Genomic DNA, 72,089 nt, shown 5'->3' with positions numbered 1-72,089 from the left:
ATAGAAAACAAAGCATCATGGAAGCAGGCTCAGGAAGATATTTCGAAAAGCAGCAGGGGACTATTGGTGGGACACTTGGTGGCGCTGTTGGCACTTCACGTGTCGTTATGCCCATTTGTTGTTGATTTTACACATAACATCGTTCATATAATTGTGGACAGAGCTTGCTTCAGCTCGTCGTCCACCGTAGGCATGTGCCTTTATGAAGCTCTTTGTATGCCTATGTGAGAATGCATAAAATAAAATAAACAGCCTTATACCCATGATAAATACCCTCACTTCAAAAAATAGGGAATTTTTCTTAGGAACACATTTTGTGCAACTTTCTACTCCTCTGAAATGTATGAAAACTATTTGAAATCCCTTTTTGGTTAATTTTATTGAAAAGTGCCTTAAACCTTTAAAATCTTTCATGTTTTTCTGGACAACTGAGGGCGATGTTGCTGTGATGTAATATCAGGGAGAACTGTTCAGTTTAGGGTTTTTTTGGTTCAAATTGCGAACCAAATATTTGCCCAATGGAAACATTTTGTGAACAAAAGTTTGCTCATTGGCTTACTGCCACGTACTGACACAACAACGAATCACCAAAGAAAGGAAACTTCATGACAGCAAAATATCCAAAATTATAGCAATAAAATAGCTGTAACATATATTACGTATACATTTCAGTTCCTGTATATATATCTTTTTTTTGGCTGATTTTTCTTTCAAAGATGATCACCTCTGGAAAAAAGTTCCCCATAAGCCCATCGCCATTAAAAAAACATGAAATGAAAGATAACTGGGTCGTCAATGGTGTTCTCTATGCCGAGTATATTGCACAATGGGCTGTACTATAAATAACAACATCCTCAAGAGAAATTTTCAAGAATGCTTCACAACTGTCATATTCACGCACAGTAATGTTGATGCACGGGTTAGGCCCTGTGCGTAGACCTACTTTAAATCTTATTGACAATAATTTAATATGAAGCATGCACTGTCCCCACGACCACTGAATGTGCCAACGGCTGGAACTGCGCCCGTTGATTTACGTAGATTATTGTCATATAGTCTGAAATCTCTGAATCATTTAGATTTACGTGTATATGAAGGTGGAAACACGATTTAAAAAGGGAATTAGCGGAAATTTGAATGACATTATGACACCTTACGAGGAAGTATTAGTAGTTATAGAATAATGTGACGGCACAGGCGTAGCCAGGAATTTGGAGCAAGGGGGGGGGGGGGGGCCAAGTGTGACCGGCCTTTACCAACCTGAATGCGAGCGCGAAGCCCTTACGGTGTGCAAGGGCGGATCCAGGGGGGGGCCAAAGGGGGCCATGGCCCCCCCCCAAAACGAAACCAATTTTTTTTTTTTTTAATGTGACATCGCAATAAAGGCAGGCAATGAGTACACCACCATCTTTTCCTCAAAAAAAATTGGTTAAAGTGGTCAGAAATTGCCTCAGATCGCACCACAGAGCATCTAGAATCCAAAAATTTTTCGGGGCCCTCACGGGCCCCGAACCACACGCCGTAATTTTTGAGACCCACTTTTTTTGGGGGGACCAAATTTTTTTTTGGTCCCCCCCCCCCAAATTGTGTTCTGGATCCGCCCTTGACGGTGTGGGGTCCGGGGCCCGCTTAAGGGCCCCGGGAAAGTTTGGATTCTAGATGCTCTGTGGTGCAATCTAAGGCATTCTTTGGCCACTTTCTTCTGACTCTGAATCAAATTTGCTCGTGTTTACAACTTTAAGGTTACATTTTAAGGGGGGTGGTGGTGACTGGTATGACTGGAATCCTGCTGCTGTTCAATTTAACGTGTTTTTCGATGGGGTTACGATCGAGAATAAGCTTTATGTGGCCTCTCTGGACTCCCATATATTTGCACTAAGTTTAGTCGGGCACCATTTGCAGTCAGCAGCTGACATTTGAAGAAAAAAAACGGTAAAAAAATAATTTAGCCGCGTCGTCGCACCACTTTTTGGGCAAGCCCCATACCGGAAACCGGAGACTTTTTTTTGGCCTTAGTATAGTTCGTTTTTTTTTTATTCGGCGAAGCGCGCGCAAGCGTTGACACGACGAACACGGTGCGCCCGGTTGCTATAACTTCGTCGGATCGGTGCGCGACATCGCGTAGCTAGCTGCAATCGGCTCAGTGAGAACGTGTCTCGGACGCTGAATCAGGCCCAATTCAAAACATGAGTCAACAACTTTTGATTTGAAATCGAGATCCTAGAATGTTGTTTTTCTCGAAATATACAGCTGAAGCTGAGCTGAAACTTCATCAGGTTAATTGTTCAGCACCCTTCTTTAGATTTTGAGCACTTTTGTTTCTTCAAACGAACAAAATGCACAAAGTTGCAAAATACTATACCTTCAACATTACGTGCATGCTATGAATAAAATAATGTAAGTCTAAGCGTGCTAACTATTATAGACTTCGGTACGTGTACATGGATATGTACGTGTCACGTACGTAGCATTTTTTATTTCGGACTACACATATTAACATACTCGTATAGTTTCGTTTAAAATAGAATTCGCGTTTTGGTAAAAATCTATTTTAATATTTGTACTTTATATAACATTCCTGTTTTTTTGCGTTCTTTTCCCCCCCCCCTTTTTTTTATTTTTTTTTACCACACACAGCAGGGGGGGCCATGGCCCCCCTGCCCCCCCCCCCCTTGGCTACGCCTATGTGTGACGGTGATGAGGTGGACCTATATCGATGTTTTACCAAACCACAATTATGGCATTATACATAAATAAGGCGTATTCCAAACTCCGTTCTCGTGTTCTCGGGTTGTATTTTACAGCTGGCCGCGTGCAGCTGGCCGCGCATTCAAGGCTGGCAACCACCACATAAGAATGCTGAATGAAAACTATTATATTTTGGGGAGGGTAGACCGTTCGCATGTGACGTAACCTTCTAAGATTTGCTGCTGCTATTTTTTTTTTTTGGGGGGGGGGGGGGGCTTAACACAATTTTTTGAGGGCCAAAGCCCCCTAGACCCCCCCCCCCCCCGTACAACGGCGACTGTCTGGGAGGTTCAGCGCGTGGCACTTATCACTCCTTTAGGTGTTGTGCATGCTGCCGCATAGTCTGGTTCCCATCCAAAAGATTCCGACTATTCCTGATGAATCTTAGGTCCGGTAGCCTCCGGTAATACAATGTATTACAATTTACGTCACGTGACTAAAACGGGAGAAATTCCTCCTTTTCCCGAAAATTTCCGAAGTTTGCCGAAGTCGTTTCGTCGACAATCGGATAGCGCCCGAGTATTTCCGAGTATATAATATAGGTTTAATTAACTGCTAATTGCTTATTAATTTTATTTTAAATGAGTTGATAATTAATATTCATTGTTTTCATTTAGAAAACTTGAAATTCAACGACGATTTTGTGCATCAAATATACTCGGATCGTACGGGCGAACTTTTTGCTGCGTCATGTACAATTTTCAATTTGACGACCGTTACCGAGATTTTCCAAAACTCGGTCTTCATTCGGCTCCGCCTGCTAACAGTGCTATTTGGTTCCCTAATTTTGAAGATTCCAGATCAACATTACTCAATGTTATCTTACAAAAACATCAAACTGTATTATCATAACTGTATGATATTACGAAGCAAGTGATTTATTTAAAGATATGATCAGAACATTAAAAGCTACAAGTGTTAAAGCGAAATCGGAAACGAAGCCGCGCTTTGAAAAAGGGCCATTAATGTCGTCATGTTTATTTTTAGCCACGGAGGCTGCCTGACCTACAATTTAAGACGTGGGCGTCGGGAATAATTGTCAGGTCTGGAAACCAGACTAGCTGCCGCATGCCTCAGACACCAAGTTCCATTGCTCCCAAGGGTGCACTCCTTGTCCCAAATCTCTGGGCGGTGGCCCGTGACCCCAAAGTATGCGGACCATATCAGTTCCAACCCGAGAGATTCCTAAACGACAAGGGAGAGGCAGTTCAGGCTGAGGTGTTGATACCGTTTAGCGTTGGTCGTCGGAGCTGCATCGGTGAGCACCTGGCTAAGATGGAGTCGTTTATCTTCTTCAGCTTAATTCTTCCTGCATCAGTTTACTTTCAACAAACCAGACAACTCACCTCCACTAGCTTTGAAAGGAAGAGGTGGTTTCACCAACTCACCAAGGGTGTTTAACATCTATGCAGCCAAGCGCAACTAAACAATACTTTATTAACGAGTCCGCCATAATTATTAAATTGAAAGCCAGCTAAACTCCTCATGAGTAGAAATGAAAGCTCTTCCGAGCAGATGTTTGCTCAAACATTCCTTATGTTTTGAACGCATGCCAATCATAAAATAGTCTGGCACCCGTGATCTCATTCAACAGTTTACAATTTATAAAATAGATTCAGGGAACACGATAGCAATTATAATAGAAGTGTTAACCATTGTGGTCTATACTTTTTAATTTTAATGTTCAGATAGCGGTATGTAATCTTGAATAATGTGTATTTCCCTGGTTCGTCATTTCTGTATATTGCTTCACTTTGATCGCTATTTTCTATCTGCAGTGCTTGGATTATTTTAAAGGGATTATACTATTATTCTTTTTCAGAGTCCAAGCACAGCAATCAAAATATGTGTAGAATAGCTTTTAGTCGGGGTTGCATGTACTGTCAGAATGCATCCGCCAAGCAACTAAATTCAAATGTGGCATTAGTTTAAGGTATCTGAAATAAAAACCACCTCGGTGTTACATAAGGCACATGAGATAGTTGGTTACTACAAGAAAAATAACCTATTGATATAATGAGAAAAAAATCTCACTCGAAGTGAAGAAAGGACTGCATAGTATTAAACCAAATACCATGTGAAATTATTCCGCCTTGAATTGAATTGTTTGGAAGAAAGCAATCACTGAAGGTGTTTTAAGGAAGTGTGCCTGCGGGTACGACATTCGTTAAAGTCTGCGAGGATTACTTAACCCCTGTGACCTCGACGTCACGGGTAGATTATCACCATGACCAATATATCTTTTTACTATAGGTTTTCCCGGACAATTTCGGAAAATTTGTACACGAATTTGTAAAAGAAGCATTCGTTTTCGTGCGAAATAGAATGAACGTTCCAAATCTCTGTTTCTATTTAACAAAATGATAATTCTTTTTCCGTGAAAGTGCATTCAGTCGTAAAAAATCAGCATACGATTTCCCGAATGTGCACCGCATTTAGTGTATTGACAGTTCAGTTTAGCGCGAAATCGAAGGCACATCCGCAATCCTGTTTTTCCTTTTAATTTATCATCAACCTTTTTCGCTAAATGTGCAGCCGATTTCCCTTGCAGTGTTATTTAACGTATGCTTGGTCAAGCATTGGAATTCATTGATGTGTTAAAGTAACAGTTGAGGAATGGTTGATTGAATGATTTAATTTTTGAATATTCAAAAAGTCCCAGTGCAGATCCCATGTAACATGACACGTGATGTGTCCCTTTACCGTCTCAATAATATGGCTACAAGATTATTTTGAGTGATTTCACATTGGTCATATCATATATCATTTTCACACTTCATTTGCCTACATTTCACATAGGTCTTTGTGTATATAAGAACAAACACATTAATGATCAATAAGGCATACATTAATTAATTAATGAATAATTAATTAATGAATCAAAGTTGTATCATGATTTGTATAGGCCTGTATAATTAATTTAAACTGAATGCAGCAAATGCGAATTTAAATTGTAACAAATGAAAAAGAATGTTCAGTTCAGCCTGTGTCACAATAGACAATCGATTTTCTGCGAATTGGATTGCACATTCGTAATAATCGGCAACGCATACGTCAAACCGAAAGCCTAATCACGTATTTGTAATACCTTAAATGAAACGTTATGCACATTCATTCATTTGATTGATGCAAAATGAAATCGAATGCTAGTTATTGCGAAAATGAAACCAGGATGTACGTCGTTCTCAAACTCGGCGCCAAATTGAATTTATGTGTTACAAAATCAAACGCACATTTTCCGAAATTGTCCGGGAAAACCTATAATATATGTATTATAATTTATAGGGATGTCAGGCTATTGTAAAATACATCTGTGTCGGACGATTGGGGGAAATCCTGAAACTTTCCTGACTTTGAATATAGAAAGCAAGGGAGGGGGTACGTTGAGCCCGAATTGACACTAGATGGCGCTGTTCGCGATCAGTATCGGAATTTATTGTTTCAAGACAAAATCTGACTTATTTGATCGTGACTGGTTGATTGGTCCCGTGGGTATTAAATGCGCATGCGTGCCAATCTACTGCGTTCCGTCCTACTGATTCAGGAGCGTATCTCCTTAGTGATAATTTGTAATAATCTTTGCGGACCGAATGTTCGCATTCGATGTTTCTTTTGCAAATAAAATCTTTGGCAAGTTGCTATTCACTTGATTTTTTTTTCATTCTCCTTTTGGGGTGGAGGTTGGAGTGATACCTGATAGGGCACGAAGGGTCCAATTGTGACTCCGGTAAGCACACGATTTGCATCAAAATGTCGCGCATCGTAGCAATAACATTCCAGAATGGTTCGCCCAAAGTAATTTTGGCTCGCCGAGAAATTAAGTCGGTTAAACGCCAAAAGCAGAGCTTACTACAGGGGTGAGTACAAAAAAAAAGCGGAACCCAAACCCCAAAAATTATATTTTATATTAAAAAAAATATTTTGCACCAAAAATAATAATGACTGGAAAGCCAATTTCATAAGGTACTTTTAGATGAAAAAAAAATGACTGAAATTGGTCAATCCGTTCAGAAAATATCACCATTTAAACACAATGACCCTAAAACCTATCTTGTCCAAATAAATGCGATTTCAAGAATCGTCGTTGCAATTGGCTTCAAACATCACCAGCGATAAAATCTCAATTTAAACGTTAAAAATATTCAACAGAATCCCTTTGAATGCCCGTCCTTTAAGAAAAGTAGATATTATAAATCATATTTTTATGCCTAATCAGGGTTGTCAATAAAGATATTGTGTACAACAGTTGGTGACAGAAGTATTCTGTGTCATTTTCTTCGTTGCTCCGAACAGTCAAAACACACAATGAATTGCTTTTTTTGGACGAGACAGGTTTTAGGGTCATTGTGTTTAAATGGTGATATTCTTTGAACGGATTGAGCAATTTCAGTAATTATTTCATCTAAAAGTAGCTTATGAATTTGGCTTTTCTAAACATTATTATATTTGGTGCTACATATTTATTTAAATATGAAATATATTTTATGGGGTTTGGGTTCCGCTTTTATTTTGCTCATCCTGTATGATCAGAGTCCCCAGCCCCACACACCTGAAACCTGTACGTGGTTTGCTTGCAGTATTGATCCAGATCTAGAAGAACTCCATAAGGAACGCATGGTTCATGAAAACGTGGACAGTTATCTGCTTCAAACTTTGAAGTGAATTAGCGTCTTCTTGTCATTCCCGTGGTTCGAATTAGTTTTCAGACGTTCAAATTCATTATCAGACTGGGCATTTTCATGTTTATCTTAAAGCATCCTAAATTTGTAGTTATGTCATTCGGTTTACTTATCATTAGCAGCCTGTTTGGTTTAGGGTTATTTGCATAAGAATCTCATTTTTGTTTTCATCTCCGCGCATTTTAATTAGTGATTTCTGATCGAATTCAAAATAATGGGAAACGAAGGCAAGATGCGAGATTTTGAATATTTTTTTTCACTTTTCCCACGTTTTTTTGTTATTGTTTCATTCTAGTCTCTTCGTGTTCAAAGTATCTGTTATCTGTCTTTAAATCTTGGAATTTACATCATTTGCCTTTCCTGTAATTTTCAGAAATAGATGGATTTGGGGGATTAGTATATTTCATAGCAAATATTGTTACACTGACTTGTTTGAAAATTTGTGTTCGAAGATGCTGGCGAACCAAGAAAAACAGTCAAGTTCTTGTAGTATGGCTCCCTGACCCCGCTTAAATTGAAAAGGAGCAATTTGTAGACGTCGGGGAATTGTATTTGGTCAAGGAACCAGTCTACAAGGCTTGTACCAAAGATGTGTAATCGATTGCAAACAAAATTCAGACTAACTAAATATGGTAAATTGGGAGCAGCATTTGAAAAAAAGCCAGTTTTATTTCAAACGCTGGTCGGCCGACCATGTACCAGCGTTGGAAATTGATACAAAATTGACTCTTTTCTTGAAAATGTCAGCACACCAGCTGCCATGATTTTATAGGATGCTTTAGACTGTCATTCACTAATAGTCCAACAGGGTATTTCATAATAATTTGGCAGTTTTGTTTTTGATGTTTGCAAATGTTGTATATTCCCTTTAATCTAAAGAAGTAAAAATGTAAACCAGTGATGCAAGAAAGTTAAAAATTATACACATAACTCGACATATGAACAATAAACTTGTAGGCAACATTAAACTAGGAGAATTGCCCTCTTCATATCGTGTTCACTTTTTGTTTTACGTTTTCTATTTTACCTTTTGCTCTTTTATCATATAAAAGGGTTTTCTGGGTTTTCTTATATCTCTGACCTTTTCCTCGATTAGCTTTATTATATAAACACGCTTCATTTCGGTAACATGTGCTTTCTTTTTATGCAAAAACTGATCAATACGGTCATTTTGTGGCTGCTGCTTTGTATCCGCACCAAAGAGAAAAACAAAGAAACACAGAACAAAGACGAACAGAGTAATTACATAAATCGGTTTTGAATTTCTTTGCTCACATTTCACAAATGTTTGCTTAATAGCGAATTTGAATTCCCAAACTGACGCAACGTGAAGCTCCTGCGAATATGAATGACCCGATATGACATTTTAATTTGAATGCATTATCTTTGAAATTGAATCGTTGAAAGTGCAATCGCAGCTTTCACATTTAAATTGATTAATCTATTTAGTTAATCGAATGTTGATCTATACGTGCATCCAAATTCGTGCGAAAATGCGTGATTTATTATCAATTTGGCTGCATTCAACGGTGACTGCTCTATTATGTCCCGACCAGGAGCGTAAATCCGGGGGGGGGGGGGGTAATTATATCTCCCCCCCTTTTAGATCAGGGGGATGGGCTATTGCATCATCTGCCCACTTTTTCGTGATGAGAAAAACAGAATGCGGATTTTGAAGTAATTTTTTTAAGCGTCCCAACAACCCAAATGTATTCAATAGCACTAAACAGTGGAGGAACAAAGTTCAAAAGCTTTTAAAATGCGCTGTTTTGATGTAAGCGAGAGTGTACATGTTGATATACAATAATACATTTACATCTATATCCTGAAGAGCGCCCCCAAGTGTAATGTGGTGTCCACATGTGGAAATGATGTCTTAAACCGTTCCCTAAATGCATTAAAATACGTCACTTTTAACTGTTTCCCATTGTAAGGCATTGACCCTGACACGAATAAATTAACATCCGCCCATTATACTATAACCAAATAAATAAATTATTAAAAGTAGATTAATAATAATCATGGCGTCTGATGGATGATATCCACTCTTGTACGCCAAAGCAAGGCTAGTGCCTGGCACTTGCCTGCGCTATAGCCTACTACTTGTATACACCAACAGATTAAAGTGCTTTGAATTATTGATGTCTTATCAAAATAGTCATCCCCACTACTTTGGGGACTACTCACATTATAGAAGCCTTACACTGAACGGTGAGAAATAATTGAAGTTACCTTGAGATCAAGATATTTTATCGCAACCTACTTTGAATATTTCCTGTATGGCAGATCATCACATTGAGCGCGATTATGCATGTCCACGCTTTGAGTGTCTCGTAAATCTACACTGTACTTCAATGAAGCATGGATATTTCAGGTGCAGGAGTCATGGATATCCCATGTAGGCCATCAGCCTGGGGGTTTGGCCAGTATCAAATCAGGGCATAAATTATTATAGTGCGCATGCGCAAGGTACACCGCCCCTAGAGTGATAACAAGCATTTTGATGGACATTTTGAAAAAAAGGGTGATAACACCCAAAAAGCTGCCACCGCTGCAATGCTATCACATATTTTACAACTCTGGAGGTGTATACCTTGCCAAAAATCGCTATCACAATTATTCCCCTCATTTGATACCGGTGGCCAAGATTTTGGACCGAACCTGATGGCCTAATGTGGCGGGTGCTGATACTAAGAAAAGTCCCTCTCGTATATTATAAGCCACTTAAAAGTGAGTGACAAATTTCTGTTTAGACGTGACTGATCCCGTCCGTTTAAATTACAAACAATGACATCTTACACTTAGCGGATACGCAATAACGCTTTTTAATTGTAGTGCGAGGTTCAATTTAAGAGAAAACTATAGCATGTCGGTTTCACACAAGATAATAAAGGACAGGCTGAGTGTCCAGCATATCTTTTGCTGGCCCCTAAATGCCAGCCTGTCCTCTGACTGACGGAGTTACTTATTGGTATAAATCTACATGTACAGTATATCGTGAACTAAGATGTCGGGTCAGCTCCACTAAGCAAGCCAATTATTGACAGAGAATCACTGGCATAAATGCTAGAAGGGGTAGAGGGAATCTTTTCCCCCAACTTTTGATCAGGGATAGACCGTCAGATCGCCCCCGCAGATTCTCTGCCTATAACGTAATAAGATGGGAATGACCTATAAGCTCAGAATAAATACGGAAAGATTTAACAAATCATTAGATTATAATGTTTGACTTGCCTATAAAATCAGGCGTTAGGATGTCTTTGACAAATGACAGGATTAGAGCAGTGTAATTACATGTATATACGCTGGATGTAATGACAGCAATAAATTGATTTATATGTTTAAAAAAGATGTACATTTGTAAAATCGGAACTGAATCACACGAACAAACATTTTTTTTTTAAACACATTTAGGCTTTGAAGAAGAATTTGACGATAATACGTTGAAATACATTGCTGCTACATTAATAAACACCATTATTTTGAGCATGTGAGGTGTTACTTTTAGAGGAAGAGAGCGTTATCCAGCCCATAACAGACAAAAACATAGAACATGATTAGCCTGTATATAATAGACACAGAAAACAGACGAGTACAGAGAACATATTGGAACCCATTTTGTGCATGTATTCCGAACAATTTCTTCATCAGACAGCACGTTTGGGTCAGGAATATCTTGCGAAAACACCTGATTTGAAAACAAAGAAAATTTGGCAAGAATGCGTAACGATCATTGCTGAATGCCGCTAAAAATATGGGGATATTTTTGTGTAAGTGGCATTTTCACTTCAAATAAAGTCCTTCGTGAAAACAAAGTTTGGTTATACATGTACATTTAATTGATAATTTTTGTTGGATTTGTATAGCGATGGATACAGAACAGTGTGGCAGATTTAGTCTTGCACCTGTTCAGTTTGGGGCGAGCAAATCAAGCTACTTCTATTTATATCATAATTATATACGACTGTTATTGTTTCGTAAGAATCAGAGAACCTCAAAAATAATGCAATGTGGCTCACTTTAATCTTAACGGGTCCGACCTGTATGACTGAAATGCAAGCCATTGCATGTGCGTTTACAGAAACCAACGAGCAAAACGTGCTTTCTATAGTCGTCATTTAAGCTTTACTTAAAAATCCACTTATGACCAGAACTCGATCGTGCTAATAAGATAATAGATGATGCTGGACTTACCTGGTTGCTATGTGCACCGGCATTCTCGGTGAAAAAGGCATCTTCACGGTTTGTCAAATGACCGTTTGTACAGCGACTTCACGGTGAATGGCTCTGGTTACATGATAAACAAAGTCGGAGTCATCTTTACACTTTATATCAGTATACAGAAAGCCACATATGTCAATATTGTTTCATTTAAAAGGAATCGGTGATGAAACAATGAAAACCGTCAGTGCAGAAAGCCGCATACCGAGCCACGTCATTGACTGCAATGACATTGTAGTATTTTTACCGCCGACATTAAACATCGATTCCATCTACTCGCTAGGAAATCCCATTAAATATTCACAGTTATTTTTTTTTTACTACCAGAGAGCAAGCAACATGTCTTGCTAGATCGTTCCCGTGCTAATTACTAAACAAGACGTAGTCGCACATGCATGAGCTTGATCACCAAAGCCAATGCCGAAACAATAAAAAAAACTGTACTTGCAGGCATGGTAGCCAACATAATGCCAAGCCTGGCCTGTGCGGTACGGTATGCAAACGACAGTCTGGTGTAAACAGAACCAGTTCCAGACGTTCAGTTGCAGACGCAAGGATTTCATTCAGTTCACGTTCCATGGATATTGTTTCCTGTGAATATTACTTGCGGAAGAAGTCTCACAAGCAATCAACCAACAAATACACTAAAAGATGTAAAAGGAGTTGCCGGGATACGGACGCGAGAACGTTTAATCACCGCTATTGGTCATCCACGTTTTCTGATCGTTGCTCATTATGCACAGTTTCAAGTGTGTAAAACAAGGTTTCATCGCAACCACTTCAAATAATATTGTAGTATAGTTCTCATCTAACGATAAGCTTCGAGTGTATGAAAATACATATTCGAAGAAAGCTTGCGTTTATCATGTAATGCACCCGTAACTCACCAAGCCACAAGCAACACTAGCCCAGAGTCATCCGAGTCGGATATATGCATTATATCATTACTTGATCTAGACGTTAAATATGCTCCCGAATATTAGCTGACAAGCATCTCAATACTTGCCCTGGCCACAATGTACGTCATGCCAACTATATTGCTCTTAGTGGCCTTTCCATGCTAATTGACAACCAAACACAACCACAATGTTGTGATATGGCAGGCGTACGTGAAGGATATGGACCATTATTTCTTCAAGTTAATGGACCTCTTATTTCATTAAGCAAACCTGCATGTCAGTCTATAACTTGGAATAAAAAATGTTCCATATCCAAAACAAACATGTTTTTTGTGAGCAGAAAACCATTTGTTTTTTAAATAAATAATATAAATTTCTGTTTTTGTTTTAAATTTGATACAATATTATATTGGTAATGTTGCTTTTTGGCTTAATTACATTTTATCCAAAATCATGATCATGATGATGTAATTGGTATAATTTATGGTCGACGACCCTTGTTTGTGTTCTCCAAACAATGCAAATTATGCAGCCAGCAATTATAACTAACACAGTAAACAAATACCGTCTCTCAATATCTTGAAAAGTGTTATCTATCTAAATACAGTTCATTATCATTAATAATGATGATATGAAAAAGTGGAAACATCGATTCCGAAGAACACGAATCAAATGGGAAATGAACATTTATTTTACAAAGAAGCGCTGTGTCGGGAAAAACACCGTAGTGGCGCGTATGATATGATTGGGGCTGGCTACGGGTGAACGATTTGGTTGGTTTGCTGGTTACCATAGCAACAAATTGGAACGTTTCTCAGCCATAGCTTGTAATGCATTCGTTAATTGCTGAAGAAACCAAACTACGGAGATGTGGCCGGCTAAGTATCCTACATCTACACTATAATAGGCTCTGGCTTAATTGAGCCTTTCCAAACATCCGTCTACATGTATATAATATATATTTTGATTCAAGCACATTGTATCTTGTAATAATGATGAGGCATTTATGGGTTTAGGGTTTTTCCTGTTGATTAGGATAACAAATTAAAGGTTTATTGTGCGCCCAGAACTCAGTGCCGAACCTGAAACGAAGGCGAGGCTTGTAAACCCTCAGGACAGTACCACAATGTTGAGGGCGCCATCTAAGACAAGGTTATCTCGGTCGGCAAAAAGTGTCAAAAAGGCTCCTCAATTTACCGCCCAAGCAGCTCCCGCGTCGCAGAATTCTCGCCATGCCGGCTCCGAAGAAATCTTGCAAGGAGGGAGGAGGATCTGCTGTCAAAGAGATTGCGGCCGTCATCGAAAACCGTCTCGTCGATTGTTTCCGTTTCCTACAGTTCTATTGCCATCTTCTGCGTGCAGTGGCGTAACGGATGGCCGTGGGGGCGGGGGGCATCTCGGAAAGGCCCCCATTTGAGGACTCTTCCCTAACCAAGGTTTGGAATTTGAGAAAAGGAAAGTTTTTTTTATTGATAAAATCATTGGTTTCCCGTCCAAGAATGGTGCTACCTATGTTACCTAATTGCCCCCCCCCCTTTGGGACCCACCCGTATTACATTGACGGATCATCGGCCCTCCGAGCTTCCCGGCCGCGATTTTTTTTTCTCTCAAACGACATCCACATACATAGTTGTTTAGCGCCCTTTACAATACTTTTATGATACGCACGCAGGTATATTTTGTTTCCCCACATCTAGCAAGCAGTGCGACAGCTCAGTCGATAGCATGTAGGATTTTGCACCGCGAGGTTGCGGGTGTCGAATCTCGGTACACCCGAATTGTTTTCCTTTTCTAACCTGGGCTTTGGAAGATTTTTTTAAAGGGAAATATAGTCCGAATTTCATAACGTTCAAATTCACTTTTTGAGTGGTCGGGCACAACCCGACCACTCTTTTGAGTTGTTACGATTAATCTTTCTTTCCTTTTTTTCCGTACGGCACGTTTCCACGGGTTTTCTCCTAAACGGTTTATGATAGGAACTTGTCAACTTTCAATATATAACGACCCTCATCCTAAGTGGTGCATATTGCTCTGACGTCATCATGACGTCATCGGGTGTCAAATTACAAGCGATTTTCGTTAAAACAATGACGATCTTTCATCTATAACTCTTGAACAAAATTATCAATTATATTCTAACCTTGTAATCAAATAGACCATTAATTGATAAACAGTTTTTGTTGTGTACGTAAACTGGCTTGACCTTTACTTCCGGGTCTACCGGAAGGTCGAAGTTAGGTGAATTCAAAATGAAGACATTAGCCTGAAATCAAAACAAAGCACAATTTCTTTCGAATGGTATAGGTATGATCACAAAACATTGTGTGAATTTGTACCATGTTACGAAGATATTATAAATGTTGTTCCGTCATCGTGACGTCATCAGGTATCAAATTACAAGCGATGAACTTGTAACTATATACATGTATATCGACCCTCATCCGAAGTGGTGCATATTACTCTGACGTTATGATTACGTCATCAGGTGTCAAATTACAAGTGATTTTATCTGAAAACGTGACCAATTACTTTCACCTATAACTCTTGAATTAGAACAATTGTGTTTGTATTCTGCAATCAGATAGACCATTAATTGCAATAAAACTGAATATAAATCAAAAGCGGAAGCATTTACTACAGACATATATATTATGAAAGTGTTAAGTGAGGAATGCCAGACACAAAAACAGTGTGATGACGTCATCATACGAAAGGGCGCCCCCTAGCGGCACATAAAATAGTGTTTGCTTTCTTTAATTTTAAAACCATAGGTTCAAATTTGACCAAATCGCCCCTATTGATATTCTTTGATTAACCACAGATAACTTGGCAAGGTTTCAAATTCATGACGTCATCAGACTGGAAGTTACTTCTATGAGAATGTGCCAACGATCATATTTAAATTTAATTCTATCATTTGATCCATGTCGTATATCTTAGCCCAAATAACGATACCACTACAATGTTCACCTTTGCTTCCAAATACTGTGACGTCATCAAACCGGAAGTTCGGTGTTATGAATATACACACTTATATTTTCCAAATTTCCATACGTTACTTAACTTCTCAATGAACATCCACTCCGAACTAAATCAGAATTCACTTCCCGTTTTTGACTAATGACGTTATCAAGCCAGAAATAACTTGTATGTGTACATAGAATGTTTACTGAAATTTATTACACCATTAAAGATGAATTTTGTAAACAAAATAATTGATTGTCCTGAAAAGGAATTAATTTCGTGACCCTTTGCTCTTACACAAAAATATTCATGACTTAACTGGACAGTGTTTCATAAAATAGTTTTCTACCCGACCTCTCTGCGTTTGTAACAACAAACGCGAATCTCTACTTTTTTTTCTTTTTTTTTCCCCGTACAATACTTCTCCGCGTGTTTTCTCCTAAAACGGTTTATGATATGAACTTGTATAAACTTTCAATATATATCGATCCTCATCCCGAGTGGTGCATATTACCCTGACGTCATGATGACGTCATCAGGTATCAAAGTACAAGCGACTTTCGTTGAAAAAAATGACCATCTTTTTTCACCTATAACTCTTAAACAAAATGATCAATCATGTTCACACCTTGTAATCAGATAGACCATTAACTGATAAACATTTTTTTATTTTGTTAGAGTCAAAGTCGTTTGACCTCCCCTTCCAGGGCTGCCGGAAGCTCAAAGTTAGGTGAATTCAAAATATAGAAATTAGCCTCAAATAAAAGGAAAACAAGATTTCTTTCCATAACCGATTGAAATCGCGCCTCACCAGTTTTTCTCTCATATCTAAATGCTGAAAATTAATATTTCCACAGCGTGTAGCCGCAAACTTTTCTGTCGTAAAGTCAGTGCAGAAGGTTATTATGCCCATGCAAAACAAAAAACAAACAAACATAGAAGCCATTTTATGATATGATTAGCATATGTTGCATAAACTCCAACGACGTTAGAGGCTCCGTCAAGTCTACCGTTGTCATAACTTCAGTGCAGAATTTTATTATACCCATGCAAAAGACAAAAAAAAACAAAATATAAAGGCCATTTTATTTTAAGATTAGCATATTTCTGTTGCATAAACTCCAACGACGTTAGAGGCTTCGGCAAGTCTACCAATAGTCCCAACTGGTGGTATGCTTGAGTAACCATCCATGCAGCACCACATGTGCGCTTCCTGATAGCCCTACAAGTCTTGTCGAGGTAAAGCAACAAGTTCAACTGCAGGTTGTGTGATTTTCTTTGTGAAAAACACAGGGTAATGGGTGCTAGGTAATGGGAGGGGTAATGTGTAGTTCAATTATGATTAAGTCATTGTAAACACAAGAAAATATGCCAGCCCGACCACTCTGCGTTTGTAACTCACCAAACGCGAACCTCTATTTTTTTTTCTAATTGTATATTTTCTTCTCATGTTTTTTAAAAGTTAAGTCCAAACCCCATAGCGTACACCCATATGTGGATGTCGTTTGGGCGAAAAAAATCGCTTCCCGGCCCTTGGGGATGTTTCCGTGCGTGGATCGTGATCAAAGGCAGGAGATCCGATTGGCTGAGGCACGAGATCGCATAAATGCGGATCCTTTTATATATCGGACATTATACGAAGACTGTCTCCGTGGATAACGGGTGATACTCATACTAGACAACCCGTGGGGAAAAAAGGAAAAAGAAGGTAGAGAGAGTCGAAATCTACTGCAGGGGACTATTGTCGGACGTTCGACTGTACATGTACATAAAATAATACGTCCGTACAATTTTTGAACAAAGTTTCATTAATGATGTCCAGCTCCCCCCTCCTATTGATTTTGCAAAGGTAAGTATCCAAACAAAAAAATCCGTCTATATACATTACAGCAATGATTTGTTGATGAACCCGCCCCCTTCAAAATATCTAGGATCCGCCCCTGCTCCCCTCGCCGCCCCCCCCCCCTTCTTAAGCTCTGCAGGAGCTTCTACATGTGTCACTTGGTGGTAGGTCGGGCTGTCTGTCTGTTTCTGGAACATTGACCAAAAGTATGGTGTTCCATATGTGCCATCGACGTGGCATTTTTCGGCGGCGCATTTTTAAGCTCTGGCAGGAATCAGTTTGATCGATTTCAAAAAACGTGTTTAGCGTCCCCGCCGGCTTCCCTTTTGGGAGGCCGCTTCCTTTTTCTACATTTTGGTAATTGGAAAAAAAACCCCGAAAAAATGATAAATTTAATGATCTTTTTTTGAAAAAAATCCTTCTTTTGGACTCTAAAACTGGTATGTCATTTCCCGAGTCCAAGTGGCGGCCAGTTAAAAAAAAAGCTGCCATCTTGAAGAATAGCCCGGCTGGTCGTTTTGGAAAATTGATCGGCGGCCATTTTGGAAAAAAGGGTACCCTTCATACTTTTTTCCAAAAAGGGCAGGACGCTTAAAATGTTTGGTTTTTCTATTTGACCTAACTCAGTGACCGGAATTTTACGGTTTTTCGTCGGCAAACTGTTTGAAATTAAGGGCATGCATTTTTTTTGCAGTGTTTTTACTTAGTACTGAGAAATAATTTCTGAACCGAAAATCAGATAGCTTTGTTTAATTTTCCTTTTTTACTATACCACTGGTTAAATTTAAAAAAAAATAATTATAAAAACAGGTTGGCATTGTCGGCCATTTAGCAAAAATACAGAAGAATTTTTCACAAAGTTTGGGAAAATATTATGCAACTATCGCATATACACTGAAGTATCACAAACAGATGAAACAATATACATGTACCTCCCGTATTGAGTCGCTACTTATACATGTACTGTAGTTTAATATTTTAGGCACTATTTTAACTTAAGGGTCAATGAAGTGCATATTTCTTGGCAACATAATATTGTGTGCAACATTCTACTCCTAAATGTATTTTAAAAAAGGCCTTTTGGGTTAATTGTACTGAAAAGTACACTTCTTTAAACATTAAACAATTTTATGCTTTTCCCGTCAATTGAGGGCTCTGTTGATGTGTCATTTCAGGAAGACACATAATTCTGTTGTGGGGTTTTCGGTTCAAATTGTGAACCTGAAAATGTGCTTATTGAAAATACTGGTGAGAAAAGTTTGCTATTCGCGTACTGCCACGAACACACACAACGACGAATCACCAAAGAAAAGATAATTTACGACAGCGAAATAACCAAATTTCCGGTAACTTTGAAATAGCTGTAACATTGAGGTTTATGTCTGAAATGACATAACACTTTTGCTCGTAAATGTGGAAATTCGCAAAAAGGCACCACAATCACCCTTGAAAATGACAAACCAAAACTTGAAAACAGGGTTAAATGGGACACAAGGATTGCATTAAACAATTACATCGCTTGCCCTGCTTCAGGTTTTTTTCGTCATGCATCAGTGACAATCTCCACCGAATTGTATGGCTTTATATCGATTTGCAAACCAGGCCCCGATAGTCTGTAAGAGGGTGGAGACTACACGTTCATGTATACATGCAAAACCGATATATAAAGACGAAATACAATATATTCACTAACCATCTGTAAAAAGAAAATGTGTTTAGTGCGCGTGCCTTTTGGTGGACCAAAGATGGACGACAACTGCTTCAATGCATGGGCACTGTCAGCAAGTTCAGTTTAGTGAAAACGTCAGTGCTCCAGTACAAGTATCACGTCCCTATTCTCAATCTGCACAAACTGGTTATACTGCATGCGTGTGCATGTATGGTTGCATGGCATTCTGGAGTCTACCTAACCCTATCTTTGTTATCAGCAGACCATTCAGTGTATGAAGTTTTTACATCCAATTGGTCCAATAATTGACACCAATCTTTTTGGGATGTCCTCTCTTGTCGCTCTCCGGATAAATCACTGGGACTGAGGTGCTGTAATATTCCTGAAGGCGATCCATCAGTCTCTGGAGTATGTCCGGTCTCTCCTCCGACATATCATTCTCCTCATTGGGATCCGTTTTGACGTTAAACAGCCAGACATTCTGGTGAGGTTTGAGTTTGGAACGTATCGTTGCTTTACCGGATTCTGGTGGAGGAGTCCAGTGGCCATCGCCTACAGATAAAAAAAAAACCCACAAATGGCACAATAAAATACAAAAAACCCTGCAGATGAATGCTGGCGCGAACCCATAGGCACATCAAAGTTAAGCTTGGACAATGTCGATTGGAATACTGCCGTAGAAAGATTGGTACGTAACTTTCTTGAAAAAAAAGCGCTTCACTTTACTTCCCCCTGATATTAAAATGCACATGTTCAATGAAGATGCATATGGCTACTAAGTTAGACAGCGGCAGTTAAAATAACCGTTGAAAAAAGGTCCATAATAAATTATTAATATTGCCACCAAACGGTACTTGTTTCTCAGCTTCTTAGCAACGTTGGCCAATTCTTCTCATCACCCTTATTATTTCCCTCTTTGTTCACTGCTCTCTTTGTTTATGTGCATTGTACTTGGCATTTTTCTATCCCTTCTTTTGTGTTTTTCATGTCACCCATGCATGTTTTAATTTGTGCCACGCACTTGCTTGTATCTGTTGCCCCTGTCATTTTGTCTTTTTGTGATGTTTGCCAATGATACTCCCCCTCCCCAAAAAAGAGAAAACAACTATCTACCAACACAAATTTCACCAAAAAGGGATGTCTCATAGTTCCAGAGGAAAGACAAAAATATATTCTTTCGAAAAATTCTTGTCAAGGTTCCTTTTAGCATGAAAAATGTTATTCACAGCAGCGTATGCATATGCAGAGAAAGTCTCCCTTACCAACAGGTCCAGTCAAGAGTTTCCAGTCACCTACTCGCACGGCAGCTCTCATTGACGGCGTGAAAGTGAAATTGTTGTACAGACTGTGACTGAAGGGACGGTGACCGTGACCTTCAAAAGGGTCGATGTTATGCAGGATTTCCTGGCGTGGTGAAGGGGTACCAGACCTGTCATTTGGATCAAAACCAACAACCATCAAACTGTGGCCAAGAAACTAAGGAAAGGTAAAAGCCGTTCACTAAAGAAGAGTCTAGATGATCATGGGCGTCGCCAGGATTTTTTCTAGAGGAGGGCAAATTTTTTTTTGCCAAAAAATGCTTGTACTTCTCAACACATTCTCGATTTATCAGTTTTAGAGGGGGGCAGGGACATTTTGCCCCCCCCCCCAACTCATTAAATTTACACCACTTTGTCTTCGCGCCTCTTTTTTTTTTTTTTTTGCTTTTCCAGGGGGGGGGGGCAAGTGCCCCCCCCCCTTGCGACGCCCATGTAGATGATTTTCATGATAAAGGTGCATGCCTTTAATTAATGAGTTGCCAGACAGAATAGCACAAAGTATTACTTGGCCATGTTTTCTGCGGAAGACAGTTTTGATGGAAGGTGGGGACTAACAGTCTAAACAAAAAAAAGAGTATACATTGTATGTGCCTGGTATCCATAAATTACCTGATTGAATCCCAAAGGTTGTATCCATCAAGAGGCTTCGTGCCGTTCAGACTACCGCCAGCCAGGCCCGATACAATCGTAGGAAACCAATCACTCACATGGATGAGTTGGTTACTTTCAGTGCCTCTAACGTGATGATCTAGTAGTGGACTGTGCACGAATCCAATGCCGCGTATGCCGCCTTCCCATAGGCTCTTCTTTCTGCCCCGTAGAGGCCAATTGAACGCACCTGCCTCGGGTGCTCCACCATTGTCTAAACAACAAGATGACAAGAAGATATAAAGTTCTGTTATAACACCTCACCCACAGGTTTTGCTCATGTTTCTGACAATTTAATTAACCAAAAAATGCACTGAATTTTGTACAAGTTTACTTTGAAAAAAAGTTACAAATTCACACGAACTTCCCAAATCATCCGCAAAGTGACCTTCTGTTGCCACGTTGTTTTCAATGCGTGTACGTGAAGTGCTTTTTCAGAGCGAGGTTGACATTGTATAAATATGTCTACTTTCTGGTCCTACTCGGTAAAAAGTGCGAATAACGTGAAACGCGCTCTCGGCCAATCAAGAGATAGATTTTGTGGGTGATCAGGTGTTAACAGCCACTGATTTCTATAAAAATATTCAAGAGTGTAAAACACGTCTTCAGCAAGCGGAAAATGGCTAAGTCGAACTAGGTTATATTTTGGACTGATGATGAGAATATATTATACACAATATATTATTTAATATAGACTGGCAATGAGGTCACTACTAGTGCACGTCTATGCGCCCCGAGGGACTGTGAGTGACTAGAAGAGGGAGTATTTCCCGAGGCTGAAAACTCACCACTGGCCAAAATAGAAAAAATAAGAAAACAAACTTTTCAGAGTTTTATAATTTAACTGTTATTGAACAATTAACTTATAAGCAATTCAACTATGAGCAATTCAACAATGAAAGGAACGGTTTTAGTTTCCCTAGATTCAGTTGTTAAGTTTGGGCTTTTTCTGTGTAACCAGTCAAAAAATTTGAGTACATGTACATTGTATAGTGCCCGATGGGGCACTTTATTCCGGAAATTACGCGCGCGATGTCTTGACACACGTCTAGTTCACGCTGCCGCGAATTTCATGCACTAGCCTATATTAGTGAACCACACGTGACCGTGTTTCAGCCAACCAGGATGAAGCACCAGCAAGAGGTGTGTTATAAACTAAATTATAGAACATTAAGTTCGTCGATTATACTCGCAAAGTAGGCGGGGCCGGGTCACTGGTACACCAGTTCCCACTTCAGTCAGTTCCAGTCCTCACTGATAAGCAGGGCCGGGTAAATGTCCTTATCAATTTCTTATTCTGTCAAAAGCATTTCCAGAAGTCTATTGACACTACTTACAGGCTGACTGTTTCTTGTTTAAGCGGGCACACTTTCAAAGTGAGAATGTCCAGAAAATAACGAGGTGGGGTTTCAAGACGCAATAAAACATCGCTTGACAATAGGATTAAAATATTAAGCCGCATGGCTAAATACAACCTGTACATATGTCTCAAACCATACCTGTTGAGAAAATCAGCAATGTATTATTCCACAGACTAAGTTCCTCCAAGGTTCTGGTAATGTTGCCGACAGCTTCGTCCATGCAAGTAGTCATAGCGGCATATTTCTGCCTTGGCTTGCTACTGATGATGTGTTCGTATTGATGTACGTAAGAGTCTGGTACTTGGAGAGGAATGTGAACAGCTTGCATTGACACGAACAGGAAAAACGGCTGCAAGAGAAACAAGTCGGAAAAGGAATTTTAAGACAACTCTTTGAAAAGGGTATCATTCATGTTAGCATTGGTTGAAAACTGGATTTGAATTCTATAGGCCGTTGTCGGCCGGATGGTTCCGTCCTCCGCACAAACTGTCCTGACTGAGACAGATTATAGGAATGAGTGTCCACCGACCAGACCGGATATTGTCTCCCTTAAGATATTTCGTTTCCCCAATTTTAGGTCAAATATAGGCCATGCATGCCCAACTACTGTTCGAGATTTTACAACTGATACTTTATAAAACCGCATTAATGCGATTGGTCTACAGGGGGCTATTGCTATTATTGTGGCATGCCGTGGTGTAAATCCTTATACTGTATCTGGTTTTGAACTTCAAAGTAATATTTATTTTTTACCCATGGGGAAGAGCTTCGAACACTGGCTTCTTGCTATGCACATTATGTGTTTCATAGTTAACTGTTTAAACTAATGTAGTTTAAGCTCAAAACTAAAAGCTGCGTGATTGAAAATGTGGTACATTTCAACTATCTACCTTGTCTTTGTCTTTCTTAGTAATGATCTCCTGAGCTCGTTTGGCGAAGAGATGAGTTGAATATTGCCCCTTATACTGCCAGGCCACATCCTCTTGGTCTCGGAAGTCATAATATGAGTTCCTCATGTGCGAAAAATAAGTACCACTTCCCTCTAAGAATCCTGAGGAAAAAACACAAGCCGGTAAACTCTAACCATTCCCGGGTCAAAATGTTACGTCTCTGCCACTTTTCGTGTCAGTTTGACCCAAAACCTTTTAAATGTGTCATTTTGACCAAAAAATACTGTCGTTAATTGAACCTTGCTAAGCATAAAGGTCAATACAACACGGGTCCCGGGTCAAATCTGGCCAGGGACTTTGTAGAGTGCAGATAAACACCAAATACAATTTCAAACAATATACAATACAGTATACATGTAGTATACTTTAGACTTTGATTAGTTCTGTGGAGAAACTTATAGACTCAATGAAAAGTTGTCAACCAAAGCTTGTGAAAATTGTATCGACCAATGAAATTCACAATCGAGTACCGTGGTCTGACAGTTTGTCATACAGTTGTCAACGCATAGGCTTATAGGCACTCAAAGCCACGATCCGACAGAGAGCAACAGTTTTCACTGCGAGGAAATGGGAGCTTTGGATAGCGATTTAATGCATGTTCTTACCAAAGAACGTATCGAACCCTCGACGAGTAGGCCAGCAAGCTTTCTTGTAGAATCCTAGGTGCCACTTGCCCACAATGTGGGTGGAGTAGCCCGCCTCTTTTAGTTTTTGAGCTATGGTGATTTCATCTAAAGGAAGACAACTTGGCATTTGTGGTTCCAGGACGGCATGCTGGAAACCCGTGTGAATCTAAGGGAAAAGAAAACAATAACGGAATAACATAATATCAAACAACAACATGGAACGCGTACGGGATACGTACAGGGTGACCCCCAAACATTTTTTTCAGCAACCCAAAGAGCTATTTTCATTATTTTTTTCAGTATGTTAAAGAAAAACTCCCAGCTTTAATCTGACTAAACAAAAAATCCACCGATCCCTTTTTTTTTTTTTTAAGGCAAATGTTTTAGGGTTGCATTTTTGGGTCACCCTGTATATGCGGCTCGGAAAAGGTTGCCTGTTAAATCAAATTTTGCGTGGCTGTTTCATCTAACACTATGTGGGCAATGTTCAGTTCACATCAAAATGTTACTATATTTTTTTTTTATAAATGTTGGTTTGGTGAAATGTTATCATAATCCGGTAAACATACAGTGCATATACAAAATGTACATGTTTAGGCCTGCACGTAACATGAAACAACCCCACAAAAATGGTGATCAAACCAGCTAAGCCGTATCGATGGTGCCTATTTTGTAACCTGCCTTGGTGCCATTGCGGCGTATAAAGAATTTCAACGATTTCAGTTTCAAGTATTTTCTGTGCTTTAATAAATAAGCAAAAATACAACTCACAGGCCCTATTGTTAGCTTACATATACATGTACAGACAAACATCAGTATGGTATTTCACACCCGACTTGTGGTAGCTCCACGAAATGGTAACCACGAACTGAAGTAATAAGGCTTCCTCGTGCAATAAAACTTATTCAATTAAATGTAATACTTGGTTCATTTGGTTTACTTTGTACTTAAAGCGCATCTTAACTGATTTGATAATATATTATGTAAAAACAAAGTATGTGCTGAAGGACAGTTGACAAAGAAAACCCTTGGAACATCGTTATTCCATTTTAACATCGTTATTTTCATTTCGTTTGACAGCTAGCTTCAAATGTACGGTCCCATGTGTCACAGTGTGCTACTTTACCTGGTATCTCCCAGTCATCAACTGCGTCCTGGTTGGAGTGCAGATCGGCTGAACGTAGTAGTTATTAAGTTTAACGCCCTCTGCGGCAAGTCTATCCAAAACGGGTGTCTTGATTACAGAGCCATGGTAACCAATGTCAGAGTAACCATAATCATCAGCGAGAATGAAGACAATGTTCGGTTGCTGTTTCTTTCCTGCATTGACCAGTTGATCCGATGTGGGATGACCACTCCTTTCCGCACTGACCAGTTGATCAGTAGGATGACCACTCCTCTCCTCGGCACTATTTGGTTTGTTGGTGAATTCCCTACTTGTTTGGCGTAAATTCTTGTTGCTATCGCTTCCAGGGGTGTTCAGCGATTCGGTCATTTTCAGATACATGTACAAGCTTGCCATCACCAGCAGCAACGATAATGCAATCAAGAGTTTCCGTCGGCCACTGTTCATTCCCGACAATCCTAACCTGCGTTGACATGAAGTGGAGACAGCCATATTGAAATGATGCCCAAATTTCCAGGAAGACGTGATCTCTTCGAATATTTAGATTCGTTGTCACTCTTGCTGTTTAGCTGGAGAAGGCAGAAGCTGTATTATATACACCTGCACAGATCAAAGACAATCCATTTTGCTATTATTAAATCACATCACGTAACCAAATTACTAAGTTACTGAACCTTATGTCACTGTGTGGAACCAAGGATGCCATTTTGTATGCGTCCGAAATGTGGATTGCATCACGGATCCTAGACACCAGGATAAACGACTGTTCTGAGCTCTAGTACAAAATGCACTGAGCGGACTTGCCTTAATTGGTTAGACGCGTGATAACGGGCATTAAAACCCGTTGGCTTGTAATCGCGAATTTTCCAGATGTGCCATTGTGTTGGGTTTTTGCATTACATCTTAAACGGAAATATTCATAAAAAAAAACTGTAAGCAAAACTACTTCTTATCTAAGATATAATTGTTCCACATTATTTTAAAAAAAATAAATACTTCCGGATATAACAGATGGTATTGTGCAGTTTTTGTCGTCATAGATGAAGTATTTACCCGGGAAATAAACGTCAAATTTCGAGGAGAACACCGTTTACCCAAATTTCGTTTTTAATTAGACTTTTATTAAAAAGTTTTAGAGAGATAAGATGCCGAACCGATGAAACAAAAGCGACATTTCATTGTTCATCTTAAAGCTAAAGATATTGTGCTCGGCATTACCATGGTTATGTAGTTATCACTTATCAGAATTCAATAATAAAGACCAAAACGTAGACTCATGAATATTCAAAAATATAATTCGCTGGCTTGACAGACTTCGAGGCCAGATCGGGCGCAGAGCCTTGCAAACCTGAAAGACACCGCGCGCAGGGGCCTTTGTTGAAAAGTATTCATGGTATTTGCCACCAGTACGGGCCGTTATCACGCGTCTAACCAGGAGTTGGGCCGAGTCGTTAATCCTTGTCTGTAGGATCCGTGATTGCATTACCGGCACACTTTCGCAAAAAGTGGTTCGGCCACCATTCTATACAAAACCTCATTGGCCTGGGGTTTTGCGCGTAAACCTTATCAGTCAGCCGATCACACTCAACTGACTTCGGCAAAACCGCAAATCCCATCATAAAGAATAAGTTTATCCGGACCATTTTTTCCCCGAGAGTGTGATTCTAATGCTATAGTGGGCTTTTAAAAGGAACTTTTGCAAATGGGAAAGACACTTTGGAAACATCCAATCAGTTTGGATATTATGCTTCATGAATTTCTGAATAAACGAGCACATTTTTAAACAGTTTTTATTACTATTAGTTTTCGGGGTGGTGGTGGTGGGGGGGGGGGTGTTGGGGTGGGGGCTAGACAGACGATATATCCGTATGGTACAATAAGATCAACGGCGGGCGCAATAAATTCGCGAGTGATAAGGGTTTCAAAAATTTTTACGCGAGTCATTTGCATATAAAGTGACCCCACAATTTTTTTTGGTAAAAAACGAGACCGTCTAGTTTAAAAATCGGTGGAATCGTGCGAATATAGCCGAGGATCATCTCCCTAGCTTTTTGGCTATTATCTAAGAGCAGATATGATACACTTAGGGTCCAAAATGGGTCCTATTTGCACGAGAAAACTTGAATGTAGGGATGCCATTGGTAAATTTAAAGCATGCCGGCTCAACCGTTATAGTGGGCTTTTAAAAGGAACTTTTGCAAACGGGAAAGACACTTTGGAAACATGCAATCAGTTTGGATATTATGCTACCTGAATTTCTGAATAAACGAGCACATTTTTAAACAGTGCTTTAGTTTTCGGTGTGGTGGTGGTGGGGGTTGTCGTTGTGACTTCGTATTAGCGAGATGGGAATTTATGGAATATTACAATTGGACTATTTTACAATTTCGCCGGACTGAGCCGCAAATCACAAAAAGGAAATGTAATACTCTGTAACTGAATCAATTTGGAGTCCATTTAGGGAAAAAATCCATACTGGATCACCACTTTATCTGCCGCCAAACACATCAATTTTCACCTCACCTTGTGATTTCACCCAAGAGGAATCCAGGAAGCTGTGTAAATGCGAAAAACAATTAGGCAAAATGTGTTGTTTTTTTCCAGCACATTTTTGATGCACACGTCGTGCAGAACTAAGTTGAAGCAGCCGGTTATAATTAAAACTGATTGAAGTGTCTAGAACAGCGGTACGTTATTCGCATGACATCGACAACCATGACAACGCATGAGCCGGCCAATAATAGTGCAATACGTCATTATGAATATTTATTTTCTCATGAATATTTAGTTTATTTCAATGGTACTTCAAATACGTCCAAAGATTGATCATTGCAACAGAGATCGTGCGCGGCCTAGTGGATAAGAGTCTCGTGTTTCAAGCAAGAGTCCGCAGTTCGAATCTCGATGAGGTAAGTGACTGATTGATAACTAGAAATAAAGGAAAGGAGAGGGGGAGAGAAAGTGAAGGGAATAACCATAAATAATGCAACTTTTGGCGCTTGAAAATCAATTGAAAAAAGTGGTGATCCAGTACGGAATTTTTTCCTCAATTTAAATTAAGAAAAGAACAATATTCGTTATTTTTGGGGTGATTTTTTTTGAAAATTTCGTCAGTAGGGATTTGAACCAGGAATCTCTCACTATCGAACTACATGTACATGCCCTTCCTTATCCACTAGGCCATCTGGTGCTGCACAACGGTGGGTCATTTAATACCTTTTATAATGCGCTGTACAATCTAGCAGGCAAAATATCGTTTACTGAAAGAAAGTCGCCTAAACCATGGAGGTACCATCTCCATGGCTAAACTAGCCAGCTGAATATACAGGGTGAGTTAAAAAAAACACCAAAAAACAAACAAACACCCGAAACCCAAATGGAAGGACCAATTTTCGAAAGAAGTTTTGACTGTAGCACTTTCAAAATCTGCCTTTCACCGACGTATAAACAATGTATATACTCAGTGTGTTACCCCCCAGTAATAGTGAGAAAAAAATCATTCGGGCGGGACTCGAACCCACGACCTCCTGCCTTCTAGTGCAGACGTCTTATTACCAATCGATCACCGAGCTTGCCAGGGTCGGCTGGCTGGTTCAACACCACAGCGCGGAGTACGACAACGAAATGTAAATGATACAAGTCAAAATACAATGTACATGTACAAACAAAACTCACCTCATCGAACACCCTCTCACATGTAACATTCACTCCAATTATCGGTCTGGTTACAGATACGGATCCTTGTTTGCCTGATTATCATGAAACTGAAATAACAGTAGAAGAACCTGATTTAATGACAAAAATTCCTATTACGTCTTCCCTCGATAAACTCATCATAACGTACAGACGTAATGCGTATTTTCAAACTCTTCATCGTATGGCTGGTGACACGGGTGTGCTGGCATGCTTTGGGCGTTGGGCGCATTTTGCATGTGAATAGGGGAGACAGCAAAGGATCGAAAGGTTGTAATGCCATTCATTCAACTCGAACAATAGATCGTCCTTGCTGTGTCCAGCATTATGCGCTCCCAGGGATTATGTATACATGTATTGAGTCATACATTGCGTGTAGAAGAAAACTGGTCTATCCGCTGTTAAAAAAGAAGACTTGCCAATTATATACTATTCAGCAGTAGCTGGGGGGGGGGGGGGGGGGTACTCCATATTGTGCTATAGGGCGCTGTTCACGATTCAAACGTACTCTTTATGCAAACTTAAGGGGGATATATATTTACCATCCCCCAGGATTTACGCCCATGCTATTTAGATTCAGAACCCGAATCAAAAGCCGAGGGATGTGTGTGCACCTCGAGGGGGTATAAAACGACATGTCACACACCACACAGTAAGAAGTAAATCAAGTACTGCAGTGTAACCCTGCTTATATTGCGATCGCTTGTAGGCCTACCTGATAAAATATGGTACAAAAATCACGTTTCAGCCAAATCCATTTCGTTAGGTTTACACAAATATTTCCCTCAAAATTGAAACGCCAGCCCGAAATCTCATTTTCAACAAACATTTCTAAAGGGCCTTATAAACTGACACTATGAAGTTACCTTGTTTTTAGCCCCAACCCTCCCAATTTTCAATCGAAACTATGCCAAATAAACTATCGCAACGGGCAGCAAAACAATAATGAACAGGTTTATCAAGACAATTTTAAAACCTAATGAACAACGACTGCACTTCAAGTTAGCATCCTCGTGATTTCTCAAATGTTCGGGTTTGTTTCGAACGAATTTTCTTAAAATATACGGAAGACGGATAGTGCAAGTCTGAATATATATTTTGTGTACGTGTGAAAACATTTTTTTTTGTACAGCGGCCGCCACATAATAAGTGGCGGTCGCCATAATAAGTGGCGGCCGCTGTACAAAAACATATTTTCAAACATACAAAAACATATTTTCAAACGTACAAAAAAATATATTCAGACTTTATTGAGTGGCACTATCCGTCTTCCGTAAGAATATGATGTCATTGAACGAATAGTTTTAGAGGCAATGGCCCCTTAACCCCCCCCCCAGCTTTGTATATATGTTGCGCTTGTTTCACGCTCGAGCTAAATTAAAGACTTGGCCTGAATAGGCACATAATTATCTAGGCCAATACATGCGCATGGTTTGCATGTTAATATGGTAGCATGCACTTATTGTACTTTGAGCATGAGCACGACGTTGATAATTGACCATATTCCCAAGGAAGCCTTGTTCGATCGTGTTCCCTGAATCTATTTTGTAAATTGTTGAATGGGATGGTTGAATGGGATGGTGCCAGATTATTTTATGATTGGATTGCATTCCAAGCCTCAATTTCTTTTCTTTTTTGAAAATGTGGCTTAAAAAATAGGGTAGGACTATATTTAATCACAAATTTTAAATAAATAACCAGAGCAGACTGGTATTAATTTGAAATTAACTTTATTTCATTGTTGTCATTTTATTCGCAAGTTCAAAAACTTAAAAAGTTTACCTCGCTTTCCATTTAATATGGCCGACTCGTGAATAAAGTCTATGTCAGTGTGTGTTGTGCATGATGTGACTATCGACTTTAATATCGGCATATCTAATGTAGATCAATTTCGTCGTTCAATGTCTCATTGGAAAGCTTCTTACAAAACCCGGTTGTGCCAGGATTAAAAGTGAAAAAAAATACGAAATAACGCAATATTTCTGCAAAATAACGCGATAGTTTTGCGAATTAACGCAAAAGTATTGCGAAATAACGCAATAGTATTGCGAGTCCGTGGGCTATGGGGGTCCAAGTTCACCCCCCCCCCCCGAACCCACCGCCACCGATATTTTTTTAAAATCCTTGGCATGTCCCTAAAAGAAAAAAAAAGAGATGTTAACAGTGCAAATTTAGGGGTGCACTCTCTCAGGAGGCCACTCTTGGAACCGCCTATGATTGAGCATAGATGCATTTTCTTATAGGGTTGGACGGGGACGAAACAAAACGCCATAACCTGAGCAGACCTTGACTGATATTAATCAAACTCAGCACAATTATTCCTCATGAATATGTCTTTTGAAAAATATCTTTGGTTGTCATGGAAATTAACTATAGAGGGCGCTACAGTCAAACAAAAAATATATCACGTTTATTTTGAAAATTTTCCAAAAAATTGCTCATCATTAACATTACAGTTTACTTTTCGTCTTGAAAGTCACCAAATCATAAAACAGTACCTCAGTTATGAGTATCCAACTTCTGTTGAGCTAATTTGAGACTGGTCTTGGTAAATTGAAAATGATATACATTTTGAATAAGACTTAGCAAAACACCGTTCTGTTGAATCCAGGTTCTGGTATTCTTAGCCTTTGGGTTGGTATGGTAGGTGTCAGGTCAATCTTCCAGATACATGGCCATACCTTTTCTATGTCAAACTTGACATGGTATATGTTCGTATATTGATCTTTCTAAAAATGCCTTGAATCGTCATGAAAACCGACCAGAGAGGGCCCTATACTGGATGAATATAATCATACATAATTATGCATTCTTTAATAAGTAGAGATTTTATGAGTTTGCAGTCACGGTCTTATTGGCAGTTAAATATAAGGAAAATCAAAAATAGAATGTGGATGTGATCCGTTGGATCCATTACTTGTAACCAAAATTGGGTAAAACTTTGAAATTTCTATAGGTCAGTTATAAAATGTGATTATGTCCCCACATTTTACATTTTTTTTCATGGCATGACAAACCGAACACTTCGACCTAGCTTATGAAAAAGTCATGTTTAACAATTAAATCTAATTATAGCTAATATTAATAGGCTGTGCAATGTTTATAAATTAGGTAATGACATAGCGCGTTAAGTGAGTGAGTGACCTCTGAAGTCAGAATGTAACATTTCAACACATCTCATATTTTATTCAAGGCATGTATGGAGACCTTACATTTAGACTTTGGTAATGAAAAAGAGGCATTTCAAAGAGTAAATCTGATAAATGGCTATTGATAATGTATGAAAAGGTCGTTGACCTCTTAAATGGCACCAAAGGTCAGATATACAAACGAAAATCAATGTAGTACTGAAAAATCGCAAGGTATGTGCACAATGCGACCCCAATAACATTGTTAATTGTTCAAATCATTTCAAGCAACCACGATAAAAGCATTGTTTTACTGTTACACAAATCACTCGGGTCTTTATAGTATTTGAAAAAAAATGTCTAGAATTTCACAACAGAGTCTGACTCGCTCCATTTAGGCCGCATCAGCACTCATTGAAAAACTAGCCAAGTGACGGGAATCGCAAATTTACAACACAGATAAGTTTTACAGATTTTCCTACATTATAACGCTTTTCAACGAAACCAAAAGCATTTATGAATTGGAATAAAAGAGTAATGAATCAGTCTTAATGGCCGTTTTAAACCTTGCCGAGACGTGGCCGCGTGATGACTTGCCAAAAAATGCTTGTATTTCTCAACACATTCTCGATTTATCAGTTTTAGAGGGGGGCAGGGACATTTTGCCCCCCCCCCCCAACTCATTAAATTTACACCACTTTGTCTTCGCGCCTCTTTTTTGTTTTTTTTTTTTTTTTTGTCTTCCTTTTTTTTTTTGCTTTTCCAGGGGGGGGGGGGGGGGGGGCAGTGCCCCCCTTGCCCCCCCCCCCCTCGCGACGCCCATGGCCAGGTCACAGGTCACGCAAAATCTATCTAATCAGAGCGTGAATTCATCAGCCCTTCCCTGAGCGTCCTGTTGCAGGGCGGGTCCGCGAGCTCATGAACCATCAAAAGTGCCCCACAATGTTTGTTGAAAAAAAGAGACAGTCTGGTTAAAAAAAAAAACACGGTGGAATTGTTCAGTATAGCCGAGGATCAACTCCTATATTTTGGGACTAAAAATGCGGTTGAAAAATGGGTCCTATTTGCCCGAGAAAATGCCATTTGTAAATTTGGCTGCACGCATGCTTGGCCATTACCGGTTGCACACCGGTAAACAGGTCTAAACCCATCCACCGACCGAGCTCAGAGAGATCCGAGAGCCATAAACTTGGGGAATTGAAGGCAATGAACCTCTGGTCCGAGCTTGGGGCTTCCAGTTCTGAGAATTTTGGATGCAATTGGGCTCAAAAGTGGAAATATTTTGCCTTGTTGTGGAGGGACCGTTTTTCAAGATGGTTTCTTTTCCGCTGGGAGGAAAATTGGGGTCGTCTTCTTTGCGGTTGAGGATATCTCGAAAAATCAACAGAGTCAACCAACCAAAATATGAAAAGAAAATGAAAGATGACATGTTGATTATCATTTTTCTGTGCAGCTTAAATACATGTGAGAGTTCTGAGTATTTCTAAAAGAATTTTGAAGTATGGGCATTAAGCACTAGTGTCTATGGGAATTTTAATGCAGGGTTGCAACCCGAATAGGACCCTAGTGCAGTGGTGGACGGCTCGTACCCCCCCCCCCCCCCGCGCCCTGCAAACAGGACGCTGGGATACTCTGATGAATTCACGCTCTGATTGGTTAATTGGATTTTGCGTGACGAGTGACCTGCGCGTCATATCATCACGGTCATGACTCTGCAAGTCGCCGAAAAGCGTAATAATGTAGGAAATTATGTAATATAAAACTTATCTATGTGGTAAATTTACAATCCCCGTCGCTTGCTCAGGCTCCATTTCGAATCACGGTCGGATTGCATTATGCGACGCTCAAAATGTTGTCCACATGGGATCAACCTCGTCCCCAGGGTGTCGAACAGTACGCACCCATCACTACCTGCTCTCTCACCCTGGTATTGGATCATTTGCATGTGCAAGATTTTTGAACACGTATGCAAATAAGCAACAGTCTGGTGCCTGGATATGCGTTACATTAGCGTTTGTTTTTGTATGCGGTGTCTGGGGTAAAAACAGAGTCAATTCGTCGCAGCGCGAGCACGGCGTGAGTTACGAAAACACGATTTTTAAAATTAAACTGTTACGATCTTATCGAGACAACATGCAATATCATATTTAATATTAATATGAGCAAATTGGAAAGGAAATTAGTATTTTCGAGAAGGCGTGGACGAATGATCGCGAAAACACGTACTGTACGTTGTGAATAATAACACCAAGTACACGATAAAAATCCATTACTAGCCAATTGCGGTATCGAATCAGGATACAGGAGGAAAGTTTGCTATCCAGGGTTTACAATTGGAAACAAGGTTGGAAATAAAGTGAGCACTGGGGACGAGGTTGACATGGGATGCAATGAAACAAAAATCACATCCGGTATGGAATGTGCGCATTTCTATGGGAAGTTTTCGGATAGCATTTGCGCACATTGTCTAACTGCGGTCTTGAACAGCTGCAGCCAGATGCTTTATACATAGGTCATAGGCCACTTCCTTCACAAGATTCAGTGAAGCTCATCAGAGTATCCCAGCACAACCTCGACCCCAGGGTGTCGAACAGTACGCGCCAATCACTACCTGCTCTCTCACCCTGGTATTGGATCATTTGCATGTGCAAGATTTTTGAACACGTATGCAAATGAGGAATAGTCTGGTGCCTGCATGTGTGTTACATTATCGTTCGTTTTTGTATGCGGTGTCTGGGGTAAAAACAGAGTCAATTCGTCGCAGCGCGAGCACAGCGTGAGTTACAAAAACGCGATTTATTTAATTAAACTGTTACGATCTTATCGAGACAACATGCAGTATCACTGTTCTAAACAGAACAAAAACTACTTAGCAAGTTGATAATAAGCAGGACAAGTTCTTCTCAGAACTAATATCTTCTAAGCAGTAGTTATTACCACATGGTGTTACCGCAAAAACCGAAACGATGCAGTATCACATTTCATATTAATATGAACAAATTGGAAAAGAAAAGGAATGTTTTTGAGAAGGCGTGGACGAATGATCGTGAAAACACGTACTGCACGTTGTGAATAACAACACCAAGTACACGATAAAAATCCATTACTATAGCCAATTGCGATATCGAATCAGGATACAGGAAGAAAGTTTACTATCCAGGGTTTACTATTGGAAACACGGTTGGAAATAAAGTAAGCACTGGGGACGAGGTTGATCCCAGCGTCCTGTTTGCAGGGCGTAAGTGTGCAGTGATCTCATTCAAGTGAGAATTTCTATGTGAGCTGATTAGCATAAAAAGAGTGACCGGTTTCTTTTGAAAACGGAGACCGTTTGGCTTTAAAAACGGCGGTGGAATTGTGTAAATGTAGCCAAGGATCAACTCCCTGGTTTTTGGGCTTCCATCTGAGGGCAGGCTTGATAAAATTACGGTTGAACAATGGGTCCTATTTGCCTGAGAAAATGGAAGGATACCACTTGTAAAACGGCTACATGCAGGCTTGGGAACTAGCACTGCTCGGGAGGTGATTTTGTTTTGGTGTGAATCATTAGAGCTGTTTTAAATTACTAGAGCGCTAACTTCGTGTACAAAGTAATGCCTGCTGGGCGCATCCATGTTTGTACACAAACCTATGGAGAACTATCAATTTTGTACGGCTTTTGTACGGCTATTTGCATATCTGCGTTTGTATTCCATACCGGTGTGTTATCGAAGCCGATATACGCCCAAAACCGAAACGCACGATTAGCAAATGAGCGTGTCATGCGCGTATTCGCTGCAGATATAGATGCTTGCCGTCACGTTTTTTTGAACCGGTGTCAAATGAAAATCCGACTCCTGTGAAAATTGGACCCCTATTTCCCTATTATTGGTTAATTGATCCCTCACTCATTACTCTCCCGATACGATCCTAAATATAGCATAGTATCGTACTCACGCGTGCGCAATACTACCAGTGAGTCCACATTTCATGGAGTCGGATATTCACGCTACACCTGCAATGACGCGCGCGCTAGGTTGTTTGCGTATGTTCTACTTGCGCGTTGCATGTGTAGAGAACACTTTCAAAATTCAATCCATCTAGAGCACGTTTTGGCGGCCCTTGAACTGGAACATGTTTCTGACGTCACAGCCGTGACCTGAAACATGTTTCCTGTGCACCGCGAAAACGACTGACCGGAAAATTATTCATGACGTCATGTTACTGCCTACGTGACTGCACACAACTCAAAAAAATTAACGCGGCGACCGGACATGATTAACAATAACATTCAAAGCAAAAGTGGGAGTTTTTTTTTATAGCGTTTTCCTAAAGTTCTAAAAAGAGTAGGCCTGATATTCTGTATCAACTTTCGTACCAATTGAAGATAAAAACCCACTATTTAAACCCCATTTATGGTAAGTAACGTCGTCTGCTAAGCTTGTTACCTTTCCGCCATCTTGAAACATAAGTGAACCGACCGGAAACCTCGGTTCAACTTTGGTCGAAACAATGACGTCATTTCAGTGTAACCGAAGCGCCAAAACGGCCGCGAACCAGAAACATGTTTACGGTCACAGCGCCAAAAGGTGCTCCTGATTTCATTATGTTCCACAAACACGCACATTAATTCAAAATGTCTGCGTCCAGGACGGCTTCAAAGTGTCTCCGCGCTCAGAATGACGAGTTAGCGCTCTAGTAATATAGCTCTATGGTCATGATGGTGTGAATATAAACTGTAATCAGCTATCGTTTCGGTTTTGCGGTAACACCATGTGGTAATAACTACTGCTTAGAAGATATTAGTTCTGAGAAGAACTTGTCCTGCTTATTATCAACTTGCTAAGTAGTTTTTTTGTTCTGTTTAGAACAGTCTTAGGACTGTTCTAAACAGAACAAAAAAACTACTTAGCAAGTTGATAATAAGCAGGACAAGTTCTTCTCAGAACTAATATCTTCTAAGCAGTAGTTATTACCACATGGTGTTACCGCAAAACCGAAACGATACCGATACCCCACCATGCAAAGCCTCAAATCTGTAATCAGCTAGTCTACCCAAAATTGAAAAGAAATGAAAAGATGAAGTACAAGACAATAATGTAATTTTTGTTTGAGAAACCCCAGTGATGTCGGCTTGCATGTTATTTGGCCCTGAACTTTGTTGATTTTACACTGTTTTCAATGGGGCTTGAAATGGTTCAGTCCATGGTTCAGTGCACCCGTACGCGCGCGAGCGAAAGTGGTGGACAGCAACCTCGTCCCCAGGGTGTCGAGCAGTACGCGCCCACCACTACCTGCTCTCTCACCCTGGTATTGGATCATTTGCATGTGCAAGATTTTTGAACACGTATGCAAATGAGGAACAGTCTGGTGCCTGGATGTGCGTTACACATTAGCGTTTGTTTTTGTATGCGGTGTCTGGGGTAAAAACAGAGTCAATTCGTAGCAGCGCGAGCACGGCGTGAGTTACGAAAACACGATTTTTGAAATCAAACTGTTACGATCTTATCAAGACAACATGCAGTATCATATTTCATATTAATATGAGCAAATTGAAAAGGAAATTAGTATTTTCGAGAAGGCGTGGACGAATGATCGCGAAAACACGTACTGCACGTTGTGAATATATAGCACCAAGTACACGATAAAAATCCATTACTATACTAGCCAATTGCGGTATCCAATCAGGATACAGGAAGAAAGTTTCCTATCCAGGGTTTACTATTGGAAACGCGGTTGGAAATAAAGTAAGCACTGGGGACGAGGTTGGGTGGACAGTGGATCGACCATCGAGAGGACCCTTGTTAATAAAGCGCCCTCAATAGACAGCAAACGTGACAGACGGTCGAGTGGATGTGCGCGCGTGGAGACGTTGCGATCTTGGTAAAGCGAAATTCTGGTAAATTTCACATTTTTGTTTGACTTTTCAGAAATTTGAACCCACCTGTAATGTAACTTACCATGTCAAGATAATACATGGGTCTGTCCACACTAAATGTCACAACTGCACAACATGAAAAATAGCTCTCATTTAAACCATGTTAAAACTTAAAAGTCAAGAAATAAACTTCAATAATTGTAGTAGTCATTCAATAGGAGAGATATAGTGTACATGTACATAATAATAAAGGATTTGGATGTTAGTTGTTGAAATAATGAGAAATTTGATAAAAATGTCCAGCTTATTTTGGGGGGTCCAGGTGGGACATGTATATAACTATGTGTACTCATGTTTTTCAGGTAAATGTAAAATAGGCATTAAAATGAGGAAAAACACAGTTCATGGGTACTGAAAATGTTACAGATGAGAAATAAGTTGAAATCAAAAGCTCTATATTTTTTTAAAAATTAGTTTAAACAGGAATTTAAACGCAGAAAATTCAGCAATCACGTATGTCACGGCGTCTGTCCACAGAGTGACAAACGTGATACATGCTGTTTTTTCCATGTTATCAACAGCTAACTTCAACAAAAAATGTACATGTTGCTGAGGAAACTGCTCACCTTTAATGCATATACTTTTTTGTGGCTTTTTGTTCAGTTTAGAAACAAAAACACGGATCCATGTAAAAGAAATACAAATGTCTGTCCATTTTTGATCACGTATGTCACATGATTTAATTTCTTGCCAACCATAAAAATCTTTAAAGACTAGTCTTATGAGTGCACATACATTGATAACAAAGGTATGTGCAATACAACTGCCATTATTTTATTATTAGAAGTCAGTCCATTTTGTTGAACAGAGATTGAGAAGATCGTCTGTCCTCAGCTCCCAGAAGGTGACATACGTGATACTATAGTGTATGCACATGTCTGTCCATGTAACAAACGTTACTCATTGAAACAAAACTACATGGTGTTCATATAAAATAAAGTAAGTCTTTATGTAATTAAGATTATTATAAACTAATTTAGAAAAATATTGGCTTACATATATATGATCAATACTGTTTTCATTCTTAAATTTGACTTTAAAACACAAAAAGTCTGTCCATGTGACAAACATGATAAATGAGTCTGTCCTTGTGACAAACGTGATTCATTGAAACAAAATTACACGCTGTTCATCTATTGAAGTAGTCTTGATGCAAATAAAATGATCACAAATTAACTTGAGAGAATAGTTAAAACGTTTGGGTAATTATCAGTCACATTTTTATTTCTAGTTAGAAATTTTATACACAATACAGTATGTCTGTCCATGTGACAAACGTGATGTTTAATACACGTCAGCATTTATTCATGGTAATTTAATTATGTGGGTAGATCAGTCTTAAGAGATTGGAAATAGGAGTTTACAGGGGCCTTATCTAATAACCTTTAATGTTATAATTATAATTTATTTTCTAAAAAAATTAACTAAGAAATTGTTTTGTCTGTCCATGTGACAAACATGACGCCCAATGTCTGTCCATGTAACAAACATGTTATCAAAAACATGTCAGTATTTCTCACTTCCAGGTTATCACAGATTGACTGGCCAACGTAAACAAAATCTGCATAGGATTTTTAGGGCACTTACAACTCTGGTGTGATGAAAAAGGTCATCTTCGAGAAACAAACCAATCGTTAAAGCTGTTTTGTCTGTCCCAGTGACAAACGTGATTTTCTCTGCATCATCCACCTTGTAAATCCTGAAGAAAGACTACAGTCTCTTTGAAAGTTCCTTGAATATTAACATTGGGGTAGTAAATGACACCATATCAAGTGTGATTGAATTATATGTAATTTTGTGGAACTAGGATGAAGCGAAGAAATATGTCTGTCCCTGTGACACACGTTATGTCTTCAAGATTAACTTGCCATAACTTCTTAAATACTGTTTGAATTATCTTGGCCTTTCTTGGTTAACAAGCATACACATGGATGTTAAACACAAACCAAAAAAGAGGGGGGAAATTTGTTGTTCAAATTTCTCCAGCAATGTCCCACAATTGTGACATTTACTGTGGACAGACCCACATACGAATTACCTGGGCCGAGCATTCCGTGACAGGAGAGGTTGGACGTCGAAAACAAATTGAACATTTTCTGCCACAGCGCAGTCAGTCATGTGTGCATGATTGACAGTGTGTGCTTGAAGTACTCCTAGAACTATATGAGGCTCCACGTATAGGCAGCTTACCCCGCAAAACTGTTTGCCTAGACAAAACACCAACTAAGTTCAGAAACGTCCATCACAACCAAGCTATTTCCCACACTGCCACAGAACCGCTGCACAGTTTGCCCCTAAACTCCGTACAATACCTCATGATATACTCACGTTTTATGTGCACCAAACAAACATCGGTGGATTCTGTCGTTTTTTTGGCAAAAATGATGAAAAATATGCCCTTTCCGCACTGAGCCAACCTGACACTTGAAACGTGAACGCACGCAGAATGATCGCAGTCATTTTCGGTTTGATCGCTCGGGGGTACGGTAGGAGCGGAACGATAATATGGGCATGCGTACAAGTGCAAGTACGTACCCCCCGTCGGTCCCGCGGCGCGCTCCGAGCGATTGAACCGAAAATGACTGCGATTATTCTGCGCGCGTGCACTTTTCAAGTGTCAGGTTGGCTCAGTGCGGAAAGGGCATATTTTTCATCATTTTTGCCAAAAAACCGACAGTTCTAGGAGTATGCTTGAAGTTGAATGTCAGACGCGTAGACGGCACAATTGCAGAATACCCCGCCACTCAATCTATCCACCTCGTAGCTGGCTACAGAGTCACGGTTGATTGCCCACAATAAACCTTCTCAGTGCTACTTGTATGTACTATGCGACATGCTCCACTGCACTCCCACTCTGTATCTGCGTAGCCGGCAGCAGTGTGGTTGGTTTGGACTTTTCAGCATTTTTTCAGCAACTCCCATTCCTTTTGTGTTGCTTCGATCTCAAAAAATGGACCCCCACTCAGTATCCGCGTAGCCGGAAATGGTTTTAGACTGTTTCTTTTCCAGTGATTCCAACTGCGAAGCCAGAGATTTTAAGGGTGTATTTCCGAGTGGCAGGGTATTCTGCAATTACTCCACATGTGGTCTGTGCTTGGACAGTCCGTTGCTAGGGGAGCCGAAAATCAATTTGAAATAGCAATTATTTTATCGCTTTATACGGCACTTTATACTCACATAATGCCGTCTACAACTATAGCAACAAAACGTTAAATTCTGCATCGTCAGTGTTCTAGTTATCTTGTATTTTCGAGTTGAATTCGGACGACTTTCTGCTGCCAATGTTCACGAAAGCGTAAGGTTCAAAATCCAGGTACATACATAAACCAACACCTACTCCCCACTGTGATTAACCATGTTCACTGTCATGACTGTAGACCCAGTTCACATCACAACATACATGTACATCATTTTTTTGTATGTTTAGATTTGTTTTTCTCCTTTGGCTTCTTTTCAAGTGGAATCGGAATTTAATTCTGGAGTATAGGAACTGGATGGGCAGATTAATATGAAGTATTTGGTTTAACCTAGTCCGAAAATTTGGGACTCTCAATACTGTGTTTGAGAGTACCAAAACTTAAGGTATTGAAAACATGCAAAACAAGAAAATAGACTGGCACCTAAAACAATGTAAAACAACCAGTCCAACACAGCTTCAGTACTGCATCAATCAACCATGCCAAAAGAATTTAAGAAACATGTGGCATGAAGCGGGAACTAGTCTCAATTTACTACACATTTCTCCATAGTCAAGCCACCAGACTATTGACACTGAATGAAGAGGTCAGTCTTTTCAAATAGTTGGGCCATGCTTGGACATGTACCAGTCTAGTGTTTAGCCCCATTTTGAAATCACTTGACTTCCCTCTCATGTGCAAAATATTGAAGAAAAGTCTCCTTTAAAAATTGAATTGAGTCTGCAAACTTGGTTGGTGAAATACTGAGGACATTTTCTTTGCCCCAGTGGAATTTTTTGAGAAATTTGCTGGCTAAACTGTGAGTAAAGTGGGCCTGATTTAGTTTTGCACGTTTCAGAGCACTCAAGAGCCCTGTCTGGGTTTAACCAGCCCAAAGTTGTTTTTACTAATGTGTTTTAATTATCCATGGCTAATCAAGAAGATGGGAACTGATGTATCATTGGTACTAAGCCCGTTCATGGTTCTGTTTTGCTGAACGTTTTCAGAATTTGCCTATCCTGCTACTCCTGAATTTCACCATGTCATCAGAGGAAGACAGTTGCCAAGCTGTTGAGGAGCAGCCCCCAGTCAAGGTTCCCCGTCTGGATCCTGAAGTATCCACCCCCACGGCCCCTGTACAGGAACTGCTGCAACAAGCAGTAGGCTTTGCTTGTCAATTAACTGACCAGCAATTTGCTAAGTGTATGGATCGCATTGATCCGTTACGTCATCTCAGGGATGAGTTTGAAATCCCACGAATGAACACAATACCAACAGGTAAGGGACTTAAACCCAAATGCTGCAAGATGTACGTATGTTATGTATAAGATGTAGTTTTGGCTCTGTTTGTCGTTATACTCTCATTAGCTACGAAAGAAATGCAAGACATCACAGTTGAAGTAATAAGACACATCAGTGCCATCTCTGTTGTACACCCAGGCAAACATGCTTTTCATTCCTTCTGTCTAAATTGTACTCTGAACTCTATGCATATTCCTTAATTAAAGACTGCAAAGAAAAAGCTGCGTGGGACTATTTGGAGGAACTGTTTTATTTGCCAACGGTGATTGATGCTCAATGAAAGATGCAGTATGAGTACTTGTACACATTCAGAGTCAAATAAATCGTACGTACTATTTGGGAACCAAAGGCCAAACGTGGTGTGAACATAAATGGTGAGGAGGCAAAATCTTCTGTTCAAACACTGAGTGCATAGTTTTTCAACATGTTCAATGACTGTTTTTCTACATAGTACAGTGTACATCATTCCAGCATTGACTTTGCACGCATTTCATGTAACCTCACTTGGGCCAAACTGCTGTGCATTTTCAAATAACTTAGTATTTGATATTAGAAATTGCATTTGATTGAATATTTGAGTATTCGAATATTGACATTGAAGTAAAAGCTTTTAATGAATATCATGTGCGTGTTTGCATTGATATATATTTTTTTTCGAGACAGTGATTAGCTTTTATTTCGCAGATTTGAAAAAAAAATTATTTTTTAAGGATTCTCTCAAATCATAGGTGTAAAGTGGCTTTCCACAAAAATGTGGATTTCGGCACACGAAACCACTCAACTTATACAAATTGTTAAAGGGTATTGGAATTAAAAATGCTAAATTATGCAAATTATTCATAAATACCTGAGACAGTTTAGAGTTGATTGATGACTTTTTTAGAAACACTGTTTATCTTGCAGCGGATGAGTCTGTCGTCAACATGGATGATGATGGTATCTACATGTGTGGTAACTCCCTGGGTCTGATGCCACACGCCATCAGAGCAATTGTGACTCAGGAGTTAGACAAATGGGCACATATGTAAGAAAACAGTTTTTTTTACGTTCTTGAAATAAACTGATGTAGTTTCTAACAAGATTCTCTTTAACCCTAACCGCCCAGAATCCTTCAAAATCCTCTTTGTTAAAGTGGAGGAATTTGGAGGATTGAGGTTACATGGCAAAAGTGCGTTACTGATTTCGTAGCATGCACTTTGTCAAGGTCTTGGGCCGGACCCTGTGTTGTTTTTGCTCAGCCGTGCATAAAAATAGGCCTGGATTATGTTTGAAATCCTCCGTACTGCTCCAGGATGTCACTGGCCAAGCCTCAACATATTGACAGTCACTGCCGCAGGATTTTGCAGGATTCAGGCAGTGGTCACCCCTCCACGGACCATATTTAAGAAATAATGGAGGAATTCGCAGGATTGAGGCTTTATGCTTTATTTCCTTGAGGCCAATTGAATGATTATACAGGATTGAGGCTACATCCTAGCAAAAAGGCCTACATTTGTAGGGAGTTAGTTAATGTCCCAACGTAGTCATTAAGCAGCTCTGTTTTCCATAGGAGCATACGCACATTCAGATTTGTATTGCTTTACTTCTGGATATTTGGAAATGCACACAACTTATGGGGGCATTGAAGTTACATTCTGAATCGTTTCATGCAGTCAAAAAGAAGATGGAAACACTGTTCTCACTAAAGTTAAGAGTAAAAGATTACTCAAAAAATTGGTGCAGTTTAAAGTTTTCATTTTTACTTGTTGTTGATCAGAACAAGAAGTAGTCTTGATTTTTTTAATTTTGAATTTTTATGACCAACTGGTTTTCCTGAAAAAGAAACTTGTGGAATATTGTGTGCAAGCACAGTTGAAAATACTTACGGCTTTAATCATTCTGAGCTTGTGAGACATTTTTTTTTTTACTGGAAATGGTTGCTTTAATGCATAAACTATCACAATAAATGGTCTGCATGAGTGAGCAACATGCGCATGTATAATACATGAAGTATGTATTAATTTGATAATGTATGTATTGAACAGATGGTGTGTTAGGCATGTTAGGTTAAGTGCTGTACTGCCAGGGACAATACCATTGGTCCGACGTCCCATTGGTCCGACGTCCCATTGGTCCGACGTCCCATTGGTCCGACGTCCCATTGGTCCGAAGTCCCATTGGTCCGACGTCCCATTGGTCCGAAGTCCCATTGGTCCGACGTCCCATTGGTCCGACGCCCCATTGGTCCGACGCCCCATTGGTCCGACGCCCCATTGGTCCGACGCCCCATTGGTTCGACGCCCCATTGGTCCGACGCCCCATTGGTCCGACGCCCCATTGGTCCGACGCCCCATTGGTCCGACGCCCCATTGGTCCGACGCCCCATTGGTCCGACGTCCCATCGGTCCGACGTCCCATTGGTCTACAGTGGAACTACACCATGTACACAGTATTATGTTTCGTCGGACCAATGGGAATTCGGACCAATGGTACTTCGGACTATCGAGGTGTAACCGAAAATATTCCTATCAAAACAGTCTTTAGGAATGATGATTTTGCTGGCGATGGGTGCTTATAGTGCATCACTATCACAATACAATTGTCTGCATGAGTGAGCAACATGCACATGTATAATTAAAGGTATAGTCCATCATTTGTGATTTGTGCATTTTGTTCGTTTGAAGCAACAAAAGTGATCAAGATCTAAAGAAGGGTGCTGAACAACTAACCTGATGACGTTTCAGCTTAGTTTCAGCTGTATATTTCGAGACAAACAGCATTCTAGGATCTCGATTTCAAATCAAAAGTTGCTGAATCATGTTTTGAATTTGGCCTGAATTCAGCGTCCGAGACACGTTCTCACTGAGCAGATTGCAGCTACGCGGTGTCGCGCACTGATCCGATGTCGCGCACTGATCCGACGAATTACAGCAACCGCGCACGCGTGTGCGTTATGCTAATGCTTGTGCACGCTTTGCCGAATAACAAAACGAGCTACTAATTTGAAAGGCCTTCTTTTTTGGATTTCTTCAAAATGACAGCTTGCCAGAAAGAATAATTTCACAGGGAGTTTAGTCCCCTTACTATCTTTCAACCAAATATAAATATTCAACAATGATTACGCCAGTTACTTTTTGGATAACTGCAAATGATGGACTCTGGCTTTAATACATGTAGTTTGTATTAATTGTATAATGTACAATGGAACAGATGGTGTGTTAGATTAAGTGCTGAACTGCCAGGCACAATATTCCTATCAAAACCTTCTTTTGGAATGAGTGTGCATGGGATTTTCCCGTGAGGTAGTGAGTTTGTCAACTGTCTGCATTTGATTAGAAGTGCCGTATTTGTTGATGCATTTCTTGCCTCCTACTTTCTACTCTACTGCAGGGGCATCCTTGGACAGTTTGCTGGCCATATGCCATGGGCCATGTCAGATGAACTCATACTGGCAAAAATGGCCAAGATTGTGGGTAGGTTGCCTCATCTCATGACATGCGTGTACTAACGTCATATTCATGCACACACTTTAATTTCAAAGAAACCATTCTGAAAGCTAAGCAGGTGTGCCTTTATGAAGGAATAATGATCAGTCTGTTAAGTTTCCATTTATACTGAGATGTAATGAAGAGAAACATACATGTAATAGAAGATAAAAACAGTTTTCTGGACAAGAAATGTATCTGTTATAAAATATGGTTTGAATGCGGATGACATGTAAGAGAAGTAAACGAATTACCACAGCATTGTCTTCTGTATCTTAACATTCATGAAGAATAACAAATGTGCAGACATGCACTACACAGGTACATTCATACAATAAATGTATTCATAAACATGGAATTATTTTGCAATCAATAATTAGCATCAATTCATTTTGCAAATAAGCTTTTACACATGATGCCATTCAGTAGCATAACCATGATGTGCTTAATAATGGAGTGTCCAGCTCGCGAATAAGATGTAAACAACTCCTTTTATGGAGATTGGCGCGTGCGTTGCACTACTGTGCGATATCGTGCAGAATGCATCATTGGTGTTGCGTTGTGAATTTAGGACTAAAAAATACTGACTCACTGGTAGTATTGCACATGCCTACATGAGGATTGTGAACGTTCAACCAATAAAACGGTAAGAGGCACTGGATTTTTAGGAGTCCAATTTCATGTGACACTGGAAAAGTGTTTAAGACCAGCCAGCCATGTCTTTATCATTCATTTAAGACCGGCCACGTGAAACGGGCTCTCGACCAGTAGGAATGGGTAATCTGTCTTAGGTATTGAAAAATGTCATTATACAAACATGTATGCTGATTGCTTGTGATGTGCTGTCAAATAAGCTCCAAGTCGCCCCATGTGTGTCCACGTTATCAAGATAATTTTCCTTTATTTAATTTGCAGGGGCCAATGAAAAAGAGGTAGCTATTATGAATGGACTGTCAGTCAATATACACATGTTGCTGGTGAGTAATTAGTACTGTTCAAAGCTCCAGGAGGGGACTTTCTATAAACAAAGTAACAATAAACCACACCATACAGCCCACTACAAGAAGTTTAAATTGTTATTTATCGTTTTATTTTACCAAGGTAGCCCCATCTAAGAACTGTTCTCCCTGTAGGCCCTTGATTACAACACTAAAACTATACATATTACAAAACATTAAAAAACTTTTTAGTCATTGAAACTTACATACATTGATTTTAGAATGAATATTAAAAATACAGTACATACACATAGTGAGAATCACTTATAATTAAAAAAGATATATATTTCCATTATCGATTGATAATAAAGGAAACCAGAAAAAAAAAATGTATTTGATAAAGACCACTATCAAACAAAAAAGGAGAGACCTGTAGTTTAAATCAAGACCTTGATTCATAAAAAACAGTACGACCCTTTAATAGTCTGACATGCGTGAACAAATGTCTGACATGTTCATGTTCATGTGACGAAAGCAGCTGCTGGAGCATTTAGTACTGTGGGCAGGCCATAGAGCTATATTAAATTACTAGAGCGCTGACTCATGTACAAAGTGATGCCTGCTGGGCGCATCCATGTTTGTGCACAAACCTATGGAAAACTCAAAATTTTGTACGGCTTTTGTACTGCTATTTGCATATCTGCATTTGTATTCTATACAGGTGTGTTATCAAAGCCGATACGCCCAAAACCGAAACATACGATCAGCAAATGAGCTTTTCATTTTGCTGTACACAAACAGCGCAAATGCGTTCGCGTATTCGCTGCAGACGATTAACCGTGACTACTTTTTTAAAACTGTCATGTCGCGCTAAAGTTGTTTGCGTATGTTCTACTTGCGCGTTGCATTTAGAGTACACTTTCAAAATTCAATCCATCTAATTTCATTGTGTTCTACAAACACGCACATGAATTCAAAATGTCTGCGCCCAGAGCGGCTTCAAAGTGTCTCCGCGTGCAAGAATGAGGAGTTAGCGCTCTAGTAATTTAATATAGCTCTATGGGGCAGGCCTTAATGGATCGGGCTATTGATTTGAGGGATGAGATTTGACCCTAGACCTCTGTATTGGAACATCTACCACACATGCAATGCTATAACTTTGTTCTTAGGCACTACATGTAATATAGTGAGGTACCTTAGTGAAAAAATCGTGACACAGTGGACAAAAGCACCATTTTTTCACCAAAGCATCTCCATGGTATACCTTTTCGAAAAAAAGACGGACGCAAAAAATTGGATGATTTGAAGAGCATGTATGACGTCATTATGACGTCATCAGCTAATTATTACATGAAAAAATATAAATTAATAATAATCTTCAGAACTACAAGCATTACAACAACAAATGTTGTATCAAATTAAAGGGGACAGCAAGCTCTTTCATTTGAGTGGTATGTCATGGGGGTGGAATATAGTTCAGGGTGATTTTGTGGGTCAAAAAAAACCTTTTTTGGTCAAAAGACATGTTTTTCGGCTAAAATCATGGATTTTGGGTAGTCACATTGACACTTTGTTTAAACATGCAAACAGTTTGTGGTATTGTGAGATGTTGTTTTTAAGTTTGAGAGAAAAGTTCAAATTCTATGCCAGAGTTTTTGTAATTGATTATTAGTATCATAAATATGTTTAAACTTGTTCCAAAGATAAGCGGAAAAGTGAGGCATCTTATAGCGAACTACATTAGTAACAAAAATGCTAAGGATCGTTACATGGTATTTAAAAGCACCATTTTTGTTCACCAAAGCTTTGGCAATGTGTTACGATCAAAAATAGGGTAGGATGTAAAAAATCAGATGACAGGAAGGGTACTTTATGACGTAATAATGACGTCACAATATACTACCAAGTTCGTACAGTAATTAATTGTAGAAAATAAGGTCGTGAAGCGTTGTGATGAGATTCCAAGTAATTAAATTGACATTTTGAGGGTCAGGGAATTGAAGAGTGATATAATCAGTGGCATTTGAAAATAGTGACGTCACTGCAACAGCAAATCAGCTTAGTGTTACTTAAAAGTAACAATAAGCTGATTTGCTGTTGCAGTGACGTCACTATTTTCAAATTTTCTTGAAAAATCTAAGCATTTTTGATTATGGACAAAAGTGCTACAATGACGGTATTTGTCACGCAGAAAATAAATTGTGTGACATTGTGCGGCTCCTTGAATTTGGTCTTTACCACATCCATTTGTTTTGACCATTTACTATAGCTGGAAGACGTAACATTCTTATATGTGTTGTATATTACGGGTATGGGTTAGGAGCCAGACAGAAAGGAACGTGGTAACCTGAAATAGATTAACAGAGTGGCCGGAAATGGTGATGATACGTCTTTTAACAATGTATTACAAACGGGGGCTCGATAGTCCGAAGGTCCAATAGTCCGAAGGTTCTTTAGTCCGAAGGTTCGATAGTTCAAATGCACCAAATTTCCATAAGGGGGGTTCGTTTGTCCGAAAATGAAATAAGGTTCGTTAATCCGAACATTTGATGCAATAGTCCGAAGGTTCATTAATCCGAAGGTTCATCAGTCTGAAGGTTTATTTATCCGAAGGTTCGATAGTCCGAATTTAGAATAAGGTTAATCAGTCCGAAGGTTCAACAGTCCGAAACGAAAATAACAAGCCCGCGGGAACGGGGGGTGCTGTGGGTGCTGCAGCACCCCCAACTTTTTGGATTGGGGTGCTGAAATATGCTTCAGCACCCCCTACTCCCGGGCAAAAATGTGTTCCAGCCAGCAGTGTTCTACGACGTTGAAATTGCGCCGCTGCGCTATACATTATGCTTGCTCTAAAAATATCTCCCTCGTTTTGTTCGTTTCTAGTTTTGCCGCGGCTTAGCGCGGCGCTTCGAACGTCTAGCACAAAGTAACACTGTAAAATATCAGGAGGAGGTATTTTCTAAATTTTCAGGCAGTGCAGAATCGATATTTTTCTCAATGTATCTAAAATCATGACATGTCTATGATATTTCCGCCATTATGGAAGCTTTGACCCGAAAAAAATAACCTTTTCCATGACAATGGTGGCAAAGTTGATTATGCTTGTCACGATTTTTTTTCATTCGATCTTTCAATAGGGGCAAAGTTCATACCTTTCCCCTGAAGGTTTTTCTTTTCATTTAAAAATTTCATTGACGTTGCTAGCTAGCTTGCGCTTCGAACGTCTAGCACAAAGTAACACTGTAAAATATCAGGAGGAGGTATTTTCTAAATTTTCAGGCAGTGCAGAATCGATATTTCTCTCAATGTATCTAAAATCATGACATGTCTATGATATTTCCGCCATTATGGAAGCTTTGACCCGAAAAAATAACCTTTTCCATGACAATGGTGGCACAGTTGATTATGCTTGCCACGATGTTTTTCTTTCAATAGGGGCAAAGTTCATACCTTTCCCCTGAAGGTTTTTCTTTTCATTTAAAAGTTTCATTGACGTTGCTAGCATTCTGTACTCAACATTAACAAATATCCAGGTTCACACACATCCCAACCTAATAGGAGTGGGACGGGCTTCCATTGAAACTAATTCCAGTGTAGTTTCGTTTTAATAAAAAAGCTATTCATGTGTTACCCTTTGCAAGTTTTTCCTCATAAAAACTCAGTAGACCGATAAATCCTTGCCTAGCCGCAAACTTGCCACCTACCGATCATAAACATAAAGATGCATTTGGTCTGTTAGTCTTTTATATTTGCCATTCCCTGTAACAAACAAATAACACTGCAAATATATCAAGAGCTACATCGTTTAGGCCTATGTGAATATTTTTATGAACAGAAATTCACCCGCTTCCAGTGGAACCATTTTGTTTTAACTTGAACCAAAAAACACCTTTTCGGGTTTTATAAGTTTAAGTATATACTTCAGTATATTTCATCACAGTGCATCCAGAATCCAACATTTTCAGGGGCCTTAAAGCAGGCCCCTGGCCCTGTGGCCTCACACCGTAAGGGCTCGGGGAAAAAAAACATACATGACGGAATTTACTAAATGTAAGAAAGCAGCCTAGCAACAATAATATTTACGTGCGATGTCATGCATAATGATACAATTCTTTGTCCAGAATTAAATGGAACAAAGAATGGAGATAAAAAATACAGGGTTTTCGACTTTTCAGTACAGTAGAAACGTCATAAGAGCAACAGTATATTCTAAACAAAAAAGTAAAATAAATTTTCTTTATAATCTCAAAAAACCCTTTGCTAAAAAAGTCATATGAAAGTGGCCAGGAATCGCCTCATATTGCACCACAGAGCATCCATATTCCAAAGCTTTTAGGGGCCCTTTAAGCCACGCCGTAAGGGCTTTGTGCTCCGCGTTCGCATTAATTTTGTCCGTCCTTCAGAAATTCCAGCACCCCCTGGCAAAACTTTGTTCCAGCGGGCTTGAAAATAAGATTCAATAGTCCGAAGGTTCGATAGTCCGAATTGACAATAAGGTTCGATAGTCCGAAAAGACTCTATGATGGTCCGATGGTCCGAATCGACAGTAAGGTCCGAATCGACAGTAAGGTCCGATAGTCCGAATCAACAGTAAGGTCCGATAGTCCGAAGAGTCATACTGACGAACCGTATTGCCCATTCGGACAATCGAACCTTATTCTCAATTCGGACTATCGAACCTTTTTCTCAATTCGGACTATCGAACGGTATCGTCTATTCGGACTATCGAACCTTCGGATTAATTAACCGTATTCTATGTTCGGACTAATGGGACCTTCGGACCATCGAACCTTCGGATTATCGAACCTTCGGACTATTGAACCTTCGGACTAACGAACCTTTGGACTATTGAACCTTCGGACTAACGAACCTTTGGACTAATGACCCTTCGGACTAGAGAACCTTCGTACTATCGGGCTGTAACCATTACAAACACAATACCAGTGCAGCAAGTCATGTCCTGCAGTTTGTAAAGGTTTTTAGTTTGGGACGTGAAAAAGACAAACAATTATCCATGATGCACAAGCACAAGTGTGTTTCTCGAATAAATACACCATCCTTGTCGTTGATGGACCGTCTATCCTATTAAAGTATCCATCAGACATCATCTTCTGTGTGACACGGGCAGAGCATCTCTGAAGGTCCACTGTGTGAGTAGTTTATCCTTTCTTGTTTCCACAAAGCTGGATTGCGACTGAGATCGTGCAAATAAATAATCTTTAAATAAGCTTCATCTGTAGTCTTGTTTATTAATTATTAGAGATTTTTGTGAAAATGAACATAAGTCTTTGCAGAAATTGTAGATATAATTCATCTTGCATAAAATATACCTTTGCAAGTTTACAAACTTCCACAAAACGTATTATTTTGCAACATTCGAACGTATAATTGGTTTGAACATTCTACCTTTTTATTGCTTATGTAAACTGTTACTATCGTATTTCAGGACAGTCATCATGGATTGGACTGCTTGCATTATCTGCATGCAAACTACACCAGAAAAACTACGTTGTCCACAGAAAGGTTTAAATTGTAACGCCGGAGAAGTATATGCTCAATTCCTGGCTAATGTTGAAGGGTTTAGGGCAATAAATGCATTGCCAGTTGATGTAGAATACGGAGCCGAAGGGACAGTAGAAACTTTTGTGGAAAATAATGCCTCGTGGCATCATTCCTGAGGTAATCATTTATGAGATAATCATGACGTAAGACATTGCATTTTAACGAATCATTGATCACAACAGGGGATAGGAGCGAGAGTCAAATGTACATGTACATACATGTTTAATATAATACATTAAATTAGAAAACATCCCTCATTTTATCAAACTATTTGTATTTAAATCTTTTAAAGAACTAAGAACAAAATTGGTAATTGCACTGCTTTCCTTGATCTCAGAAACGTATATTAAATGTAAAAAAAAAAACGATCCATGGCTTATTCCTAACTAATATCTCAATTTTAATGTATAAGTGTGTAATAATTAGCCGATGACGTCATAATGATGTAATAAATGGCCCTTCCCATCATCCAATTTTTGTATCCTACCTTGTTTTCGAAAAGTTAAATAATGGAGATGCTTTGGTGTGAAAATGGTGCTTTTGTCCACCCGTGTCACGATTTTATCACTAAGGTACCTCACTTTTCCGCTTATCTTTGGAACAAGTTTAAACATTTAAGATACTAATAATCAATTACAAAAAATCTTTTGGCATAGAATTTGAGCCTTTCTCTCTGACTTAAAAACAACATCTCACAATACCACATACTGTTTGCATGTTAAAACCAGGTGTCAAAGTGACTACCCAAAATCCATGATTTTAGCCGAAAAACAGGTCTTTTGACCAAAAAAGGTTTTTTTGACCAACAAAATCACCCTGAACTATATTCCATCCCAATGACATACCACTCAAATGAAAGATCTTGTTGTCCCCTTTAATTTGATACCAAATTTGTTGTTGAGATGCTTGCAGTTCTGAGGATTATTATTAATTTATATTTGTTCATGTAATAATTAGCTGATGACGTCATAATGACGTCATACATGCCCTTTCCATCATCCAATTTTTTGCGTCCATCTTTTTTTCGAAAAGGTATACCATGGAGATGCTTTGGTGAAAAAATGGTGCTTTTGTCCACTGTGTAACGATCCTTAGCATTTTTGTTACTAATGTACCTCACTAATAAGGGAGTAAACATGTGCTTGGGTGGTTTTAAACACAATGTTTAAGACTGGTAGGAGTCTGGATGGTAATTATCAGCATCCAGACTCCAACCAGTCTTAAACAGTGTTTAATACCGGCCAAGCGTGTACCTTTTCGGTAAAAAAAATTACATTTTTCGGTCCCAAAAGTGAAAACTTATTTAGTAACGATTTTGTTCAACAAGTTTACTTCAAGTTTTTCGAAACATCCCTTTAGCTTTAGGAATGTCCCTCTTGCAAAAAGTGGTAAACAACTCCCTATATGGAGATTGGCACGATGTGGCGCAGAACGCAGCTGTGCTGGTGTTGTGTGAATTTAGGACTATGAAATACTGTGTCACTTGTAGTATTCAGCATGCCTACGTGAGGATTGTGAACGTTCAACCAATAAAACGGTCAAAGGCACTGGATTTCATAGGAGTCCAAATTTGAGGAGTCTGAATAGTGCTTAAGTTGAGCCAGCCGGTCTTTATCAACCATTTAAACACTGGCCATGTCTTAGGTATTTATGAATACCCTATAAGGATTGCTGCATGTAGATGTACATGTAGATCTTTGGGTTTAAATCCACAAGTTGCACGCAAACCTTGTTGTGTTTTGTTAAGTTTAACAGAGCTCTGTGTATTATTGAACCGCAGGTCTCCTTCTACCGACCAACCAAGGAACGACATAAAATCCTCATTGAAGAACATGCTTTCCCATCTGATCATGTAAGTGATATATGTGCACACAATTCATTGGTTCACAATATCAGTCTGTAGGAGATTCCCAGGTTGTCTTTGGTCATGCTAGTGGATGGTCAAGATCTGACAGCTTATTAAACTGTGTAGAAATAGTCTTACGTTTTGAACAAAGGCATGAACAAGACTTGATGCATGTGAGCTATTTCATAGGTACTGTGAAAAGACCAGCCTTATTTTGCTCTTGCGCAGGCCATGTACAATGATTATAAAATAGCAGAAGTGCAAAACAATGACTGTGATTGTATCATCTGATTAGCACCTGTTAATGGTAAGATGTATCTGTGACCCCCTTGGCATCTTGCATTGTAGGTGCTTGGTACTTGGTACGTAGTTGGTTCTTCTCCTAAGGACTTCCACAAGGGAGTATAACTAGGAGGCCAGAACACCGGGGCAAACCCTTTCTCTTAGCGATAAGTTTTACTGGGTTCTTTTATGTTTGTTAAGCCTTATACAACACACGGGACCTCCGGCTTAACGTCCCATCTGAAGAACGAAGCAAAAATGGTCAAGTGCATTGCTTAAGGGCACAAGTGTCCAGACCCGGGCTCGAACCCACGCCACTGTTGCCTCTGAAACGCCAGAGCATGAGTCCGGTGCTCTTAACCGCTAGGCCATGACACTCCACATGTCCTTTACAGCTGTGAAGCAGGGGGTATGTCGTCACAATTTGGTGTGTCAGACAGTTGACTGAGTGCGTCATGGGTGGGTCACTTTCTTCAGAAGGTGTGTTACAATCCATTACAAATGGGTCTAAATGTTGCTTAATAGCATCAAACCTATACATTTGATGTGTCAATACGCTGATGTAGGGGGTGTGTAGAGGGCTTGCTATTGGACAATCGTGCACTTCTCCTAGGGATCACGGAGTCTGGCTTACAAATGATAGTGCGTTATTAGTTTTGGACAATGGCGAGCAAAGTGACACAAGAACCCTAAGAGAAACCTTGATGTTTTGAAAATGATGTAACATTGAATGTTTCTCAATGTATCATTTTAAATAAAGTGTTGTAGATGAAGAGTCAATATTTTTATTACATGTTGATTCATTATGGACATTTATTGAGATTCATGAAATTTGAAATTTGAAGCCCAAGTTATCCATTTGAATTACTCATATGCGTTTCATGCGTTTCATAATATCAAGAGGTCTACTGGAAATGAAATGTTATACAGAATTAAACAAAGTGAAAGTACTTTGTAAATACTAGAAATGACTGTATACACGTTTTCTGTGAACTTTTTGTTATGATGGGTTAATATAAATATCAATTGATATGAATGTTATTTTATATGTACTTTATTTATTGTAAAATTAGATTTTCCTAATTTGCCGTTTATTATTATTTTGTACAGTATGTTGCTGAATCTCAGATAAGTTTGCATGGTTACGATCCCAAGACCAGCCTGGTACTTGCAAAGCCTAGAGAGGTAAGGCAACCATTGATGGAGTGGATCTATAAATAGGCATGCATTGCTTAATGTGTTGGTTAAGCCTGTTCGGTATGACGATATTTCACGATATTTTGATTTGATTTTCATATCGGAAATCGTATCGATCTCATAAAAAAAATCGGCACATCGTGGAATTCGATATGCCGAAAAATATCGCGATATTCTTTTGTAGTATCGCTTATGTAACCATATAGTCAACCCCTTGAGTTTTAAAACTGTCGCTAAAGCGCTCCCATGAAAAACCGCAAACCACAAATTCACTGTTACCGCATTGTACCGCGAGGTCTTACCTATTCAGGGGCGGAACGAACTGACTATTAAACGTCACGTGTATTGGATTTTGCGTCTTCCACGTGGCAGTACAGACAACAATTTCACCCCACATACCAAGTGCCGAAATCGTAATCACGTGCGTAGTTAACCGAAGGGAAACAAAGTCTCTGACATTTCGCAAAGAAAATACGGTGCCTGTTTTATTTTGACGGAAATGTGAAGTTGTACAGACAGACAAAACACCGCAAATACTTGAATTGTAGATGATGACGTTGAGAAGTGAATGTTTCGTTTCGGTGCGCGGCCAGAGGAGACACACCGGGACCGCAAATTTTCTTTTTCCAGCCAAAACGACATCCGCATACGCACGTTAAACGCCCTCTACGATACTTTTATGATACGTGCGCACCAAATATTTATTAGTTTCCCTTAATTGAGGCGAGCAGTGCGACAGCTCAGTCAATAAAAATTTTGTGTTTTACATCGCGAGGTTGCAGGTTCGATTCACGGTATTGCACATGAATTTTTTTTTTTTTTCATTTTCTAACCTGAGGCTTGGGAGGATTTTTTTAAAAAGGGAAATAAAGTCCGAATTTCATATATTTATATTTTTGATTTTCTTCTCATGTTTTTAGAAAAGTATAGTCCAAAACGCCATAGCGTATTGCGGATGTCGTTTGGGGGAAGAAACATCGGAGTTAACATCGTTTTTCGAAAAAAATCTTTAGAAAAAAAAATATTTTGTTAGTTTGTAACGATGAAGAACTTTTTCTGAACCAGGAAATATTTCGGACTCCATTAAAAAAAATATTATTTGTAATTCTGAAAAGGTGGAAATACTGGTAAATTGTTTTCAATGAAGCACACCCTTGCTGCAAATGGTGTGGGCTGTACACGGTCTTACTGTGAGTGCACGTGGGGATCAATGCGGCATGCATTGCGTGCTAGTGCTTCGTTCTTTCCTAGAGATAGGATTTCTATTTGCACATTTGTATCCAACATTTCAAGGTAATTTTTTTTCGATATTTGAATGTGGAATTTGTTTTCTACTTAAATTGGCAAAGTAAATGAGACTCTAGTCAAATAAAATTGACGATTTTGTTCAGGACATATTGTTTTTTTTTCGCGGCACTGGATCGTGACTTCGGTCGTGGTTTTTTTTTTTGTGTTTTTTTTGTTATTCCATTGTTCCATGAATGGAAAAATTATGTCATCACGATAATATCGCGATATCCGATATTTTTTCACGATATGCCGATTTAAAAATAAATGGATATCGAACAGGCTTAGTGTTGGTATACAAATATTGAGTGGCTCAGCATGGAATGGGAGGAATACATGTATTATCGCAAGGTTAAATCTGGACTTTTCCATTTCACGAGGCAAAGCCGAGTGAACTGGAAACGTCCAGATTTTACCGAGCGATAATATTCCTCCCAACTCACAATTTAAAGCCACTCAATATTTGTTTTATATAACTGACATATAGATCCTTGTCATTTGATATATATGAACTTTTATTTCAATACAAAACTGGAGGAAAATGTATTTCTCTCTTCCAAACCACCCCTTCACGAAAATGCTTGAACCCAACGCTGTAGCGCTGGCTCTTTGGAACAATACACCCTACGCGCAATGCTGAACGCGCACACCAGCATGCATTTGCACACAAATACCACGTAATGGAACAAGAATGATACTAACTGTTCAATAGTATTTCCCATTCCCCATGGGCGGATAGTACTTTTTGAGCCGCGGCGTGAATGGGAGCAATAACGAATGTCACGTGATGTGAGTTCCACCAATCAAATGACAAGGATCTGTATGTCGGTTACTGTATATAACAATAATTGGAACTGTAATGAGGAGCTTTGTCTAAACCTCTGCAAAGACATAGTCTGTCAATGACTGGGTTTTTTTTATAGGAAATGGCATGCCATTCAAAGCTTTCGTTTTTATTAGAATGTATATTATGGACCTCTCTAGGGTATTTTGTTGCATATGTCTGCTTATTTCATGTTGTCTGTTTTTGTTTTGAAAAATAGGCTTTGAAAAAAAACAGTGTATTCACAAAAACACCCCCCCCCCTCCTCAAAAAAGAGAAAAAACATAAAAAACTCTTTTATTCATCTTCTGGATATCATAATGTTGTGACAATTGCTTTCTTAAAGGGAATATACAACAATTGCAAACATCAATTTCCAACACAGGTCGGCCGACCAGTGTTGGGAAAAATTGATATATTTTTTTCAAAATTGCTCCCAATTTAGTTAGTACGCATCATTACAGAGCCGAGCCCAATCTAAAGCAATTTTTTTGGTAATTACATGTAGCGCCTCTGTGCTCTTATTTGAGATAAAGTAGGTATCCGTTACACTGGGTGGAGCCCAGGACTAACCGACATTATTGCCACTCAGGAGTGGTTATTATTAGTTACGCAACACACAATACGCTGCACACAGACCCTTTTCCCCGTGGTCAGCATTATGTCCGTGTGAAGCAATTATTTAGATGTTTATCTCAACTTGAAGGTTCAACAGCATGCTAGCTCTGCGTTATAAACTTCGTACACAACTGACGACTGGATTTGATGTATCATTGTCACGTTTCCTTTAACCCTTACTCTCTGAGGGTAGTTTACTGCATGTCAGTTGGTTATGCCAATGCCCTCCAGCTGCAGTATATTGGCAGATAAACTATCTTGACAGTGAAGGCTCCAATTGGCAGGAGTTGGAGGCCCTGGAGGGTGCCTGATACTGACCAGCTGGGGGCACTCACTTTGTTATCAGAGGACTCTCATTGTTCTCTGTGGCATGTATTGGAGTGCCTGTCCAGTTACCCTTGAAATGACATGGCAGATATTGGAGGGCCATGTAAAAAACATAGGAGATTTTCTTGAGGCACATATTGGCATGCGTTGGAGGGTCAAGTAGGGTAAGGGTTAAACAAATGGATACAACAAAATTGATAAGAAACATTAAAAAAAAAGAAAATACACGAAAAGTTCATTTCAGCTGCTGCCGTAGATTCTCTTGTATTTTGCACTGAATCACACACTCAATGCATTTATTGACAACTTCCTATAATGTGATTTATTGAGGTACTGATATGCCAATGAACATTAAAAGTGTGAAATACAAATACTGTACAAAAATGAAAAAGTTGTACACGCGTGGGTCTAGTATACCCAATCTAGGTAAAGCATGATACATCAAGCAATCAGTTCAGACCTTGCATGATTAAAGTTGTGACAAACTTGCACTGCCGCTGGAACAAATGTTTGCCATGGGGTGCTGGAATAAAGGACGGACAAAATTAATGCGAAAGCGGAGCGCAAAGCCCTTACGTCGTGGCTTAATTTGGAATATAGATGCTCTGTGGTGCAATCTGGGGGTGATTCCTGTCCACTTTCATTTTAGCAAAAGTTTTTTGAGATTATAAGGACAATTTATTTCATTATTTTGTTTAGAATATACTGTTGCTCTTAAAATGTTTAACTGTACTGAAAAGTGGAGAACGCTGTATTTTTATCTCCATTTTTGGTTCCATTTCATTCTGGAAAAAGAATTGTATCATAATGCATGACATCGCATGTAAATATTATTGTTGCAAGGCTGCTTTCTTACTAGTAAATTCCTTCGTGTATGTTTGTTTTATTACGGCGTGGGGCAACAGGGCCAGGGGCCGCTTTAGTTCTATCTCACCAAACAATGTAGCTCTCGATATATTTGCACTTGCAGTGTTATTTGTTTGTTACAGGGAATGGCAAATATACATGTAAAAGACTAACAGACCAAATGCATCTTTATGTTTATGCTCGGTAGATAGCAAGTTTGGGGCTAGGCAAGGATTTATCGGTCTACTGAGATTTTATGAGGAAAAAAATGCAGCGGGTAAAACATCAATAGCTTTTTTATGGCAAGGATTTATCGGTCTGCTGAGATTTTATGAGAAAAAACTTGCAGAGGTAAAACATGAATAGCTTTTTTATTAATTAACGAAACTACACTGGAATTGGCGCAAAGCATGACTTGTTTCAATAAAAGCCTGTCCCTCTCCTTTTACGGTTGGGGATGTGTCACGGTGAACCCTGCTATACGTGTATGTTATAGCTATTCTGCACTGCCTGAAGATTTTGAAAATACCTCCTCTTGATATTTCTTATACCAGATGTGCCCCTTTGTACAGAGAAAGTTTATGCTCCGCCGCGTCCTGTGTTAATTTAATTCACCTTATAGTAAAGCCTAACAGTAAAGCCTGTTAGAGATGTTGTTTCACACTGTACATGTAGTTGAAATAGTTTTACAATATTTGCAATAGTTGCTTAACATTATGCATCAATCCCACATGCTGTTATTTTATTGTCCAATATAAAGCTCATTTTAACTCCCCTCCCCCCAGTTTAAAAGTTAAACATATTCCGAGACAAAGCCCCTTAAAGGCCAGTCTTAAAAACAAGAAAAAAAGATTTTATAAATCGTATTGTTTGCCTAACCAGGGTTGTAAATAAAGACATTGTATACTACAGTTGTTGGCAGTTGTTGGAACAAGTATTCTGAGTCAATTTCTTTGTTGTTCCAAACAGTCAGAATACACAATAAATTGTCTTTTTGTGTGTGTGACGAAACAGGTTTTAGGGTCATTGCGTTAAAATGTTGATATTCTCTGAACGGATTGAGCAATTTCAGTATTTTTTCTTCTAACAATAGCTTATGAAATTGGCTTTCCAGTCATTATTATTTAGGTACTATATTGTTTTAAATATAAACTTTAATTTTGGGGGTTTGCCTCCGCTTTTTTTTTTACTCGCCCATTAATAGCATTTGGTTGGCCAGTTAAAGTGTTCAGACAAGCACGCGAAAAATAATCCCAAAGTTCATATAATTTCACGTCAAAGTCGTCTCGATCTTGATTATATTTCCTAACCAATGCTAACCATGATCGCTATCCTTGCTCCAAGCATGCTCCAAGCATGCTCCAAGCATGCTCCAAGCATGCTCCAAGCATGCTCCAAGCATGCTCCAAGCATGCTCCAAGCATGCTCCAAGCATGCTCCAAGCATGCTCCAAGCATGCTCCAAGCATGCTCCAAGCATGCTCCAAGCATCAAAGAATGCTCCAAGTAAAATTGTTCCTTGCTCTATGCTTCAGCCACCTGAATCACACAGCTTCATTGTACATACACAATGTACATGCTATCCTACATGTAGTGCAGAAGTGATTACATAATAGCATCATATGGATGGTCGGACACTGGCATCCGGTAACACCTACACTGACCACGACCTGCAAGTCACTGCTCTTAGCTAGTGGATCAGTTACAGCTGACCACAGGTAGGCTCTTATCAGTCTAAACATGCTAAAACATCAGGTAATCCGCTGCAGGCACTACATGCTTCATAAGGCTTGAACCTCAGAAACTGAGGTTCGAGAAAATGCATTGGGCTCAGTTCTGTAATGTTTTCTTTATATTCTTAGGAATCGATTACACACTGGTTTATGGGTACAAGCCGGCTAGACTGATTCCCTTACCATACAATTCCCTGACGTCTATAAATTCTCTCTTTCATCTTATGTGGGGTCAGGGAGCCAGACTACAAGAACATGATTGTTTTTTTTTTGGTGTTTCCAGCGTCAACAAACACAAAATTTCAAACATCAGTGTACCAATATTTGCTATGAAATAATACCCCCCCCCACAATCCATCCATTTCTGAAAATTACAGCAGAAGCAAATGTTGTTTATTCCCTTTAAGTGCAAGAAGGCTAGTTAGACCTGGAGGTAGTTGTAATGGGTTAGGATGCAGTCCTTGTTTCCTGTTGTAGGGGGAGCATTGTCTACGGATGTCTGACGTCTTAGATTTGATAGATCGTGAAGGTGACAGCATTGCAGTCATCTTGCTACCAGGGATTCAGTACTACACAGGGCAAGTCTTTGATATGAAGGCTATTACTGAGGCTGGACATAGAAAGGTCAGTAGTCATATTTGTAATACATCATTTATCATCACAAGCTGATGAACAAATCTTCCTAGGATGAGCTGTGCATCAACTGTTTTGTCTGATTCCTGTAAAATCCACGAACCGACGTATCACATTTGTTTTGTGTTTTGAGAGAAACGATTTAAAGATGGTCATTATTTTGTAAGCTCACCATATACTCCTTGTATTGTTTCAGTTTTTTTGCCAGTTAATTATAGATTATTCTGTGTTGTATGCAATCAGTGTGCATCTGAGTTGCTTACTTTTTGAGAAATTCAGTTCCCAAGATACTCGTCACTTCGTGAAACAGATTTTTATCACGTTTTTCGTATTTCATACAACGCGAAAAGTAGTGGCCGTGTGCAAGATACAGAGATACATTTACATACATGCATGTTGTCGTGTAGTGTTCAAAATTAATGCCTCACAAAAAAAAGTTGTTTCTGAAATTTGCACCATCTTTAAAGGTATAGTCCATCATTTGTAATTTGTGCATTTTGTTCGTTTGAAGCAACAAAAGTGTTAACCATCTAAAGAAGGGTGCTGAACAACTAACCTGATGAAGTTTCAGCTCAGCTTCAGCTGTATATTTTGAGATAAACAGCATTCTAGGATCTCGATTTTAAATCAAAAGTTGCTGAATCATGTTTTGAATTGGGCCTGAATTCAGCGTGCTTCGCCGAATAAAAAAAAACCGAACTACTAACGGAAATTTCCAACAGTGCGTCTTAAGACGCACCGTTCTTTCATTGATTTCTTCAAAATGACAGCTTGCCAGAGAGAGTTTAGTCCCCTTACTATCTTTCAACCAAGTATGTTTGTCAACAATAATTACGTCAGTTACTTTTTGGATAGTTGCAAATGATGGACTATAGCTTTAAATAAAGAGCGGAGTATATATACACTGTGTACAAAACTTTAAAGTTTTTCAGTATTTTGTACAAACAGTGATTTGATGTGTATTCTTTGCAGGGATGCCTTGTTGGCTTTGACTTGGCTCACGCTGTGGGTAATATAGAGATGCAGCTACATGATTGGAATGTAGACTTTGCTGCATGGTGTACATACAAGGTAAGATGAGACCCTACATCTAGGCTTTCCTTCTGTCAGGGAGTTTCTGAAAACTTAGAATGCTTGGCGTATTCTGCTGGGAGTTCTGCCTGTTACGATATTCGCAGTTAATGACAATGAATGTACAAACTCAGGAACAGCTGGAAACACTTTAATTTCAATGTTTAAGAACTCACGCTACTTCGTGTAAAGCTGAAACAATCACGTAGAAGACATTCACAAACGAAGAGTTTAGTATTGTCCTGCAGTTTTGAAACATTAAGAATGTTTCCAAACTAGCCTGTAGTTGCACTCGTGGTCTGCAGGTAATTCTGCAGGTTGTGGGTTCGAGTCCAGCCTGGGGTCATGGTGCGTGTGCCCTTGGGCAAGGCACTTTGTCACTCGTTGCTTCTCCCCACCCAGGAGTCAGTGGGTACCTGTGAGGGCAGAGGTGGTTATTGTGATTGATTTTAGCTGCATTACGCCGAAATGGCAGCATCGAGCTGTATACTGCAGGGAGCTGAGATTGTATTGGCCCAACGAACAGGGGTTATAGTGGTGTTTAGCCTTGAGTACCAATAATGGTAGATATGTGTGCTTAATAAATGTACCCAAATACATACATGTAGATGTAGGAATGTATTGAGTTTGATATCATTTGAAGTCTGACCATGTACCTTTTTCAAATCCGTAATTGACCTATCGCGGTAGAATCGCGTTAGAATAGTGTCAATGCAGCTTGTGAAATATTGTCCAATTAAATGATATATACAAATGGACGCGGAACGGGCAAAATCTGAGACAAACAAAACTTAATGTACAAAAACTCCATATGGTTGTCTAAGGGGTGTGGCTTACTCGCAAATGGCGATAGGTCAATTTGTGTGGATGGATCACATGTCACCTGTGTATCTTTTTGTTTTATTATCCAGTGTCATTGTTATTGATTGCATTGTGTTTATTGACTGTACAGTATCTGAATTCTGGTGCTGGTGCCATAGCAGGGGCCTTCCTTCACGAGATGCATGCCGTCAATAACCACCCAAGGTAAGCGCTAGATGCATGTAATACATGTACTAATCCCCCGTGCGGCATGTCGTACTGCTAGTAAACTGAAATGAGAAAGAATGTTACTACCTGATGCTATTTCGGGCAACCTGACGTTACTTCTGCGGTTGTTTACGACGTCTATGGAGATTTCCTATCAAATTTGAAATGTTTCTCAGTCCCAGATTCATGTCTTATCATCATTTTTGCAAAGACTGACTTTCATTGAGATGATATATGAAGAAAAAAGCAGCGTCAGGTTGCAACATTCTTCCCCTGAAATGACTACGGTATCTAGAAAAATATATTCTGCCTTTGAAAGTCAAGATTTGCGATTTTGCTATTTTCTGTTTGTTGATTATAATTTGTTATAGACTGGCTGGTTGGTGGGGCCATCAGATGTCCACACGATTCAACATGGATAACAGTAAGTCAGAAATACTTCAATTAGGGCCAAGACACAAGAGGCAATTTTCACAGGCAACTTGGAGGCAACACAATAGACTACAAGCTAAAGGAACCCCGATGATGAACAAAGGACGTTTTTCCAACAGTTTATGCAAATTCCTAATAACATTACATGGAATTAAAATTTTCCTTTCTTCTTCTTCTTCTTGGAGATTGCCCGGAACAAAGCTGCCTGTGAATTGTCTCGTGTGTCACGGCCCTAAGTTTGGCCTAATGTTACAGGATTTGATGTTCCTGAAGTAGAAAATAAAAGCTAGAGTCCCCCAAATCAGGGGCCTAAAAACACTGAAGCTGTAGCCAGAGTAAGGCTAAGGTTTGAAAGCCATGTGCAAGGCAACTGGGACACAGAACAATGAAATAGTTTTGCATGTATGTTGTTACAAGATCCCCCTCAAACACAAGGACCCAGGAATGGTACTTTTGATTAGACTTTATGGTAAAAGACTCAACTCAGACAAAATGAAAGAAGCACAGATCAGTGTACAATTCCAAGATTAATTTAATTCACAATATCACCAAAATATTAACATACACTTTAATTTCACCCTACGAAGTAACTAAATAAATACATCAATTAATACATTACAAAAACAATTAACGAAGGTGGGCCCAAATCAAGGGTTCCTTGTTTGTCCATGCCAAGTGGTCATGTCGTGGGTGTGATTGTGGTGGACCGGTGCCTGCCCTGGTAGTACCGTCTTGGTCCATAGCGTCCTCTGCCCATGTGGGACCTGGCTGATGATCCTACTGGTCGATAGTCGACTTGAGTTTGGCCCGCCATGGATGTCTGTCTCACTGCGGAGTTTGCCACACTAGACGTTACACCATAAAACCCTGGTTTTCAAATTAAGTACAAATTGTCACCAGTAATGCAACTACTACACAAGATTATTACATGCACCATCCATAGCAGTTCAAGTTCAGTTATAGAGTATAAAATGCAAGGTACATAATATGCACACAAACCCAAACAATGCATTACTGCAAATGCACATTTCCAACGTTATACAACAGTTATACAAATACAAATTTTCAGTGTTAAATTTTAAATTGAAAGCTGCAAAGAAATAGTACTTGCAGGTTATGGCAAATAAATTGGTCTACATTTCATTGACGGTGACGAAAATGGCCGCAGCCTACTGACTCTGTGGGACTCTTTCTCAACGGCACAAACAAATTGCAAACTCAGTTCACTAAGAACCTACTCCCCAATGTGGGTACGCACGGGCACAAAATACCCTGACGAAATGTTGGTCCTGGTCTTGCCTCCAAGTGCCTAGCCAACGCCCTAATCTGGATTTTATACCCAAGATTGATAGTGCAAAAGTATTTCAAAACCTGAGACCATGTTAAGACCCCCTTTACACAGGGCTGTGACCTTTGGGCCTCCCTTGTGCGACCATAAAACTGGCCAGGTCGCTGTTGGAGGCTCAAAGGAGGCCGAATGGTTGCCTAGGTCTTTCAAAGGTGGTACACAGGATGTTCAGACATCGCCATGGACGCCATGGTCGCCGTAAATTTTTGAACATGTTCAAAACAGTCGCACAAAGATCGCTGAGGAGGTTGGTTGCTCAAAGGTGGCTCAAATGAGGCAGAAGGGAGGCACAAGCATTGCCGTGGTTGCAGAATGGATGCACAATGGTCGGCCAATGGTCGCCGCGTAATAGATCCGTTCTGTTGCAAATGTTACCGTCAATTTGGGCGATATGCTTCTGCCTCCCTTGTGCCTCCTTTGGCCGAACAATAGCGTGCATGGAACGATGACTGTGGTGACTGCTGTGCATCCATTCGGTGTTGGTTGCCGTAGGTTGCACAGGGGAGGCAGGCAAGTGGCTCAGTGGACGCACATGTCGCTCGTAGCTCGACATGAAAATACCCGAAAATTGCAGTTTTGGTGGTTCAAGGGAGGAACAAGGATAGCTGGAGCAGTTATATAAAAACAGGATTTTCTGGATTAAAGCGACCATTGAGTGTCCTGGCCATTTTTTGGTCGCTCATAGGTGGTACAAAAGTTGCAGCCCTGTGTAAAGGGGGCCTAAGTTAATCCACTGACTGGCACGGACTGCTCAGTTAAATCCCACCATTGTTAAATGCTTATTGGATTAACAGCTTTTACAGTGTAATGCCAAGTTGTTCAACTGGAGTCAAGTCATGATAAGATTAACCCAGATTCCAACTTCATGGACTTCTAATACATCTAAAAATTCAGGCTGGGTCTCTCCCCTTAATACAATCACAAACAAGTTACACAATATGGAAATTCAGGTTGGGCTCGCTAATCTCGTGTAATCATATACACACAAAAAAGAAAAATTTACACAATACAAGTCTGGCAATTTAATATAAACGGAACTTTAAATTCAAATTGTGACATATGTCTTGACCATTTCTTTTTGTGTTTGGTTTGTATCCATCTTTTTATTCTGACAGAAATGGACTTGTCAGCAGGGATAGCAGGATATAGGATTAGTAATCCTTCCTTGATGGCTATCATACCAGTCAAAGCTAGTCTGGAGGTAAGATGTCCTCACAAAACATGGTCAAACATAAATGATAGACTTTGTTGCAGTCGATTCCATCTTAAATCCTCCAGTCTCATCCAGTCACACCCTATTCAAATGAACTGTAACAAAAACCCTTCCTTTGTTATTTAGGGAATAACAGTGTGAGGACCCAGTCTTCACTGCGTGATAATGACCGGGTTGGGGAATGGCCGCTGTTAATGGACCGAGACGAAGGCGAGGTAATTAACAGCGGTCACCCCCAACGTGGTCATTATCACGCAGTGAAAACTGGGTTCTCACACTGTTATTCCCATTAATAAATACCTTTTTTAACGAAATAAACAGTTCAAATGCTCTAATTTTGTGACTTTTCTTTCGGCAATATTTCCTGACTTTTTGTGTTCATATTCGGTGGCCATATTGTAGCTTATGCGTAGTACCTTATCTCTACAATATGCGTTGTCATATACCACCCTAGCCGGGCCCATGCTGCGCTGGACGGTATCTTTATTGCATATGACCACTGAGGTCCAGGGTATGAACTTCTGCTGCCGTAGCGAAACAAATTACAACAATTTTTTTCATATTTTTACCTGATGGTTGAAGCTGAAATTTCGTTTACATATTTCTTGTGTCCAGAATTACAAAGATGCTCAGTTTAGAGTTAAAAGTAAATATGTCCAAGGGCGGATCGCTCCACACTTATGTCATAAGTACTGCAGTATGAACATGGCGTTTGAAAACTTCCTTTAATACGCGCGCGCACCTGCACATAGCAACTGCGTTGCGTATGCGCACGTAACTCTTCACGCGATGGTGGTTTAGCGCATGTGTACTGCTGTATTGTTACAAACTAGCGTAGGACTGTTGTAAAATTGGCCAATTATTTGGCTTACATGATGCTGGATCAATGCTGGTTCATGCATCAGGGGCCATTTATTGGCTTGTTCTTGAAGCCCTTCTTTATATCACATATTAATACACCCCCACGTGATCGAGTCTCGACCAATCAGAAGCTATCAACAATGAAGGAATTTTGTGTTACTTTTGAGTGGACATGTGATGGTTTTGACTTCAACACTAGTAAAATGAGTCATTTGCTGAAATGTATCGGTACTTTGAGGCATCCACGTACTAAAATGGGATAAATATTGATGTGTTTGCTATACATCGGTTCATTGCCAATTCAACAATACATGTTGTTTTGACAACGCGTAGTGGGTGAGGCGGCTTAAGCAGGCTATTCCATGGTAACGCAAGTTACATTGGGAGGGGTTCTTCCATCAACTCTGTTCTTGGTTCTTGGTTCTTGGTTGGTTCTTCTCCTAGATACTCCACGTGGGAGTTTATACAGGAGGCCAAAAAAACCGGGGCAAACCCTTTCTCTTAGCGATAAGTGTTTACTGGGTTCTTTTACGTGCATTTATGCAACACATGGGACCTACGGCTTAACGTCCCATCTGAAGGACGAAGCAATAATGGTTAAGTGCCTTGCTTAAGAGCACAAGTGTCCGCGCCCGGGCTCAAACCCACGTCACTGTTGCCTCTGAAACGCCAGAACATGCATCCGGTGCTCTTAACCGCTAGGCCATGACACTCCAATAGGTGCCTTATCCTATAAAGTCAAAGCATTGATAGTGAATTTGGTTTGGCAATAAGTTTCTTATTGGTAACTCACATTCGAAGAAAAGGACATGGCAAACATTTAAATACCCTACATTTCAAGGTTTCCTCATACTGTGCACTTATGGAAAAATCTGTTTAGGGTACAAGCCATATGCTACCATTACAATTATTAAATAATCAGTCACAAAATTTCTACGAGGATATATTTTAACTCATGTTACGGTAACTCACGTTACTGTTTGTCCGCCCATCTTTTGTACAAGTTATACATATTTGCATGGAAAGATTTGAATTTCCTCTGTTTATGGGACTTCTCAGTTACATGCCTGTTTAATTAATTGTTCTTGAAATTCATATCAAGTTGTTTGGTTTTGTTTTTTTTTCTCTTAGATTTTTGCAAAGACTTCCATGAGTGCCTTGCGGAAGAAGTCTTTGTTACTGACAGGGTATCTGGAGTATTTAGTCAGGTTATACTTCAGCAAGCCACACTCACTGCCACAGAATGAGAGTAATGGCAAGACACTGAACGATGCAGCTACAGATATCTACATTCATGTCATTACTCCCAGGTTAGTTCATGTGTTTCACGAGAGCTATCTTAGCTTATGGGGTACTCACACAAAAGGAACAGTGGTTCCCCAGAAGGGACATTCCAAAGAAGAGGGATACAGGGAGAACAATGCAAGGAGCCAATCCATCCATAAGGTTGTGTGTACTTGTTCTACATAACCCCTGAGGACAGACACACAAAGGGAGAACAACAGATCCTTTCAGTCCTCGGGAGTTGGGTCTTTTGTTCAAAACGGTCCTCTGTGGTAGGTTTGTGTGCTTAGTCTATGGGAGTGTGTTACTGGGACAAAGGAAAACACAAAGCATGGTCCTTGGGAGTATAGTAAAACAAGAGTGTGTGCACTGTACAGTGCATTGAGTCTGACGTGTGTGATGGAGCATAGTGTGGAGGCAGATTGCCACATTGCAGAGAGGAAGATGCGTATTTTAACATTTACAAATAAACTATTTTCGAACAGCTGCCCAAAAGAGTCTGTTTTTGACACATCACATCATACTTGTATCCCGTGTACTTTGGTTGATTTCAAAATCGAATTGAGAAATTCAAGGTAAAGATTTGTCTTTCAACTTTGTAGTGCTTAAACGTTACCTCCCCAACTCCATCAAAATCTATCCCCCATTTTAGTGGATTTTGGGGGACTTGGTCTTGCAGGCCTGGTTTGACTAGCAGTGTGATTGGTGGTTTTTGGCAGACTTGGTCAAGTACTTAGTAAAAGACAGTAGGGAGTTAGGGTTAATATAAGGATTTGCCTTTCAACTTGGTAGTGTTTCAATCACTGCATGATATGTGTTTCCTGCACTAACTGCAGTCTGTGATGATTTTGTACAGTGAGCCTTCTGAGAGAGGATGCCAGTTGTCATTGATGTTCAACACTGCCATAGATGACATATTCACTCAACTACTGAAGAGAGGAGTCTTGGTATGTTCTCATTGATTGGACTGATCAAATCACGTCCATCTGGATTGGCTGTTACTGCAGTGTACAGTTATATATATCAAATATATGAATCTTGCATGCGTTTAGACAGAGATCAGTTTAAGTAAGATTTGAGGCTTTGAGATCAGTTTGAGGAACCGTGGAAGTAATTGCAAGTTGTCCACATGCTGTGTGTTCTTCGCTTCTTTTAGTGTTACAGAAACGTGTGTACAGTACATTTACTAAGTATAACAATCACATGATGTGAGGCTTTACATTGTGAGTTCCAGAGTCTTATAACAACCTGTTAAAAGACCATAGCAGAGACCACCTTTGAAAGTTTGTTTTGCTTTTGTGTTGACAGTGTGATGAACGCAAGCCCAACGTCATACGTTTTGCTCCAATTCCTCTCTATACCAAGTTTGAAGATGTGTGGCGGATGGTCCAAGCACTTCGAGAATCTCTCAATGCCGTCAAACAGCAGAAGCTAGGCAGGAGCCTGGACGAGCTAGACTGAATGTAGGTTGGTGCTTCATCAGGCACTGCAATATACAGCAGTACATCACATAGTGCATTTGAATCTTGATGTGGAATCTGATAACCATAATGAATATATATTTGTACCACCTTTGACAATGATGTTACCAGTAGCTATTACAGAACTGCCACTATTGCTAAAAGATAGCAACTACATTTAAGAGACACAGAGTTATTGCTTATTTTTGTAGGCTAGTACCTCAGTGTCTAGGTTTAAAAGAAATATTTTGCTGCGATGAATTATTATTGGTGAAAAAAAAAACAAGTTAATGTCAGATGGGATCGTGTATACATGTAGTTGAAAGGCACTGAATGTGAAGTCCATATTTTTGTCACTGTGTGATAAGTCAATGGCAGAGTAGATGTGAAAGGCTTGTCATGCTTACCGTAATTTCCTGCGGATAAGGCGCGCGGCGGATAAGACGCACGTCCCTAAAATCACCCAAAAAAAATTCAAACGCCAACAGATAAGGCGCACCGCCGCATAAGACGCATGTTTGACCGCACACAGAAGAACACCAGGCGTCACCCGGTGTCGGTACATCGCCACAAAGGGGCCATTGTGTTGCCTTAGAACGATCACACTATTTGGAGGATGAATTAAGCCGTGTCCGCACTGGACTTTTTTTTTGGAAGGTTTTACCGAGACGATAGTAAAATGAGAAATGGTCAAATGTGACCACTGTCCGCACTTGGACTTTCGACACGGGAAAATTTACCCAGACCGCGTGGGAGAAGTAACCGAGCTGTCACAGTGTCAGTATAATTACTCACCGTACACAGAAAACAAATTGCCGATCACATTTTCAGCCGCCGATACGCACAGTAATATTACACATGCCATTTGCATGCACAACATAATCGTTTACACGATATTATTTCATCTTGACACGCTAAATCTTGACGAAAAGGCCTGTAATTCTGACGCATTTGTGATGCACGTCGTCGAAGCCATGCCGCTGTACGATATTCCGTGTGGCAGCAGTGCCATCAGTATTCGTTGGTTCTCATCGCATGCTTACAGAATCGAAGCTATGATGTGGGCCAGGAACCAGTGACTACGGCCTACATACGGTACCGGACCATGATGTTCCGTGCATGACTACAGTAGCGTATCAGGACGAATTTGGATCGTAGAAAATAACATACATCGGTGGAGAAAGAGAATTTCCGCAAATTAATTCTCAGAACGTGATCTCTCTTCTCTGTGTATGTATTTGTCCGTTGAATTATATATTTTAACGAGATTTTACCGCTCGGACTTGATGATACACCGCAGCGTGTTTCTACAAAATGTTCGGCCACACGTGCACTGAGGTTCGCGCGGTCTCTGTATGCATAACATGGCGCTCGGGCCGGAAGTACGCTTTCCTGAGCCGCTTTTACCGACTCGCACTGTTTTCATCTTGATCTTCAGGCTTGCAGACTTCGAAGATATCCTGTACAATAAACACCCTCAACGTTCACACAATAGAACTTGAGTGAATGCGATTTCCAAACGTTTAAGTAATTCTGATTGCAGCATTTTCGGAATGAAAAAACGGCC

At 39.7% G+C, this 72,089-nt stretch overlaps 2 protein-coding genes across 4 annotated transcripts; one reads left to right on the top strand and one right to left on the bottom strand.

The window, feature by feature from the left end:
- Positions 1-18,074: 18,074 nt before the first annotated feature.
- On the bottom strand, positions 18,075-28,976 carry LOC119725279 (arylsulfatase B-like). Its single transcript, XM_038196642.1, has 8 exons — positions 28,729-28,976; positions 25,054-25,653; positions 23,907-24,093; positions 23,242-23,402; positions 22,490-22,700; positions 20,952-21,204; positions 20,286-20,452; positions 18,075-19,575 (listed from the first exon to the last, which is right to left on the bottom strand). The coding sequence occupies exons 2-8, from the start codon at positions 25,543-25,545 to the stop codon at positions 19,307-19,309; spliced, it is 1,740 nt and encodes a 579-aa protein (XP_038052570.1). The 5' UTR covers positions 25,546-25,653; positions 28,729-28,976; the 3' UTR covers positions 18,075-19,306.
- LOC119725280 (kynureninase-like) lies at positions 27,911-70,925 on the top strand. 3 transcript variants are annotated; one of them, XM_038196646.1, is made up of 15 exons: positions 27,911-27,962; positions 41,975-42,245; positions 43,173-43,293; positions 45,639-45,721; positions 46,649-46,710; positions 54,014-54,085; positions 55,472-55,546; positions 61,669-61,815; positions 62,797-62,895; positions 63,848-63,921; positions 64,296-64,348; positions 66,820-66,905; positions 68,910-69,088; positions 69,919-70,009; positions 70,371-70,523. In XM_038196646.1, the coding sequence occupies exons 2-15, from the start codon at positions 42,008-42,010 to the stop codon at positions 70,521-70,523; spliced, it is 1,533 nt and encodes a 510-aa protein (XP_038052574.1). In that variant the 5' UTR covers positions 27,911-27,962; positions 41,975-42,007. The 3 variants fall into 3 exon arrangements, with proteins under 3 accessions (XP_038052574.1, XP_038052573.1, XP_038052572.1); XM_038196645.1 differs by lacking the exon at positions 27,911-27,962 and adding an exon at positions 37,665-37,752; XM_038196644.1 differs by lacking the exon at positions 27,911-27,962 and adding an exon at positions 37,689-37,736 and having other exon boundaries at positions 70,371-70,925.
- Positions 70,926-72,089: the final 1,164 nt, after the last annotated feature.

Source organism: Patiria miniata, unplaced genomic scaffold (assembly GCF_015706575.1).
Source record: "Patiria miniata isolate m_02_andy unplaced genomic scaffold, ASM1570657v1 HiC_scaffold_19, whole genome shotgun sequence".
Classification (NCBI taxonomy): Eukaryota; Metazoa; Echinodermata; class Asteroidea; order Valvatida; family Asterinidae; genus Patiria; species Patiria miniata.
Note: the sequence above shows the minus strand (reverse complement) of the source record. Positions and strands in the feature narration are given on the sequence as shown.

Bases quoted from the DNA above. Each gene is read 5' to 3' on its own strand.
- LOC119725279 (XM_038196642.1), bottom strand. From the start codon at position 25,545: ATGGCTGTCTCCACTTCATGTCAACGCAGGTTAGGATTGTCGGGAATG. The intron at 20,453-20,951 runs GTAATTTATGGA...TCCAAATGACAG, and splicing joins AACCTTTGGGATTCAATCAG to GTCTGGTACCCCTTCACCAC. The intron at 19,576-20,285 runs GTAAGGGAGACT...TTTTATCTGTAG, and splicing joins ACTCTTGACTGGACCTGTTG to GCGATGGCCACTGGACTCCT.
- LOC119725280 (XM_038196644.1), top strand. From the start codon at position 37,707: ATGTGCGCGCGTGGAGACGTTGCGATCTTG. The intron at 63,922-64,295 runs GTAAGCGCTAGA...AATTTGTTATAG, and splicing joins GCCGTCAATAACCACCCAAG to ACTGGCTGGTTGGTGGGGCC. The intron at 64,349-66,819 runs GTAAGTCAGAAA...TTATTCTGACAG, and splicing joins ACGATTCAACATGGATAACA to AAATGGACTTGTCAGCAGGG.